At 39.5% G+C, this 72089-nt stretch overlaps 2 protein-coding genes across 4 annotated transcripts in view; one reads left to right on the top strand and one right to left on the bottom strand.

Annotated features, from left to right (window-relative positions):
• Positions 1-10874: 10874 nt before the first annotated feature.
• On the top strand, positions 10875-37995 carry ELFN2 (extracellular leucine rich repeat and fibronectin type III domain containing 2). Of its 2 annotated transcripts, none has more exons than XM_053469594.1 (2): positions 10875-11254; positions 34673-37995. In XM_053469594.1, exon 2 carries the CDS (start codon positions 35029-35031, stop codon positions 37471-37473), a length of 2445 nt encoding a protein of 814 aa, XP_053325569.1. In that variant the 5' UTR covers positions 10875-11254; positions 34673-35028; the 3' UTR covers positions 37474-37995. The 2 variants fall into 2 exon arrangements, with proteins under 2 accessions (XP_053325569.1, XP_053325570.1); XM_053469595.1 differs by having other exon boundaries at positions 10875-11245.
• A 28778-nt stretch (positions 37996-66773) lies between these two features.
• CYTH4 (cytohesin 4) overlaps positions 66774-72089 on the bottom strand; it is a 19541-nt gene continuing 14225 nt past the window's right edge. For both annotated transcript variants that reach the window (XM_053468672.1, XM_053468671.1), the window contains 7 exons: positions 72053-72089; positions 70802-70950; positions 68515-68629; positions 68065-68141; positions 67906-67977; positions 67439-67584; positions 66774-67098 (listed from right to left, as the gene is read on the bottom strand). The exon at positions 72053-72089 is cut by the window's right edge and continues 76 nt beyond it. In XM_053468672.1, the coding sequence (XP_053324647.1) occupies positions 67020-67098; positions 67439-67584; positions 67906-67977; positions 68065-68141; positions 68515-68629; positions 70802-70950; positions 72053-72089 (675 nt within the window). In that variant the 3' untranslated portion in view covers positions 66774-67019. The remainder of the gene's footprint in view (positions 67099-67438; positions 67585-67905; positions 67978-68064; positions 68142-68514; positions 68630-70801; positions 70951-72052) is intronic.

Here is a 72089-nt window from a genome sequence, read left to right on the forward strand (position 1 = left end):
CACTTTGAATTTTGGCGGGAAATCTCCAATTAGTGCCTAATTTCCTGTGCCTATTTAAGAGACTTCCTAACTCAGAGACTTTGCCATCTGATGGTCGTGCCTATTTCGGTAGTGCCTTCCCAGTTCGCGTTCTTGTTGGTTCCTGTTGTTCCTGTTATTGACCTCGGCTTGTTCCACGACTACTCTGATCTCTGGTATCCTGACCTCGGCTTACTCCTCGACTATCCTGATATCTGGTATCCTGACCTCGGCTTGCTCCTCGACTATCCTGCTCTCCGGTATCCTGACCTCGGCTCTCTGGACCATCCTTTGCCAGTCCTACCTGACTACGGTGTCTCCTCCTGCACGCTGTGTCGTGACAGGTAGTCTTATATTCAGGCTTTCTTTCCCCCTCTAAATTAATATTCAGATTTTGGGGGGTCGTCTTATAATCAGGGTCGTCCTATAGTTGAGCAAATACGGTGTGTATATGTATATATATATATATATATATATATATGTATATAAATCTATACATACATAAAATGCTCAAGTGCTCTGAATAAAATAGGAGAATGCCGCATCTTTTAATTTCTTTTCTCCCACATTCCTATCCCTTCTTCCTGTATTTCACATAATGGAATGAATATCCTCAATACATTAAATATTAACTCTCTCTGTATCTTTTTGTCTTACATCAACTTCCATCCCCCGTTGTCTCTGTTTCTTGCTTTCCTTATACTTTCATTGTATTTCCTTTCTCCTCTCCATTAGCTATAATCACATATGGTCTTTGAATGCATAATCATTAGAATTCAAACTGCTCCTTTTTACTTAACAGGTCACGGCCCCTTTACAGCATGACAGATATATTAACTTATTTGATGGATAGCCCACCAATCCATTGCTCACTACACTCCTTCCTGATATGTGGCTTAACTTACTCACCAATAAAGTCACTGTTAATTCTCAGTATTTCTCCGCAGTTTTTTTGTCTGGACATTAAATTGATCTAGCAATCCTCCAGACCTCCACCTTCATTCTCCACCAACAGGAGAGTTAAATCTTGTCTACAACTAGTTACTGCACCAATGGAACTGAAAGCATTTTTAAGACTCTTGAGTCTGTCTCTTTCAATTCAGTTAATTTCAAGGGGATACGCTCTAACGCGTAGCAGCTATTGTTTTGCATGAGAGTCAAACTACCATAAGACATTTTAGATTGCATATTGTATGTGTTTTTCCTCCCCTGGCTAAATATAACATGCTTAGAAGAGGCACTTTTTATTTATTCTGCTTTGGATTTGAATATAGAAATATATGCTTACACAGCTATGTACATGCAACTTTATTTATGAAATATTTTATTTATACTACATCACATCATCTATATTGTTTTACAGATGAACCTTAATAATAAATGGAGAGCAGCAACAACAAAGGCAACACAATCTGTAAAAAAGACTGAGAAATGATTCTGACATCATTCTCATCAAACATCAAAGCATTTTTAACCCTGCTTTATCCATAAATCAGGCGAGATAGTGGGGAGTATTAGAGGCAAATGATTGGTAGACTTTTTGATATCAAAGAGGTTAATACGGTTGTCAGGCTTTAGGGATAGCATGACCCATTTCCACAAGTGAAACAGACGTGTTTGGCAAGCTATCCAGAGACCAGATGTGCTGAGGGCAGAGTTAGAGATGCCTGTGGATCCTGTGGTTTAAACTGTTATTGTCATATAGAGTACAAATGTGATAAAGGCTTAAGAAAACTAGCTATTGAACATATACTGTACTGAAAGGAAAAACACTGTTCGTGGTGATTTTCTGAAAACATTCTAGCTGGTTGGTGCTGGGAATGGTGTATAAAAGAACTGGATAATATTTGGGGATATGCCAAACAATGTACGACAATGTTTACTATCCTATATTATGTATACATCCAACAATTGGATGTATATTTGCAAAAACATAATATTCAGGGATATGATTTTTAGGTTATGGGGAAACAGCTTCTTGATCCAAGGAGAGATCTGACAGCCACAACTGTTTTTTTTTGTCTTCTTTTGGATCAACAGCAAGAAATGAACAGATATGGGAAAGGCTGAACTTGATGGACGGATGTCTTTTTCAATCTAACTATGTAACTATATGGTTTAATAAAAACAAACTACAAAGGTATAGCTTATCGGGATCCAGGTAAGGATTTATCCTTCTACCTTTGTGATATCAGTCACCCAACAACACTACTAGGAACGGTTCGATATACATTATATGTACTCAGTGTTGTTCCTTGGATGTTATTATTTATATTTCTCTCAATGTTTCAGAAATCTGCACTTTCCTCACCCACGAAAAAATTACATTTTCATATGCTCCACTCCTCTCTGCAGTTAATATCTTCAAATATGACACTCCCATGTACACAGGATTAGACTGGCACACGTGGAAAACCATAGACTTACATCACTTAGTCTGGAGGGTATAAGTAACCCACTTTTATTTTTTGTTTCAGCTTTCTATAAAGGGTTAAATGGGTAAGAAAAGGCTATCCTCTTTCTTACTAAAGCACATACTTGTTCTAGAAACCTAAAAATGTTCTGCTAGCTAGTTACCCCTGTGTTTAATGGGAAATAAATAGAAACCACGTTAACCATAAAAATTGTTAAATATCTGGATGGAAATGCTGACAGACCTTGGGTTTACTACAGGAGGATCATGCCAACCTGACCTAGTTTATTTTTTTGACTTAATGACGTAACTAAAATAATAGATCATGGATGAGCAGTAAATACAGTCCCATCTAGATTATGATAAGGCATTTAACACTTGACATTTTGACACACATATCAATGAATGATAAATACTTTTCAGTGTTTGGATGTTAATGGTGTATATTCAAAGGAAGGTCTTGTTACTAGTGGGGTAACTCAGGAATTTGTACTGGGACACACAGTTTTTAACATTTTATTATCAATAAATATATATTACAGAAGCTTTAAAAGATGAGGTATGTTGCTGCAGTAATGGCTAATAATTTAAGAAAAATAGGTTAATGGTTGAGAGTGTGGTAGCTGCAGTTTTATTGATTGTTGCTAAATGTAAAAAAATTGGTATTGGGGAAAATGTCCTGTCAGTAACATTAGAAGAGAGAGACTTTCTGAGGACTTAAAGACAATGCAACAAAGCATTACAATATGCAAACAGGGTGCTGGGTTGTATAGCTAACTATAACTATGCTACTTTAACCCCTTAATGTCCAATGACAGGCCAGCCACGTCAGACAAAAACGGTCAGGAAACGACCAATGATATGCCTGGCATGTCATTTCATTAAATGGTGTTGCTGTAATGCCTTGATGTAGAGAGGCATTCAGCAACACTGAGATCAGCATCCGGGGCCATGCCTGGCACCTCCTCGGGGCGTCAACACCGGATGCCCGTTTTAAGAGTTTAGGAGGCGATCAATGATCGCTTCTTAAACTTCAATGGTGTCGCTGAAATGCCTCCATAGCGAGGCATTCAGGGACACCAAACTCCCACGTCAGGATACGCATACCTTCCAACATTTCAAAATGTGAAAGAGGGACACTTTTTTTTTAATCACTCTCACGGAACACACCAATACACGCAATTGCACTTTACAAGAGTAAGTCAACAACAGCAGAGATTGTTTTTTATTAATGTTATCCTCCCTCCCAAGACCCTTACACGGAGCATTTACATACACCTGTCCATAAACACACATATACATACACTGCCCTTACACACACATATACTGCCCTTACACACTGCCTTTGCGCACACCTGCCCTTACACACACATACGCTGCTTTACACACACATATATACATACACTGCCCTTACACACACCTGCTCATAAACACATATATACACATTATACTGCCTTTACACACACCTCTCCATACACACTGCCTTTACACACACCTGCCCATAAACATACAAATACACGTACACTGCCCTTACACACACACATTTACACATTTACACTCTTTACACACACCCGCTCATAAACATACATATAGACATACACTGCCCTTACACATACATTTAGACATACACTGCCCTTACACACACATATACACGTATACCGCACTTACACACACACATATACACTGCCCTTACACACACATATAGACTGCCCTTACACACACATATATACACATACACTGCGCTTACACACCAGCTAATAAATACCTATACTGCTCTTACACACACCTGCCCATACACATACACAAGCTTACAAAAACATTCATACATATACACTGCCATTACAGCCCTTTCTCCCTATCTCTTACCTCTTGCTCCATCCTTCATCCTCCATCCTGTATCCTGTGGTGGGAGTGCAAGGTCTGTCACTTTAGACCTCGCTTTACTGCTCCCTCATCACTACGCTCTGGCTATTGCTGCAGAGTGCAATGTTGAGCTCCCTAATGCTGAGCTGACTAGAGGGAGATTGTGATCTCCCAACTAGTCCTGCAGGCTGCAGCTGCTGATCGGGCAGCTGTGTGCCCCCTGCAGCTGCATCTGGGGTGAGTACCGCTCTTGCCTAACCCTTCTTCTGCCCCTGCAAAGCAGGACAAAAGTAGTGATACGACCAAATCGGGACAGTTGAGGGGCACGCAACCGCCACCTCAAGACGCTTTGCCACTCGCAAGATGGTGGCGCGTCCTTTAAAAAAATAAGCAAGTTGGGAAAGTTCATCAGAGGGTCTCTCCAGACCCTCTTAAGAACTCTGGCTCCCCTTCCAGGTTGAATATAGGTACTGCAATCAACCATGCAAGTCAATGGAGCCCAGCTTTCTAATCACAATGTGATTAGTAAAATATTAAACATTTTTATAATATCAAAAATGGAAAATATAAAAATAGCTAAAAAAATTGTGGTAACATTTAAAAATAATTATGCAGTGATGTCACCATCAGAGGAACCAGTTCCAGCAAAATATAAAAAAAGTCAAAAAAGAATAAAATAAATAAAATTAAAAAATAAAGTTTATTATTATGAGCAAGTGCTAAAATTAGCGCTGTATCTTCTCTTGACATGGAAAGAATTGAAAAAAAAGCATTCCAAATACCCAAGGGGTGTCTAATTTAAAAAAAAATGAATGGTTTGTGACATATACCAGGAGCTGTAAATTCACACCTGAAGTACAATTACTACCAGAAATTTTGACAAAGGCTGGTGGTAAAATTAGTGCATGAAAAGGGTTAAAATACCACCATTTGAAATACCCCGGGGTGCCTTGGTTTAAAAAATTGATGGAGGAAATTGAATTAAACGGCTTCAAAGATGGCCCACTTAGTGCATGGGGACAGTAGGACCAGACATCAAATTTCCAAGTTGAGAAATACGCACTTCCCAAATGTAGCATTTTCCCTTCTAAACAACCCGACCAACCCATGCATATGTGGTATCACTGTACTCGGGAGATGTTGCTGAACACATACTGGCATCTTTTTTGAAAGTGACATACACAGGAGCTGTAAATCCATACCTGAAGTGCATTTTTTGTGATAAAAACACAAAATAAATTAATTTTGACAAAGGGTGGTATAATAGGGGCATGCAAAAGGGTTAAAATACCAGCATTTGAAATACCTTGAGGTGTCTAGTTTTTAAAAATATATGGTTTGTTTGGGTAAATTGCATTGGCGCCCAAAATAGCACATGGGGCAGAACAACCAGATTTGGAAAAAAATTTGTTTTGAAATAGCAAAACGCTACTTGTACTTATTACCCTATAACTTACAGAAAAAAGCAAAAAAAAAACCCATAAAAACATTGGGCATTTCAGGACAAATAGTAGAATCTATTTAGCAGAATTTTTCATTAGCTTTTTTGGATGAGTAAAATATTTTTCACATTAAAGTGAGAAAAAGTGTTTTTTCATTTTTTTATTGGAAATTAGATGATATGATCAAATGGAACTCTTACAGTTTTAAATGCCCAATCGCGCAATGTGGGAACTTGCATAGAGATCACAGTGTGATCGGAGCAGGGGATCGCAGGGAGGAGAGTGAGAAACCATGTTTCTCACTCTTCTCACGTACTGAAAAACCGAAACAAAAAAGGGTTAGTAAAAAATCACTAAACTAATACAATAAATAATAATAAAAGAAAAACAAAGTTAGCTAAGTGATGTCATTGTGACATCACTGGCATTAATAACATGTTCAAGAGGTCCCGAAGAGGACCTCTAACCATACTGCACTGATGAAAAAAATACAAAAAATGTAAAAAAATACAAAAATTATCAAAAAGATAAGAATAAAAAAGAAAAAATCTCTTCCACTCCTCCATGACGACAACACAGAGCTGGTGGATGTTAGAGACCTTGCGCTCCCCCATCTTCTGTTTGAGGATGCCCCACAGATGCTCAATAGGGTTTAGGTCTGGAGACATGCTTTGCTAGTCCGTCACCTTTACCCTCAGCTTCTTTAGCAAGGTAGTGGTCGTCTTGGAGGTGTGTTTGGGGTCATTATCATGTTGGAATACTGCCCTGCAGCCCGGTCTCCAAAGGGGGTGGATCATGCTCTGCTTCAGTACATGTTGGCACTTGTGGTTTCCTTTGATGAACTGTAGCTCCCCAGTGCCGGCAGCACTCATGCAGGCCCAGACCATGACACTCCCACCACGCTTGACTGTAGGCACTCCTCACCTGGTTACCGCCACACACGCTTGACACCATCTGAACCAAAAAAGTTTATCTTGGTCTCATGGGACCACAGGACATGGTTCGAGTAATCCATGTCCTTAGCCTGCTTGTCTTCAGCAAACTGTGGGCTTTCTTGTGCATCATCTTTAGAAGAGGCTTCCTTCTGGAACGACAGCCATGTAGACCAATTTGATGGCGTATGGTCTGAGCACTGTCAGGCTGCCACCCCACCCCTTCAACCTCTGCAGCAATGCTGGCAGCACTCATATGTTTATTTCCCAATCCTCTGGATATGACGCTGAGCACATGCACTCATCTTCTTTGGTCGACCATGGTGAGGCCTGTCCTGAGTGGAACCTGACCTGTCAAACCACTGTATGGTCTTACCCAGCGTGGCAATCTTCTTATAGCCTAGGCCATCTTTATGTAGAGCAACAATTCTTTTCTTCAGATCCTCAGAGAGTTCTTTGCCATGAGGTGCCATGTTGAACTTCCAGTGACCAGTATAAGGCAGTGTGAGAGCGATAACACCAAATTTAACACACCTGCTCCCCATTCACACCTGAGACCTTGTAACAGTAAAAAAATGGCTAATTGGGCAAAATTTGGACATTTCCACTTAGGGGTGTACTCACTTTTGTTGCCAAGGTTTAGACATTTATGGCTGTGTGTTGTTATTTTGAGGGGATAGCAAATTTACACTGTTATACAGGCTGTGCACTCACCACTTTACATTGTAGCAGAGTGTCATTTCTTCAGTGTTGCTACATTAAAAGATATAATAAAATATTTACAGAAATGGGAAGGGTGTACTCACTTTTGTGCATATATATATATATATATATATATATATATATTATATATACAGTAGACATGTACACGACAAGCAAAATGGTTCCGGGTGGAATTTTCCATTTGTCTTTGCCGAATTTTGTTTCCCGGCCATTCGTATTTTTTGACTTGGAACAACATTCGGGGGCGTTCCCAAAAGGGGGAGGTCCATGACACCTTCTGGACTCACCTTTCATTATAGGATTTTAAAAAAAAATGTTCCCCCAAACTAGGACAGTCAAAGAGGGGCGGCAGCAGCAGCAGCAATAGGAAAACACTGGGCCTGGGCAGGCAGACACTGGAACATTATAGGCACATGCAGCCCCATGGAGCAGGACTGGATTTCCCCAATATTATATATTATAATGCCTGGTTTAGTCACCAATATTTACTTATCAATGAAGAATAATATATGACATGATAGAAAGATAATAAAAATGACTTGTCCACTAATTAGAGGTTTGGCTAGTAGCATAAATGGGCAACTGTCCTAATCAACTTAACTTCACTCAGGAATAGGGAAGAGATGTCTGCTGCAGTGCTTGTTATACACTACAGTAGTCACTACAACTTCTCCAATCCACCCCACAACAGTACATTTTCTGCACCAAAATAAACTATTAATGAACTTGCTGTATAGTAGGTGACCAATGAGCATCAACCTCATTAAGTAGGGTTACCATGTCCATTACCTTCAGCTAGAATGGATGCAGCAGAGGGGTACTGAGGGTGTCATACAAGTGGACATATTTTCTATATATATTTTTGTAATAAATATAAGTCAACTATTAATCTCCAAGGACAACAGTTGGCTCCCAACACAATGGGATTCCTCTCCACAATGGGATTACACTAGTGGCGAAACCCAAATGTCCAGGAACTCACAATACATCAAAGGGCTATCTCTCTACCAGGTGGGAACAATAAACAGGAGATACAATCTACAATCTCTTACAACAAAAGGATTACAGGAGACAATATCAACATTCAGAGACCCACCCTGAATTTGCCCTGAGGACCATCAACTTCACTGTGGGGGGCAATCTAACTTCATGGACAAGAGCGGTCCCTACAGGCAGCTGGTGCAGGTACAACATTGTGCCTTCCTAAGGATGAGTGGACACAAACTAAGAAGATGATTGGCTGGGACTGTTTGGGCATGGTGGCTATAAAGGTGTGAGCTACAAAGACAGAGAGAGAACCAGAAAGAAAGAAGGAAGGATAACATCAAGGTGACAGGGACATCCCATCCTTACATGCACACATAGAGTCATTAGCATAGTGTAGTTAGAGTCATAGAGCCTTGTATTTTAGACGCTTCTCTATATACTCATATATATGTATTTGTTATGTTAATAAACCCATTGTTTTAAGCCACTGGTGTAAGTGGAGTTTCATACGACGAGGAATCTGTAGTAGTTAAAGGAAAGCCAGACGGGTGAAGGTTATATATCCCGGGATTCAAAGGGGCTTTTCTACAATTTTTTCTAGAATTATTATCAAATTTAATCCTTTATGAATGCCTCCCTTTCAATATGTTGCATACTGTGAAGTACATGGGCTACGTGTGGAATCTGCATAAATGTACTATTTTTAAAAAATATATTATCTTTCCATCTCTTTTGCTATTGTTTTGAATTTTTTGTCCAGAATGGGACAATCAGGTATATTCCATTGGCCCCTATGATGTATGCTGCATATTTTGAGCTGTCTAAAATTGTTATGTATAATTTTGGGCCAATACAGCATATATCCTATGAATCACTTTTTTTAAATTGGAGATTAGTAAGTGTAACAAAGTATCTTGAAAATCATCTCATTAAATTGAATTATTCATATATAGAGCCAACTCATTCATTCCGGTAGGAAAAGCTCAAGTTGTTTTTTTGTTAAATGCTCATTTTAACACAAAGCTCTAATTCAGTAAGTACTCTCACTGTGTTTTGAATATCCCTGAATAAGCCAGCCACATAATTTATCTTTTTTCATGGTTATCAACATATGGCTCGGGATAACATGGTGTGTTGGTTTCTTACTGCTTCTTAAGATCTGTCTCAGGATTACGTGGTCATTTTTTCTTGATGCTGTTCTAGATCTGGCTCTCTGTAATATGGTCTATTGTTTTCTTAATGCCTCAATCTGGCTCAGAAAAACATGTTACATTCTTGTCTCATTGCTATGGTTCTGGCTTGACATCACTGGATAATTCCCGTATTACACATTTCGCTCTCCCTGACCCTGTTCTCATTTAATTTTGATTGATTGATCTGCAGGTCACAGAGACATGTTGAGGAGACCATAATCTCCCTGACACTTCTCATTACGTAGAAGGTGAGTCAGTCTATGGAAAGGAGGCTCCTCACTCTGCAGAATCTATATAGTCCTTCAATCCATTAACTGGCAGACCAATATAGAGAAATATACAACCTGGATAATAACCGGAGGATTCCCACTGAACAGTTTCTTGGCTGGCCTCCCATCTCCAATCTCTGTTGCACCCTCAATCCTTCATCAAGCATTTTGTGCTAGTGTGGAGATTGCAGTTGTATTATGTAGTAACGTTTAATCTGTAATCTTCCTAAAATAATGTGTGCAAAGGACAGATTTAATATGCCTAAAGTGTCCAATGTGTCTTGCGTTGTTTTGATTACTATGTTGTTAGTCTGTGTTTTTGGCTGAATTGTGAACTGGTAAAACTGTGATACCAGCACACTACCCACTCCTCTAGACAGAAGACACATTCCTTATAAAAGCAGATTCTATCACAAGCCTCTGCCTCCTTAATAACTGTCAAAACACATCTTTTTATTCTCTACTGTATTTGTTTCTTTTCTATCGTTTCTCCTTCCATCTTTTCTCTCTATAATTCTTGTATATCTCCCTCCCTTTCTCCCTCCCTCCTTTCTCTCACATATACACACAATTCTGATTTCGATTTCTTCCCAACCGTTTTCTCTTTCTTCTAGTCTATTCTTTATTTCACTCTCTTCTTCTTTGCTATTTCTGTGTTGTTCCCTATTTATGTTATTTTTTCAGGTTTTATGTGTTTCTCTGTTCTCATGCTTGTCCACAAGCTCTCGTTTCCTCTCTCACCATTCACTTCTCTCCACCATCCTCCTTTCTTTCACTTCTGGTTTTTCAGCTAGGTCTGATCCACTATAATCTCTCTCCCTCAGTCTGGTAAAGCTCTGTCTGAGTCTGTTCATGCAGGATTCGTTAACTCCAGTTCTTTCATACTGCTTCTGTTGCTCCAATTCTTTTCCTACTCATCTGTCTCTTGTGCAGTTACCTATTTTGACCTACAACCCCTCGCTTTTTTTTCATTAGATCTATTTTTAGCCTCCAACTTATTAAGCTGGAAACCTACTTTTTTGCTTTTTTCGCTCTCTTCTCTTTTTTGCGTCTTGTCTGATCCATCCTTCCTGTTCGCTCCCTCTCCTGCTGAATCCCTTTCTATCTGCATCTGTCCTCCTCTTGCTTGCTCCCTCCCTCCCCGTTATCCCTGTCTCTCTTTCTCACTCGCTGTGTGGGTGCCTATCTGTTGGAGTAAGACAGCTGGGGAGATCTGGAAAGATTTCTGTCTGGGTGCCTGTCTCTGGCGCCGCAAGGGACGCAGCTCTGCTGGTGACACCGTAAAGGGGGAGCACTGGTGACAGGAAGAGCAAGGAAAGTGACAGGGACACCGGTTGCTAAGAGGATGAACAGACCCTTAATGCCACAGAGATGAAAGCCAAAGACTGATGACACAGGCACAGTGGTAAACTGCGTGAGTGACCGTGTGTGTTCATACCATGTGCATGTGTGTGGTTCTTAAAAAAATATGTATGTGTGTATGTATATATATATATATATATATATATATATATATAGGTATGTATTTTCTTCAGCCATGTACATACACATATATATATAAGATCAGATACATTTTATAATATGAAATGGGGAAACAGTCATTGATTAATTTATTTTGGGGGCGTAGGACCATTATGTAATGCATACAAGAATCAAATTTGAAATTTGTGTTTTCCGTGCCAGTAGATATGTATCATTTTGTACATTTTGATTTCATTTGCATGTGATACTGTCCAATGTAGTGTATCTATGTCTGTGCGCAGATATGCATGCCAGTTTTTGCATCGTTCGTGATATACATCACATTTGCATGTGTGTTCATTCATCATTACATATCTATGTGACGTGTGTGTGTTGTTTTGTATCTGTATTGGCATGTCCATGGTTCATATGTATATAAATATATATTTTAAATATGCTAATGGATGTAAATCTACAACAAATTTATATTATTGTATTAGGTTTCTGTGATTTGACCGTGAAACTGCACAGAGCATGTGAGGGTTAATACCAATGTGAGGTTAGCAGCTGTGCGTGTTTCTGTAAATCTGTGTGCTGATTTATCTGCGGCTGCTTCTCTGTGTAATGTAAGTCTGAATCAGGCGTGTCAGTGTACAGTAATGTCAGTTATTCAGTGTTTTTCATTCTGTTTGTGTATGTATGGATGTCACCATGTATAGTGTATATATGAATATGTCAGTTTATATGTGTCAGTTCGTGAGTACTTGCATATTAGTAAGGGTGCATTTTTGCATGTGCTTATGAGTGCAGTCTAATCCCTGCCTATACATCTGTGTGTTTCAATGCAACCATGGCAGTGTAATCCCTGTGTATACATCTGTGTGTTTCAATGCAACCATGGCAGTGTAATCCCTGTGTATACATCTGTGTGTTTCAATGCGACCATGGCAGTGTCATTTCTGCGTATACATCTCTGTGTTTCAATGCAACCATGGCAGACATATGTGCTAATGAACACCTTTAGTTTTTGGTTGTATGGTTTGTGTGTATATTGGAAGTTTTGCATGATGAAGCACTAATGGTGCGTGTGCAATTGTGTTTGTATTGGTATAAAATGAAAACAATTTGATGTGTTAAGGTATTTTTTTATATATTTGCATATGTATCATTCACTTAAATGTAGTAACATATCTGCATGATGTATTTTATTTGGTTTGTATGTGAGCGAGTGCATATTTATGTCAGTTCATGTGGTATAATGTGGTTTTTAAGGCAACAAACAACACGTGTGCATTTTGTATTTTTTATATGTCTATGTATATTTAGTGCTTTACGATCTGTGTTTACAACTTCTCTGTGGTTTCCCTGTACCTTATGATTTTATTAGGTTGGTATTCATAGTAATCCAGTCAATTTGTTTAGAATTTCTTTCTGATTTCAGTTGTTCATTATTATAGTATTTGGTCCATTAATGGTGTTAGTTTCTTAAGTAGATTGTACATAGATTGTACATATAGTTGTATGGTTATGATTCTGTATCTGCATTTCTCTTTAGGATTGTAAGGGATATTCTCTAGACTCCCTTGCATGCTACTCTTTGAGTGGCTCACTTTCCTACTCCATTTACCTAATAATATGGAGATGAATGGAATTGTGAGGTTGTGACATATCACTTGTTAGGTCATTCTCACTTTAGTGATTTCTCTATTTAGTCTGCATGCCTTTTTGCCATATCACACAGATCGTCAATACCGTCTGTGGTTCCTCATAGTTAGGAATAGTTTTTGATATTGCATCAGTTGTATTTAAATGATTCTGTCTCATAGTTGATTTGCAGATGAAAATGGCTTTTCTCAAATCCGAAATTTCTCTATGGTTCCATTTAGATTGCTTGTGTACTTGTCTTGCTCAAAGAGTCTGTTAAATCTGTTTGGTAAATAGGCTAGGTAGTATGTGATAGCATTTGGAGTGCTTTTTCTTTGTTTTGTCTTTTCCTTTTTACACTGAAGAGCCTTTTCACTGAGCCTGTGGAATTGAGGCCTACATAAGTGTCATGATATGGTACGGAGTGTGTCTCAGACTGAGCTCTTGACTTCCTACTTAATACATTTCTGGTGTTGCTGTTCTGGTATTCATTTTGCGCAGGGTATTTCATTATTAGAAAATAGGTTTAGAGCAGCAGTTGGAAAATACAAATATTCACAATTTAAAACAGATACTAGTATGTTTATACTTTGTATACTTAGTTCTTTGGATTACTTCACTTGCATTTGTTTTGTTTGTGTATTAAATGTCTCATTCCGCCCAGATGCCCCTTAGACTACAGGTGTCTTTGGTACTTCTCTGGAGTTTTTAACTGCCATATGTGTGGGGGTACATCTCGTATTATAATGAGGTTGATCTATCTACTAGATGTAACAACTAGATTCATTACTGAATGTTATAGAATGTCTGTGAATCAGTGTTGGAAAAGGGAATGGTCACCCCCATAGTCAGAGCAGAAAATTATGACACAATTTTAAATTCATATAAAATATCTACCATAGATAAATAATTTATGTTTCTGATGTGTATATCTCTAGTGCAAGTAGATATCTTTAATGTATGTTGTTTTCAGACAGTGGAACTACAATATATACAGTATCATATATAAACATGTAAAAGGGTCTCCATGATATGTTAAACTGTAGCTTGGTTGATAAACAGCCAAATAAAATCTGAATTATGTAGAACTTGTAGTGGGGAAACATAAGGCAAACTCATATATTGCCCATCTCTGTCAATAACACATTGAATATTGAGGTATCTCACATGGAAGTGTGCTTGTACTGACACCTTGGCATTGTCTTAAGGCAAGATGGACATTTATGTCCAAAGTCTATAAAAAAATTGTAGGCAAAAATATTTCCAGTTATACGGCTCAACCAAAGCTCAGAACCTATGTCCTCAGCTCTCGTGCCATTATAGTTATAGACAAGTTTTCAAATAATGAGGATATATAGTAGGAATGGGTACCACTATGAATTGAGAGAGACCAGTTTAAACAATAATCCCATGGTGGCTTTGTAGATAATGAAATGGTAGATCAGATGAACTATAAAAGAATGTATATGTTCCTATATATATATATATATCTTCCAACAAATAACTATTCAAATCAATCCAGAAAGCTGCACCTTATCTATTAAATTCTATAATGTCCACGTATTGTATTGCTTGGAATTCCCTTACACTTTCTACTGTGTAGAATTATGTTACTACATGCTTGTAGTGTAACACTCTTATGTCGTATGTGGAGTGACATTTTCTTACTTCATGCAACAGGTGTAATTCTCTTAAACTTGCATAAGTTATATTTTTGGGTTTTATGCTGGTTTTAGTTTGCCTGATATTCAGTGTCATAATATACAAACCATATCACAATGGTCCCATTGCACAATCTAGTTAAATATGATACATTTTATCGGGTGTAAGCAAAATATAGAGATGCACACCGAAAAAGAAAATATGCTAGGTGCAATATATACAGTTGGAGGAGATGTGTACGGTGGTCACCAACAGATTACTTCAGATAACAGTAGTTACTATCATGAGCTTGGATGGGTTCTTTTCCATACCAGTCCTGCTTCTGGGCACCCTGGTAACTGAGCCACCCAATGGGGTCATGTAACACACGTTACTTGACCCTGCAAAAGAAGCGCAGCAGCTTGCACGGCTGTGCACAAAGTAAGAAGGAGACGGGGAGGAAATATGTGACCGGCAGCACCTTGTTTTGGACCACCTGGGTTGTCGATATATATAGAAGCATGCACTAGTCACTTGAGTATCTACTTATCTTGGTCAGTCAATGGAATCTCTAGAACAAATAAGCAGTCAGTATTCAGATGATGAATACACAATAGATGCATATCTGTAACTTTGTAATAGGCGCATACATTGCATGATCAAACTTATGGTTTATGGATAAGTAAAATAAGGGGATGTCGTCTTAATGTTTGCCAGTTTGTGGTTCAGTGTATTGGCAAATGTGACAATTTTAAGATGAACTGAAAGACTCATGGAGTTAGCCCTGATTTATTCCTGACTGTGATAAGTAGTGTGTTTTCTAACAGCAGGGGATTTGGAGGTCCAATATCCCTGCAGCAATCAACAATCTCTACAGCAAAGAGCACACATGCACATGACATATCCCTGAACTGGCTTCAATTACACTTGAAATGGAAATTAAAATAGGTTTGCTGCCAAAACAATGTAACTCCTACCTGTGCTGCCATTGATACAATGGAAATGGCCAGGACTTCATTAAAAAGATGTATGTAGGCGTAAGGTGAGGAGATATCAAATAGGACATGGCATTGGCTGAGGAAGATAAAAGAAAGATAATACACGGCTGACCATTATGGAACGAGGATGGGAGGCTTTGCAAAGATACTGATTTCAGAAGCTAATAAAGGGTAAACACAGTGCTGATAAGGTGACTGTGATTGATTAGTGAGCAGCAGAACAGTTGTTAGGTGAAGAGGGTATATTAACTTGCACTGCCTTACTATGTTGGGGTATAATAGCGAACATACAGAAATACTGTTTCCACCCATTCTGATTATCAGCAAGAATACTTGAGGCCCCATTTTATTATGTGACTACAGAGGATGGGCTAAAGCCCATAGTAAATCATCTTATCGGCACTGCATTAAGGTCTCACTCCATAATACTATTCCATTGCATTTTCCCAGAGGGATCAGTGATTTGCATGAACACACCGGCGCTGCATTAAGGCTGTTTCGCATTGATTCAGTGACACTGCATTATGTTGGGAATTACCTCAAACGCACATGACATTACTCGCTCATCACTCTGTTCACTGCAAATTAATACACGGGTAAAAGTCCTCTTGAAGCTCAGTGACTCTGCAGTGGCACTGCATTTTGATTAATTTCCACGTACTAAAAGAGCTAAACATTAAATTATTTGTCTCTGAACTGGGCGGAAGGCAGCTGAACTCACTGGTACTGCATAATGATCAATAGTCATAAGCTTCATGGCACATTGTATTCAGACCATAGTCAGTAGCTGGCCACTGTATCACTCCACTTTGGACACTACATGCAAAACAATCTATACAGTAGCTGGCTGAGCATGATTGGAGTTGAAAACCCCAGCAGCTGGGCTGACAGTGGTTACCTATGCCTGGTCACTCACTGCTCATTAATTCCTCTGCACGGTATCTATCCAAACCAATGAAGGTCAACCGATTCTGTATCCAGGCAACAGAGTCAGTTCATACATTTATGGTGGTTTTGGGGGTGTTGCTATCTGTGGTGGTAAATTTCCTTAGTTGCCATGGAAACCTGATTATACATGTATATATTCCTCAGGGGCTTTCCTACATTTGCCTTTGAAAACAAAAAGCCTGGCTGTAAAGTGTTAACAATATCCTGATACATTACCCCGTAGATATTCCTTTTCATGCTGATACGTTTATACATATTGTTTATCATTATATCTGTAGAACTTTGAATATATTCATGGTTTCGTATGTTTTCAAGCCTTCTATGTTTATCACGTTACCATGCACAAACAGATATGGATGTTCAATGTTAACATCACAAAAGAAGTAAAGCACTGTAGATTTAGGGTTAGAGGCAACAGGTTTTATTGTCTGTAGCCAGGAGCTGTCCTGTGTTTGCTGCATTCTATAGATGTTTAAATGATTGTCAAGACTTGTAGTCTGTACTTAATATAATGTTATTTAATAAAAAAAAAAGTGATTGTGTATTAGTATATACTTTTATACACTGATCAACCATAACATTATAACCAACAGGTGAAATGAATAACACTGAATCTTGTTATCATGGTCCCTGTCAGTGGGTGGGATATATTAGGCAGCAGGTGAACATTTCCTCCTCAAAGTTGATGTGTTAGAAGCAGGAAAAATGGGCAAGCGTAAGGATCTTACCGGACTTTTATAAGAGTCAGATTGTGATGGCTACACCACTGGGTCAGAGCATCTACAAAGCTTCAGCTCTTCAGTGGTCAGTAACTATCAAAAGTGGTCAAAGGAAGGAAAAGCAGTGAACCAGGGACAGGGTCAGGGGCGGCCAAGGGTCATTGATGCACGTGGGGGGTGAAGGCTGGCCTGTGTGCTCAAATCCAACAGACGAGCTACCGTAGATTAAATTGCTGAAATAGTTATTTCTGGTTCTGATAGAATGATGACAGAACACACAGTGCATCGCAGTTTGTTGCATATAGGGCTGCGTAGCCCCAGACCAGTCAGGGTGCCCATGCTGACCCCTGTCCACAGCTGAAAGCACCTGCAATTAGAACACGAGCAAAAGAACTGGACCACTGAGCAATGGAAGAAGGATGGCCATGTACATCACTTACCTGACTCGCAACTTACATGACTTAAAGGGCCTGCTGCTAACGTCTTGATACCAGATACCACAGCACACCTTCAAAGGTCTAGTGCAGTCCATGCCTCGACAGGTCAGGGCTGCTTTGGTGTAAAAAGGGGGACCTACACAATATTAGGCAGGTGGTCATAATGTTATGGCTGCTCTGTGTACAAAGGATATGAAATCAAACTTTGAAGAAAAAAAATAAATTCTGCTTTGGTTAGCAAATTTTAAAAAGTACACATTAATAGCACAATAATTGCTATATATTCCATTTGCATTAGTGTTCCATTATATATTTATTTTAAATAAAAGTGGCAGAAGCCTCCGTGCCATGTGCTCCTGGAGGGGACTGCCAGCCTCCTTCCTACAGACTATGGGCCCTGGTGCGGAATGCCACATCTCCCCAAGTACAAGAGACCCTAAAGACTGTGGAGCTCGGACACAGATTTGGGGCGCCTGCATTTTGGGAGGGGTTTTATGTGTGGTGTTTTACTCTCCATCAGGTCAGGACTTGCAGGGCAGAGACCTCCATGGCCAGTATGTGTACCTGGATCTGATATCCAGCAGGTTTCAGCCAGAAGTCAGGGAAACGCCCGTGTTTCCCATCCTTCCCACAGACCACAATAGCGACCCCGTACTGGGCTAAAGTGGGCTTAGTGCAAATACTGAGCTGTGTGGAAAGGAGAACCTGATGGAGAACTTTGTGTGGCTTGTTGTGTCTATTGTATGTAAATTACCCCTTGTACTGTTTAAATACCCCTGTGTTTCCAAATAAACTGAGTCCTGTTTTCACCTGAACATGAGTGCTGTCTGATGCTTGGGATGGGCTGCTATGATCCTTTATTGTCTTTTTCAGGACAATAGCCACACTGTGTAGGTAAGCTTCGGCTATCCACAGTGCCAACGCAGCTTCGGTGCAGCAACATCCCCCGCCTTCTCTCTACAACGCTGGTTCTGTCTGGCGCTGAAGAGGTTAATTGTTGGAGTCCCAACAGAATGAAGCAATGTTTGGCGGGTACAGGGTGTCCCTTCACTGTGGCCTAATACTAACTTCTTAGAAAGTAACATTTACCAAATATAGAAAATATAAAACTGTGTTGCAAGGGTTATTCATGATTTATAAAAATTATATACTTTGCTACCATTGGTTTATCAGTTAATAAGATTTCTGGTTTTCCACAGTTAAATTTTTTAATCGGAGGCCCTAAAAATCAAGGTTTGGAGCAATGCTTTTCTTCTGTTAAGAACTCTTTTGAAAGTTATAAAATAAAAAAAAATTGTCATTCTGAATTTCAGGTATTTTTTGCACATGTGAATGACCAGAACAAGGACCCTTATAGAACTATTGTTTTGAAATCAACCTACATAGATTACTATTAAACACCGGTGTAGTTAAAAGATGTAAGATTTAGACTTTCAAATACCTGTAAGTGTATTTTACTAGATTAAGGTAAACAAACATTTGGACATATGAAAACAGATAAGAGCTATTTGACCAATCTAGTGCGGTGATTTTTAGCATGTGTCAGGGATTTACCAACCTCACTGTAAAGATCACACTTATGGATTTCTGATAGGTTACCATGATGTGAAACCCATTTTTTTGTACTGTATAATGAGGTCCCAGGTTAGGTGTCTCTTTTCCCAGCAACACATAGGAAAGAAAAGCAGGTGCTGTGTAGAGCTGGCCATTGGACATATTATTTGGCTCTATATAGTGTGTCCAGGAAGTGAAACCCTAGGTGTAAGGATACAGTTCATGGTTGCCACCATGACCAGTTTCTTGGGTTTGTCGAACCCTGCTCTACATTATCTTTTCATGTAGGACAGAGGGGCATCTGCCTATCACAGAACTATAGCATGTGTAGTCAGTTTGGATCTGCAAATGTGTCCTAAGAAACCTGCAATGTGTCGCACATAGTCTTCCTGCTCTGTCCTGATCTATTTAAGCATTAATGCTGAGTCTGATTTTAACACACACGTATATATATAGCCCTTTCTTGACTGGGGTCACATCTTCTCCATGGCTACCTTGTGACTTCCTACAGGGTATGGGGAGATTGGAATACATGTGCGAGTGCCTCCACCTATCTGGATATCTTGGGTATAGCTAGATTTGTCTTCCAGTAGGACCTGGATATAAATAAGTACAATACACAGCTGTACCAGTAAATAATAATGTATAAGAATGCAAATACAGGACTATCTGACACCTGTATCTGACTACCCAGTGTCCCAAGTCCCACCCAAAACAAACTACCACCTCCATCAGTCTTCACTCTAGAAGCAAGAGTATGTTGGTGCACTTAGTTGGGGCCTATGGGACTGTATCAAAAGGAGTAAAAGTTTATTTAGTGTGTTGAATGCAAGTGGTGCCCTGTCTGCAGAACAGGGGGAGAGGTTTCCACCTTACCACTTTGGTGATCAGTTGCTCACGAAGGGAAGCCTCCTACTCTGTGGGCACTTATTTCAGCTACTCTGGCTGGCTTTTGAAACTCTAGTCTGGCAGCTCCTGGGAAACCACACTAATGGTATTTCAGTTTTGCTCCGGGTCTGCTCCTTCCAGACTCAAAGCCTCCAGGTAGGTTTCATGAGAAGCCTCAGGCCTTGCATAGCTTTAGTCCTACAGCATTGTCCCTCTTCCTATCTCTCCTCCTTAACATGGAGTCTCTTCCAGTCTCCTGGTGGATTTAGGTCACTTGACCTCAGCTCAAGAGTTGCCTAGGCCACACCCCCTGCTGCCCACCACTGCCCACAGTTCTATTGATGCAACATACAGTATCTGTAAAAAAATAAACCCATGCAATACAGTCAGGTTACATTTTAAAGATTAAAGTGTAGTTATGTAAACTTGAAAATGGTTTCCCTGTAGATGCCAGTTCAGCAATCCTACTGGTCTTCTGCACTAATGTTGAAGGGCAGTTGTGCAGCAATTAGGTTTGCACATGCATATGTATAGTCTCCCAAACCAGAACTGAGCTCAGTGGTATCTCTTCATACCTTTGGCTTGCTGCAACAGACTAGTATGCAAGATGAGTCCAAGGGGAGGAGCGAAGAAGCTCTGCAGAGTCCATAGAAATACTTTGCAGGGTGCAGGAGCAAGATAATGTCAGAAATAAATAAGAATACATGACCATTCCTGTCTTTAACACTTGAAGTATCTTTGAGGTATGCTGTTGATTTTAACTGTGGTAATGTATATCAGATTTTCCAATCTAGTCCCAACATTACAACATAGATTTATATTTCCAGGTTTTACAATTGATTCACTTTTTATCTAACTTAAGCCTTAAGTTAGGCTGTTGTGCAGTCACAGTGGTGTTTGATAAATATTTGATATCTGTTAACATTATGATATGAAGCTGTCTGTGTATCTGGGGTCCACCGCACCCTTTTGGGACTGACTGTGCCTGCTGCTGTTCCTCTTTCAAAGTAGACTTGAGCTCCACTATGATAATAATCTGGAGGTCCAAAATGCTGCCTTTAGAGATTGTGTACGCCACAAGATATAATTAAAGGGACGCAATATAATATTCCAGAGTTTATGGAGTCTAACTGGATCCACTGCATGCGTCCACAAAAAGCAACATTATTGACTTCATTGAGAGCACTTTCCTGCCACTGATCGGCTACTTCAAGGAGCCACCAATGGCCCTTAACCAAATGGGTTCTGACTGTTCCCATCAATTCATTGTCATAATTGCTCTCTGTATTTCATCTTTTCACTGAGATTTTCCACTCCCTCATTCTTCTCGTATCTGTTGTTTTTATTATGCTTCCTTTCTCTCCTGAACTATTTCAATTCCCTTTCTCCAGTATTCCCCCCTCCCCTTTCCTTGTATTCTTATCTATCTCACCCCCCCCACACACACATACACCATCCTTTTTTTTCCTCATTAGACACCCCCTCTTTCTTCTTTTTTCCTTTCTCATAGCGGGCAGGATAGGAGAATAGCAGGGAGCTGTCTTTCAGCACCACATATAAAAATGACACATCTTTTCCCACTCCCTCCCTCACATTCTTGCACACAAACCACCTTATACCCCACAATCCAGAGCAATGCAAGGCTCTGCAGGGCCCATGTAAAGGAATGAATTCATAGCAACATGTTACAGTCAGATTTCCACAACCCCTCCCCCTGCCGCGCTGCACACAGCTTTAATTAACAGCCTCGTTAGAAGATGAAAATGCATTAGCATATGAAAACACGATCCACTGTTTGTTTTAGTCTGTGTGGGTGCAAGGGAGGGAATGTGCTTGTCTGAGGAGGGGGCGGCCATGTGTTTCGGGGAGACCCTTAACTTTTTCACTGCCACAGGGGTCTGAATGTGCACCGGTCTGCTGTGAAAAGGACCTGTGAATTTATTGTTTTCTGCTCCAGCTGAATTAACCGCTTACATTATTAGAGCTTGTGTAATGGGCTTTAAAAATATGGCTGATTCGTGTTCAAGCTTTTAAGGGAATGATGGTACCACTAAATACTGATATATTGTAACAAAATTCCTAATACTAGGCAAGCTTTAAAGTACGGTATATATTGTCATACAGAACCCCCCAATATTTATGCTTGAGACAGGTGTTTTTAAATATAATTTGCAGTATGTATCTGTAGGGTGTGCATTGATTCATTGCTTTGCAGTATGTACTTATTGGTACATATATGATTGTTAGGGTATCTTACCCTTTTTGTATTTAACAAAATCCTTATTGCAGTGTTATTACATATAACGCCTTCCTGCATGTTGCACATAGCATACAGTGTATATCATGCCATCTTAGCTTTTGTATTCTTCATTACGTATACCATTGCTGTCTTGGTTTAGTCTTTTACCATAGTCTATCTTCGACACTCACAGTTGAAATCCTTGCTTATTTCCCTCTGTTCTACATCAGTGCCTCTCTGAAGTTCCCCCACGCTTCCGAGTTTCTTCTTCTTGCACGCTTTTCTTCCTCCTCCCACACCTTACTTAATTCTTTTATTTTCTTACCAACTGCGTCTCACTCTGGGTAGCCCGAACAAAGCCAATTCTGTACGTTAAGACAAAGCTCCTTTAATAATAGGTTACCCATCATGTGAAACTGTATGTACAAAACAAGCTCAAACAGCCTAGTGTACTGCCTCCCTGTCCCTACACTTTTCTGGGGAGTGTGTAGAATTTGCATATAACAATATTCTACAAAATAAAGCTTAAAACCAGTGGGTTTATGGGCAAGTGCATATAAATTTGCATCTGAAAATAAAAAGGCCAACATAAAAATGTGTATAAAATATACAAAATAACTCCTTTAGTGTATTTTTTTTAAAAAAAGCCTGGGTCTTGGGACTCAGGGAATCATTTTTTCTTATTGTTCTCTGTCTCTCTCTAGCTCACAATCACAGTGAGAAGGATGGAGGCAAAGAACAGAGACAAACAGACATTTTCTTTTGTCATCTGACTGCATCAGTGCATGTGATACGCTGTGGAAGTGATTACATGCGCAGAAATGCAGGAATCTGCTGTAAACTTAGCACTCTGGTCATGCAACAACAGTGACCCCACAATCACTGGAATTATGGCAACGTAGGACCGTTGTTTTTTTTTTACCAATAATGTTCTAGGTATGCTATTGGTTCTCCAGGGACGTCTTTTCATGGCACACCTGGTAGTTCATTGCTTGCAAAAGGGTTTGATTAACCAAAAAATATATTATGCATGTAAAGACAGTTTACATCTACGGATATAGAAAAGTGGTAATGGTTCCAATTCTAGAATGCCTTTGCCCTTCCTATGAAACTAGCGGTGCAGGTTCTAGTGGACAAGAGCGCATTGTTTTTTTGTACGTACAACATGGGCACGCAACTAAATGTTGATAACACAACAAAAGCGAAAGATATGTGCTACCATCTAGCTCTCTGTTATGGAGGACCACCTGGTTAGCAAACACCCCCTGAATCTTCTGATTTCCTTCTGCAGGTGTCTTGTGTTGCCAGCAGAGACCCCTGTCCTGAGATAATGAATATTTTTTTCACAATATTACATTCTTCCTTATATTCCAATATAAAATTTCTCTCTAACGTTCAGTTTTGTGTTGCTTTCTTTCTAAAAGGAAGAGAAACAGTACATTGCATGATATCCATATCTCCATAGATGGAAGGGCCTCATTTTAAAAGAGGACTTAAGAGGCAACTTTGGATCAACAGCAACAAATTAACAGATATAGGAAAGGCTGAACTTGATGGACGCATGTCTTTTTTGATACATATGTCCAGTATTTTAATACTGTAAGCATTGTGTTTTCGAGAATAGTCGTTGCCATCGTTTGTAAGCTACTGCTATGTTTTTTGTGTTGTCTGAACGCATCAGATGAGATCATAGCAAGATGTTTGTCAAGGATATTTAATCAAACCTTTTCCAAGCGGCTGTGCAATATCTCCGAGGTGGGAAATTGACCAGGATTTTAGCCACTCGTGAAACAAAGAGAATCTAGTTTGCCAACTGCATTAATCCTTTTGTAAAACCTTAAACCTTACCTTGGCCTTATATTCTGAAAACCCTTATTTCTATAACATGGATGCTTAAATCCCCTTAATGTAGCATTAAAGAATTATTTACTTAACTCTATTGGTACTGCTGATGTACTAGGTACATGACAAAAAGCTGGTGCTATAAGAACATCCTGGGTTAACATTGGCGCTGAAGTGCTGAAGGATTGCAGGCAGAGGACTGTTTGAACACAGCCTCTGTGTAAGCAAAAGCCATTTGGGTTTATATTTTATACCTACTATATACATATAACATTTTTTGCTATGTGTATATATTTAAAAAAAAAACGACATGTCCTGAAAAAAAAAAGTATATTTCCGTGGGTCCACTAAACGAAAGGGAAGTTTTGGTTGAGGAAATATATAGCAAAACAGCCCTGGCTCTTAAGGGGTTCTTGCTGTCAACATTTTAAAGCTATGTCTGCTAAACATACCTTCTATTTTTTTGTCTAAAACAATGGGCTCATTTAAAAACCTTGGCATCAGGAGGACCTAGGTACGACATGTACGCAAAAGACCCTGGAGGAAGTACACTACCTTGTGTCAGTTGGATCATAAATAAAACCTACTCATGTTGATGACATGGAAGGTTGTATTCAGGAAAGAAAATGCAACATGAATGAAATCATAATCTTTCTCAATGTATTCACTAACTTTTTAAGGTTTTACTGTTTCTTGGTAGAATATTTACTTTTTTTTGTTTTATAAATGATATAAAACCATACACTCTAACATGAAAAACCACACGGAGGTATGTAACTAATCCATAATTAACCCACATTTATAATGTGCTATGTGAATTTCATAAGGTGTGTTGCTCAATTAACCCACATTTAGAATGTGCTACATGAATTTTTTAAGGTGTGTTGCTCACGTGTGTACTTATGATTTGGAAAAAGCTTTAGAGACAGCTGTGCGTCTTGCAAATTAGCTGCGTATATCATACTATTATTACAGGTGAAACATTAATTTGTGTCATACTTTAGATAAATGAGACCTAGTATCACTAATCTCGAAACATAAATATCCACTATAAAAGTTGGCTGGAACAAATGTGAAAAGATTGAAGTTGCAGCTGCATTTGTTTCCATCTGCTGATCATTTTGAAAATGTTTTTTTCCAAGATGATCCAAAATCCACCCATCATATAATAGGAAAATCTACAAATCCTCCTTTCTACCTGTTCTCCTAATGCACGCATAGTTGCTCTCCGTCTTTGTCTCTCTCCCTCTGTCTATTATCTGCCGGGCACCTTTTGCCTTATATCTGGGGAGCATACAATATTAAAGGCAGCAGCTGGTACTCTGAGATAACAGGCTAATTAAATCGGCATTGTGTTAGTGAGCTAGAGGGGAGAAAGGGAGCATAAAAGATGCCATTTACTGCCACGCGGTGCCACAGCAACGGGAAAACATACAACACAGTGCCAACATTATGCCAAGTACTGATGACTGGTTTTTGCTAACAAAGTCTTATACTTATTTGCAAAAATGTCTACCTCATGGTTTTTATAGATTGGCTTGTGTTCTAAAGAGCTTGCAGTCTTTTATTTTGCTAAAAGGGGCACTAAAGTTCCTTCTGAAGAGTTAATTACGTCGGTTTATTTTTGCCTGCTATGCACATCAACTTTCAGGGTCTTAAAATTGCGAAACAAATATTTTGGAGAAAAAATTACTGGGAAGCTTGTAAGACTTCATTATAAAGTCCACCCAGGTGATGTTTTTTGTTGTTACACAGCTCCCTAATGTACCTTGTAGTTGAATGTGCGGGTCATTAAAGGTGCAGCTATAGGACTGGATAATAAGGAACAGTTTAGAGATTAAAGATAAGACTGTAGTAGTGACTAACCTTTGTATCATGATGGACATTTGTTCTAAAGACTCAATGTGATGTAAGAGCTAGTTATAATAGTTGGACATATTGCCAAATTTATCAGCCTTTTACTTTCTATACCCCAAAATATGTACAGAATACACACTGATCAGCCATAACATTATGACCACCTGCCTAATATTATGTAGGTCTCCCTTTTGCTGCCAAAACAGCCCTGACCCATCAATGCATGGACTCCACTAGACCTCTAGTGCTTGGATATCTGGCACCAAGATGTTCACAGCAGGTTCTTTAAGTTGCGAGATGGGGCCTCCATAGATGCATCCTGGTGCCATGTGTTCTCCTGGTAAGCAACGCACACGCACCCAGCCATCCACGTGATATAACAGAAAATGTGATTCATCAGACCAAACCACCTTTTTCCATTGCTCTGCTGTCCGGTTCTTATGCTCACGTGCCCATTGTAGGTGCTTTCGGCAATGGACAAGAGTCAGTATGGACACCCTGACTGGTCTGCAGCTACTCTGCCCCTGCCATCACAATCTGGCCCTTGTCAAAGACATTTTTTCTGCTTCTAACACATCAACTTTGCACTTGCTGCCAAATATATCCCACCCACTGACAGGTGCCATGATAATAAGATTATCAGTGCTATTCACTTTACCTGCCAGTGGTCATAATGTTATGGCTGATCTAGGTAAATGACTTCTAAATTGATTGAGTTTGACATTTTGCTGCACTGAAGTCTTCTGCCAGCAGGTTGGTACATACAATGGCTGTTCTTATGGTACATTTGCCTCACAAAATAACAATGCTCATGTTTGTCCCTGTTTGTGTTCTGCCATCTTTGGTTCAAAGAAAGTGATTTTATTGTTTCTACGCATGCCATTAAAACTAAGAACAATTACAATTGTTTGTTAGTAATGCCTAACGGTACATTTTACAGTTCTGTAGACTAAATAAACCCATGCTATTGGTTTCCCAGATAAAATACCTTTTTTCAGTATTGTTGCTGTTTGGTACTGGTAGCCTTTGTAAGACTGGGTGAGAAGAAGGGTGACGAAAATAGGAAGTTGACCAGCTAATACTGGCCCTGCCATAGGCTGCCAGCTATCCCAGCATTTGTAGGGTGACATTTTACTATTTATCTACAAAGTAGTTACACAGATTGCCAAACAAAAAGCACAATCTATAGGAATTTAGTTATGCTTAAAATGGTAGCAATGACAGCTTCCCTTTCATAAGATAGAAAGTTCCAATGTTGGTACACAACATCTTTCAGACTTTCTGCCTTTTTTTTACTATTGGTTATTTTACCTTGTAATAGATCTCTAATATATATTGTCAGAAATATAACATGTATATACCGTATTTGCTCGATTATAAGACGACCCTGATTATAAGACGACCCCCCCAAATCTGAATATTAATTTAGGAAAAAAAGAAAAAGTCTGATTATAAGACGACCCTATAGGAAAAAAGTTTTACTAGTAAATAATAATTCATGTCTATTTTTTTTTTTAATTTCCTTTTATTTACCAACCTGCCCCCAGTTATGCACATCTGCCCCCAGACATGCCTTATACCCTCCTATGTGCCACTCTGCCCCATGTTATGCCTTTTAACCCCCTATATGCCACTCTGGCATATAGGGGGTTAAAAGGCATATCATGGGACAGAGTGCCATATAGGGGTACACTTACATACTCAGACACTAATATACCCACCCAGACACTTCCCTACCCACTGAGACACTTCCCACCGAGACACTTACCTACCTACCCAGACACTAATATACTCAGGCACTTCACTCACCGCGATGCCTCAGCAGGCGCTTGCTGCAGCTCCCACGGGATTTCAGCATGACGCTGTGTGACCCCGCTAGGCCCCGCCTCCTCCCGAAAATTGAAGAAGTCTACCGGATCTGCTTTGGGACGGCACAGTGCCGCCAGGTCCCGGTCCTGCAGCAATCTCCACAACCGGCTCTGCTTCCCCGCAGTGGGCGGGCTATCCCGGGAGCAGGAAGGTACGCACGTATGCAACCTCGGCTGCTGCCGGCACTTTCGCCGGCGCTCGGTGATAGACGCCGGCAGCAGCTGAGGTTACCGCACAGGAGGATCCAGGTCCCCTGCAGCGATGCGGGGGATCTGGATCTTAGTCTAATAGTCAGACCTCATTTGAGGTCTGATTAGAAGACGACCCCGATTACAAGACGAGGGGTATTTTTCAGAGCATTTGCTCTGAAAAAAACCTCGTCTTATAATCGAGCAAATACGGTACCTATTGGTTGCTTGGAGCATATGACGGACTTGCCGATTATGCAGCCAGGTTGTCAAATGCAAAAGAATGTAATGATGTGAAAAGTTAAGCGTCTTTGCAAGTAACCAAGATTTTTTTTTTCACATGAAAACAGCATTTCCAATAAAATGATCTCTCTTGTTTATTGCATTATGTAACTATGTTAATGAATTGCAAATCTCAGCGTCTTCAGGCATATGGCTTACTTTTACCAAACACCACAATAAAACATTAGTAGCAAAACACGATTGGAATAAAAGTCACAATATATATGGCATAACCCTTGTTAGGGGAAGTTATTGGTGAAGATGCTAATAGCAGTCTGGTAAGTAGTCTTTGGAGGCATTTCATGTTGCTGAAATGTATAATTTTCAAACTCCTTTAAGACCTGAACAGTTTTAGATGTGTGATAGTTTATTATTATGTTCTGTACAAATGGTTTACATCTTTGACCGTTCTAAGAAAATATATTCTTATCTTTTTTCCTATAACCACTACAAAGTTTTTGTGAAGTTACAGAAATGATTGAAGCATGCCTATAAACCTACACACTGCTAAACCCCTACAAAGTAGGCAACTTTACTGAGAGGGTAGTAGATACAGCCTCCCACTAACTGACTAATTACAACAAGTCTTACATCAGGAAAAACGGGCAGGCTAGAATCGTTCTTATCTGCCGTCAAATTCTGTTTCTACGTTTCTATAAACTGAGACCCTATTAGGGTGCTCTATACAGCTTATCCCTGGTTTCTGTGGTGGGTGTTACTCATTTAGTATTTAAAGTATTTTGAACTCTCAGTATTTTTTAATAACTAGTTTCAGATAAAAATATATTCACAAACATATTATGATTTTTTAAAAAAAAACAGTTCTAACTTTCGCATTGTATACTATTTTTCAGACCCTACATCTTAGTCATTTGTATGTGTTTTAGGTCTGTCAGCTGAGCTTAAAGGTCTTCTAGACAAACACTGTGACTCCTGACTCGATGTGATGTTTGAGCAGAAGTCATCCAAAATTCCACATGACTGGCAGCCTCCAGGCCTGCAGATAAACAAAGTTTATTGGAACAAAATTAAATAAACAAGGCTTTTGTCAATGCTAACGTACTTTACTTAATTAAAAAAAAAAATTATGCTAATGGCACAAAATATTTTTTCCTGTGGTACTTGTTTTAATAACTATGGCCAGTATGTGCCTTTGGACACATCCGGTAAATCTGGCTCTCACTGGTAGGTGTATGTTGTAAAGCTACATGTTGAATGACTACCAACTATCAACAAAATAAATTAGTTTGGTTGCAAACATTAGTAGATGACTAACATACCACATTTTTCTATATTTTTCTATATAACAGTATTAACAGCAGATGAACTGACAGGTAAAATTCAAAGGGGAAGTCCCCTAGAAAAAATACTTACTTCTCCTTGAGCTGTATATAGCAGTTTACGTTAGTGTAGTTACTGACAAACACCTGGTTTTATCTAATTTTGTTCAAATAAAATTCCATGATCTACAGACCTGTAGGCTGCCATAGTTGTCAGTCATGTGATGTTTTGGATGACTTCTCATGCTCAAACACCACACTAACCTGATACTTTATGGCAGTGCTAAAGTAGCCCATTCCTCAGTCAATATGGTAAAGGGTGCCAAGATGTCTGGTAGATTAAGTTATGATAACAGAGCTAGAGCACATGCAAATGGCAAATATGTAACTTGAAATCATTAAGCTTTACAAAAACAAGAACCATTTTAAAAGAAGAAAAAAACAATACTTTTTAAAACGTATCTTTAATCTGATATTACTAATAACAAAATGTTGGGAACTCCACCCTAAGTATCCTGCATACAAAATCCACAATAAATTCCATCACTCTTTACTACATAAAATCTAAAGCCACAACGAAAACAGTATTTCTAACCAAACCAATCTTGTTTGAAATATGTTTGTTTAAATTTGTCTTCTTTGCATTTTTTTCTTTTTTTTAATTTTTCTTTTAAACAACGATTCTGACCACCTCTATAGCATATACCTTTCAGCGCTAAAGGATTGTTACAATGAGTAAAGGAGCTAACTGTTGACATATAACAGCGGCCCATTCTTCTAAAGACACATCTCTCATGAAGGAGTTAAAGCATGAATCCCTAATGGAACCCACTTAGCACAGTAATATCATGCTCTGCTGCTTTTCAGCTGGGACCTACGCACAGACGATTCTTGCTTTCTATCCCCTGTCAGATGTGATCTTCAAGAAATGGTGCCATACACTGCAGACCAGCGACGGTGTAACACACTGTAGCAAAATAAAACGAAATACTGAAAATGTATAGCTATTTAGGCGTTTTTAGTTATCGTTCGAGCGGTTCTAAGCCATGCCCTAAAATACACATAAAATACAATTCCGAGGAAATCAATTTCCCACTGCAAAATTCTTTAGATTTAGTATCTGGAGAGGACATTGGCCTTGGAAGGAAATGCACTAATGTATAGTTACCCTGAATACATTTGGCACTTTATCCGTGTACAACATGTTTTCACCGAACAAGATTACATAGAAATGCCATTAAAAAATATTTCAAGATTGGTGTAAAACCCTTTTAACTTGCATGACATCTCTGTGACCCAAAATCTTCAAATCAGAGGAGCTCGGTGTGTAATCGCCCCCTTATCAGCCCTCCCTGTTCCATAGGACCCGTGAAAAGGAACACAAAAATGGATTACCACGCTATAGCCTGTAAACCTTTAGATTAGAAACCTGCCGAAATGCTCTTCATAAAGCTATATGTGTTTTAGCATTATTTTATGTGGCTTGACAAACATTTTCTGTAATGAGTCATTTAATAGCAACCTAACTGCAGACAGAAACCTAATTGTTTAACCTTGTCCTGATAACCTATAATAAAGTGTCTACCCCGTCCTGATAAACGTAATCTCTAGTTAGGAATCATCCTAAATTAGACGTTACTTACCATTCACAATCTGTGAAGTGTTGGGCATCTAAAAATATAAAACTGGATCATTATTGCAGATATCAGGACAGGTCCAGATATTTATAGCCTTCTATGTAATGCAAAATGATCAGACTGCATAACAGAGTAATAAAACTGTGAAAACAGAAATAATTACATCGTATAAATGGTTCTCCAATCACATTTTTGGAATGGTGGAATTGTGTCTAAAAATAAATATGAGCAAAAAAGACACAAAAATATCACATCAGAAACAGAGCAACGGATGTATAAATATTTGTCAGGTTTTTATACCAACAAACAATTACAAAAATAAAGCCCTTATCTAAAGGGTGGTATTCCATCAAAACAGAAAAAGAAATATAAAGGCTGCTAATTCAATTTATGCACATACATTGAGCTGCAAGCAGAATTTTAGCACCTGTAATGATCTTGCGCTACACCTTATAAATCACCCCCACTGTAAGGACAAGCTCTGACACCTCTGGAATCTTATCTAACATAGGGTGAGCGCTTACCTACAGATTAATAAGATTGGATCAGACAGTGCTAAGATCTGTTGTGTGCACACTTGTTCTATATTAAAAAAAACTTTCAGTCCCTGAGTCTGTCCCGAACTTCATGTTTGTAATCACTTTTCGTATCTTACGTGAGAAACACCTCAATGTTAATCTTCAGACAAGAGCTCACCTCATACTAGATAAAAATTCAGCCCTTGCTCCATCTATGAAGTCAGATTCATATGGTACAGCTTGTCCTTATAGTGCTATTTTCTAAGCTTTAATTTGCACTTTTTATCGTGTCAGAACCAAGACTCATGAGAGAACAGAAAATAGAGTGCTGATTTATTATGCCAGTTTATCAACTAGACATGTGCAAATGGGCCAAAAATGATTCAGGGGCATTTTTAATTCCGGAATAAACTTTGTTGCCCAGTGCTTACATCCACTCTCACACTCTCACTCACTTTGTCATGCTCTCATTCTTCTCATTCACACTCTTTCTCACAGTCTCTTAATCTTTCCCTACCGTCTCTGCCATCCACTTCTGCTTTTGCCGACCACTTCCAGTTCTTCTTTTTCTTAATCCTCTATCTTTTATCTTCTTCCTTCTCTCTTCAATCTTTTATCTTCGTCAGACATGTATGTATGTATATGTATATATATGTATACGTGTATATAGTAGGTCTAGCAGGGACAAAAGACAACTGTACCTTCATTTTCTGCATGCATAGCACCATCAGGGGTGTATTAGAGGCATCTTATATTCTATAGGATGTAATTGGGAGTTATGTGTAAATAGCAGGGCCAGATTAAGAGCAGCATGGGTCTGGTGCTGAGGATATTGGTGGGTCTTTTTATTGAAATAAATAAAATAGGCAGAACAGACGGAATCTTAACTCCTCGGCATCCATGTGTGCTGGATAAAGATGACATCAGAGCTCGGCAGATGTATGAGGTAGAATCTTATGTGATGGGATTGGGAGTATATCCATACACTAAAAAAAATCATGATACACCTGAAGCCACAATTTAGGGCCACAAATCCAGATTGAACTAGAGTAAATAACACTAAACCTTTACTTCCTCTCACTGATTTCTGGGCCTAGAATATTTTATCCTCTGAAATGACTACACATTCAGGAGGGCATTTTATTTCTGGATAAGTAAAAACTACATAGTTCTATTTATTCCTACAGAAAGTAAAGTGCCAGGAAACAGATGACCAAATACACACCAGGGCAGGCTCTGCCACACCGATACACAAACACACAGACACACCAGGACAGGCTCTGACACCCTGACACCCAAACACACACATATCACGACAGGCTCTGCCACACCGACACCCAAACACACAGACACCAGGGCAGGCTCTGCCACACAGACATCAAAACACACACCCACACTGACACCCAAACACACACACACCCCAGGACAGGCTCTGCCACCCCGACACCCAAATACATACACGCCACGACAGGCTGTGCCACACCGACACACACACCAGGACAGGGTCTTCCACACCGACACCCAGACACACAGACACCAGGACAGGCTCTGCCACACAGACATCAAAACACACACCTACACTGACACCCAAACACACACACACCAGGACAGGCTCTGCCACCCCGACACCCAAATACACACACGCCACAACAGGCTGTGCCACACCGACACACACACCAGGACAAGCTCTGCCACACTGACACCCAAACACACACAGGCTCTGCCACACCGACACCCAGACACACACACCAGGACGGGGTCTGCCACACTGAAGCCAAAAAATGTATTTTCTACACTGCTTTGTCATTACTTGCCCCTTTTGTATTTTCGCCCCTTGTCTATTGATGCCGCAGACAGGCCCTTACATGTGTGCCGGTGGGTCCCTGGGACCCAGGCAGCACTTTGACTGGTGCACAAGGCATGTTCTTTCAAGAGCAAGGATGGATCCAGGGGGAGGCAACAGGACAATTGCCCCAACCAAGATGGCAGCATGCTCCGTTGTATGCATAAGAGGTAGCAGAATGTCATTTCAACCAAGATAGAACAATGTCTTGGGCTGGCCCTCGCTGAGTTCTGCAGACCAATTTTACTCTGTGTTACTGCTATGCAAGAGAACAACTGTGCAGTTTTTTTCATGAGGTAGCTGGTCAAGCAGCATTTATACAGCTATAAAAGTCCTTAGAAATTATATTAGCAAAGTAAATGCCACCTCATTTGTCAGTAAGAAGGTAAATTAGGGTTTATAATCCCCTACATTTATTTGGTGTGCTTCTTTAGATTGGATGTAAAAAGTGTCTCTTAATTGTGTGGCTGCCATGTCTTAAAATGGTCAGGAGATCATCTTAATTAAACGTCTGCGTTTTTTTTTATAGTCACAAATGAAAGTACCCTTACATGCTGCTCGGAATGAGAATACGTGAAATGGCTTTATTTGTGCCTAATTTTCCTTTGTTTCTTATTTACTATCATCTCTTTCTATGTATCTTACAACTCAGTTCCTCTGATTACTGTTATTTCTCTAATCTCTCCTTAATGTCCGTCCTTCCTATACTGTTGGTGTGAGGATCATTTGCATATTTATCACCACCTTTTTCCACTTGCCTAGCTCTCTTTCTTGTTATAATTCCTTCTGATTTTGGATTCCATACAAATTCTGCCTCTCTGCTCTCTTTTATCTCTTTCACAGTCTGCCTTTATTCTCTCAGTTTGTCCATCTCTTCTGCCTCCAAGCATCTGCCATTCTTCCCCTCTTCAGCTCACAGTATATGCTTCTCCACACACACCCCCCACCATCATCTGCTGACGTATCCTTGTCTCTCTCTTCTTTCAGATTGTGGTGGCAGCTGGAGACGGACAGACACAGAGACGGATTCATCTCTTAAAATCTTCATCTCAGGGGCACAAAGGCAGCTGGCACATACTCTCCCTGCTCAGTCTCTCCTCAACCCTAAAACTCATATTCAGTGTCCGGATTTAATAGATGAACAGATGAAAATACAAATGAACAACTATTGACTATTAACACAGTGCAAGCTAAGTGACCCACATCCCATTAAGACCTTTGTCCTCACATCCCGTTGCCTCAAAAATGATGTACAGAATTCATTGTAGGACTGTGACAAACGAACTTCTCTAAGTTGACTTATTTAACCTTGCAGAGTTAAGAACATCTCTTCCTCTGCCCCCATGCTTGTTGACAGCATCATGTCATGCCGGTGGTTATTGTTCTCAATAACTGTTTTCTTCTGGTACCTCCCACCAGGGGCACAAAGTGATTGCTGGCTAATCGAGGGCGATAAAGGTTATGTCTGGCTGGCTATCTGCAGCCAGAACCAGCCCCCATATGAGACCATCCCTCAGCATATTAATAGCACAGTTCACGACCTCCGGCTTAATGAAAACAAATTAAAAATTATTGGGTACTCCTCTCTCTCACGCTTTGGAAACTTAACAGACTTGAACTTGACCAAAAATGAGATATCTTACATTGAAGAAGGAGCCTTCTTGGGACAATCCAACCTACTGATCCTTCAGCTGGGTTATAATAAGTTGACAAACCTATCTGAGGGAATGCTTAGGGGAATGCCTAGGCTACAGTTCCTTTTTGTTCAGCACAATCTAATTGAGGTGGTGACACCAAATGCTTTTTCTGAATGCTTAAGCCTGATTAGCATTGACTTGTCCTCAAACCGAATTACAAAGCTAGACAGTAATACTTTTGTTGGTCTCCAGGCATTGATGGTGTGTGAGCTGGCAGGGAACCCTTTCCACTGTGGATGTGAACTTTATGGATTTCTTGATTGGCTGGTCATGTTCAATAATGTCACACGAAATTATGATCGTCTGCAGTGTGAAAGTCCACGGGAATTTGCTGGCTATCTGCTGCTTAGCCCAAAGCCCCACCACAGCCGAAATGCCATTACTGTTCTTCAGGCTAGCTGTAGAAATGGGGGTTACTTGTCATTGCCACGGGAAAGGCCTACCCCTCTTATTCCTGATTCCCAGCATGAACTAGAAGAGAACTCTGGTTTTAGCCCTGGAGATTTTTTTCCATCAGAGCCCACAACTCCATCTACCACCAACACATCTGCAAGTCCGTCTATTGATATTCATCATGTAACAGGGAACTCAGCCACACTTATTGTCACCATTCCAAATCCATACAATAGGATGTATATACTGGTACAGTATAATAACAGCTTTATATATGATGTAACAACCTTGAAACACAAGAAGGAATATATTACGTTAGACAAGTTAAAGCCTCATGCTAACTACACCTTCTGTGTAGCTTCGATTCGCAACACAAAACGCTACAACCATACATGTCTTTTCCTCGCCACCCGAACAAGAGACAAAGAGGAATTGACACCCAATACTTCTACAACCACTCACTACATCATGACTATATTGGGCTGTCTCTTTGGCATGGTCATAATTCTGGGAGTCGTATACTATTGCCTTAGGAAAAAGCGAATGCAAGAGGAGAAGAAGAAGTCACTTAATGTCAAGAAAACTATTCTAGAGATGCGGTATGGTTCAGATGTTGATCCTTGCATTGGATCTCATTCCTCACAGAAGTTGTCAGAACACCCCATTCCCATCTCTCGCATATCTTCACTACCAACATCTGTTGCAGGTCTAGGAAGTGGAGGGGAAAAGGGGTTAGGCTCTAAGCCAATGAATGCTCAAATGGGTACACCAAAAGGTCCAAAAGGAACAAATTACATGGAGGTACGTAGTGGGGAAGGCCTAGAGAGAGGTCAGCGGAGGATGTCAGGAGGAGATGACGATGAGGAAGATTTTCGTGAACTGGATAATGGTGAAGGATCAGCATCTGAGATATCAACAATTGCTAAAGAGGTGGACAAGGTTAACCAGATCATCAATAACTGCATTGATGCCCTTAAATTAGACACTGCTTCTTTTTTAGGGGGAGGGGACCCGGAGTTGGGCTACGACTGCCAGTCCATTCCAGCCAGTTCTTCGGGTCACTTGGAAAGATTGAGCTTCCTCTCTCCTCCATACAAAGAGGGCGTGCACCCTCTTCAGCGCCAGCTGAGTGCCGATGCTGCAACAGTTGCCAAGAAACGTTGCAGCATTTCATCTAGTGGCTCTATCAAGAGTGCTCGAGTCTTCAGTCTTGATGTACCTGACCAGTCTCTAAAATGTGACTCCAAATATATTGAAAAGAGCAGCCCTCTCAACAGTCCCCTTGACCGCCTTCCTCTTGTGTCCTCTGCTGGGGTCCACCACTTGGATGTCAAGCCTTCCTACCACTGTAGTGAGCATCGCCACTCCTTCCCTGCCCTCTATTATGAGGAAAGTGCAGATACACTCAGCCAAAGGGTGAGCTTCCTGAAGCCTCTTTCTCGTTCCAAAAGAGACTCTAGCTACTCTCAACTCTCCCCAAGACATCATTTCTCTGGCTATTCCTCCAGTCCAGAGTACTCAACTGAAAATACTCACAAGATCTGGGAGCGCTTCCGTCCCTATAAAAAACACACACGGGAAGAAGTCTACATAGCTGCTGGACATGCTCTACGCAAAAAGGTCCAGTTTGCCAAGGGAGAGGACTTGCATGATATATTGGATTACTGGAAGGGGGTGTCTGCACAACAAAAACTGTGATTGACACCCTATATAGTTTAAGAAGGCCAACCAGGGCTGTGGATGGGTTTCTGTTGAGAATTGTGGCGTTGAAGCACTTCAGTTTGCAACTAAAGTTTACAAAGGAGTTGGGGGGGTGTAGTCTCAAAGTGGAGGGGAGAAGGTTAAACTTTTAGGTACTGTACAAGGTGTTTTTTTCTAGCACAGTTCTCCCCTCTTTTTACACCTCCCCTCTCCTCTCCACATACTGTACTGGTGGCTCTTTCTCTGTTTATATATTTCAGTCTTCTTTTTTTTTCATTTTACTAAAAACATAGTATTTACCCCACGTCGCAAGCTGAATTCATGCAGCAATAAGGTACTTCAGGGATATATATATATATATACTTCACAGAAACTGTTGAGTACAACAAATTCCTATTTTATTCATTATAAGAAATATTTAAAATGATGTAAATATTAAATAGGAAATGCCAACTGTGCATGAATGTAGATATCAGTGTATATGATCTATTATCTATCATGGTATACTTAATCAAGGTGTCTTCCCTGCTTTGCGCGTAAGGTAAATTGGCCTTAAATGCATTCACCTCAATATATAAAAAAAGAGCAGATTAAGAATTTTTAAAAGTGGTAATTCCTGGTTCACTTACAAAAACAAGCACAAATATATAATTTACAAATGCAATTTATCTCGGTGGCTTTCAAATAATCCCAGGAATCTTGCCTCTTTACCAAGTCTGGTGTTCTAAAATAAATTCTGGGCATATACATTCACTTTATATGTGCTTGCTAATGTCCCATGCATATTAAGATATGATGCATGCATCTACATCTTTATATGAAATACAGGGAAAGAAATTGATGTACTTTAAAAGCATCCTTTGCGAGGTTGTTATTATGAGGAACCAGTTGTCAACCTGGCATGACCCTACAGAACATTAGCTCTGTTTTTCCTATTTCTAAATGGCTACTTATCAATGCTCCTGTGTGTAATATTGTAGAAATTCTAAAGCTGTGTGATCTGCAGCATTATGTCTCCGACTCTGAGAATTTACTAACATTATACTGGAGAGTGTGCAATCCAGACTGAGAAACTTGTGATAGAGATTATATAATATGTCAGAAGATATAAGAGTATAACTAAAGAAGAGAATCTACTCAATGAAGTGAAAGCTCCCCATTTTATGACAGCTTACAATTTACTTACTGTTAGAGAATTGAAAGGAGACAAATAACTGTAAATCAGTAATAGAGGATTGGCAGAGGCTAGCATAGGGAGGTAAAGTCTTATGAAAATGAGTAGGAGGACAGAACATTTAAAGAGGAAGAATTGTGTTTATAATGAGCAACTCTGGCAGTGTTACATGTGTAATCAGTATAGTGGAAGTGCAGTTTTTCATGAGAGCATGATAGGAATATGTTTACACATGTGCAGAAAAACCATACGTATAACATGAACAAATATATAATACAAATGTGTAATTTAGGCACAAAGTTATATGAAAAATGATTTACAAACTAGAACGTGCTTTGTTCCAAAAAGCTTTTGTCTATATATTTTAGACATACATTAGACATTTGCATTTTAGTATCAAATACTGCTTTGGAACTTGCATATGTAAGAGGAACATGAAATATTTAGTGAATACATTTTATAAATTACACAACCCACTGGAAGTAAAACGCCAGTTAGGTTTAACCTAAACCGGCTGTTATAAGTTGTCTAATTTTATACGATTTAAGGGTGAACCTTGAATAATAAGAGATAAGTTGTGTAGTGTCTTACCCTACAGGGAGCGCAGTAATTATTGTATGATACAAACAGAGGACATATTTTTGCAGCAGATATGTATTTTGCACAGGGTTAGATTCTATTGTTTATGTAATCAGTTTTCAGTCAAAGTCTAAGCAGTATTTTGATATCAAATCATGAACATGATTCAAAGTGTAGATAGTTTATTTGGGCAGCTGCTTGAAGAGTATCAAGTGCAACCGATATCGTTCAACAGTGAACCCGGGACCCTACAACATTTTTGGTTCCCCAAGTATTTAGCAATGGAGATTTCTTTCCACTTATATATTTTATATTTGCTAGCTAAGGAGTTTGCAGGGAAGTTCATTTTTAACCTTTCACCTTCCTGACTTTGTTTTGAGAGGCCAACTCTGCTGAACTTTTCCTGCGAGAAGTGTTAAGATGGCCTAACCTGGGTCATTGTTCAAGATGACATGCAAGAAATCTCCTCGTATGAAAGAGCCCACTTTAAGGAAGGGCATACATGCAAATTCCTTGATCACAGTACTGTGTGTAGGATCATGTAGCATCACTGCTGACATCAGCTAATCTAATTGCCCATGCTACAGCCGAATAGATAAATGTAATGAGATGCCTAGAGCAATGGAGGTTGTAAATGAAGATGTTTCTATCAGTGAAAAACATAAAACGACTGAATGATTAAGTCACACAACTAGGATGACAACAACTATGTTTAAGGCTGCATTTTGTGATCAACCTCCAACAGCAATGAAGATGATGACAAACAAAATAAAACATTTTATCATTAGTATCAAGTCTTCCTTATAGGAGTTCCCATGTATTAGCTATAGCATCAGAGAGCTTCTTTTTTCAGGCAAAAAGGGTAAGAAAAATATATTTAGTAATTTTATTCCATAATATAGCAAGTAATCGCATTGTATATAAAGAAGAATAGTTATATAAGAGTATATAAGGAGGATATAAAATATGTATTTTTACTTAAATTACTGTTGTATTAGAAAACTTTCACAGAATTCTAAACTTTTTCATTTATAAAGCGCTGCTTTTCTGTAGAACAACAAAAAAAAATTAGAAGTAGAAATACAGATACAATGGCTGATTTGAAATTGCTCTTTGAGGCCTAATATCACACATTTTGGCTGGCTGAAATTGAAAGAAAATGTTCATCTCATTTTGGTCTCTACAGATATCTTCTGCTTTTTTCAGTAATACAAGCATAATTTTAAAAGGCAATCTTAATACTGTTCGTTATTGGCCATTATTTAACTTCGTAGAACAGCTGGTTATTTTGGTATTGCTAAAGCTGAAAATTGGTAAAAAAAATATTTAACTGATTTTGATCTCTGTGGGTATTTCCTGCCTTTTCTGCCATACAAGTATTATTTAAATTGATGATCTTAATTTTGCTATTGGCAATCATTTAACTTTGCAGGACAGGTGATTATTTTGGAATTGCCAACACTATCATGTATAAAGGAGGTCATCAAGGAGAATACATCATTCCGAAGTATATTTACTAACGTATGAGGATGCTAAAGTTGGACATGTGTACTCCATGACAATAAGTATGCATTATGAAGTGCAAACGGCAATGAACTTCACCTGCGGAAAGGGCTAAGCTGACCCTGCATAAAGCATAAGTAATGCAGGGAGTCTTCTCATTTATTTAACTATTAATTATTCAGGGCCAGCTCAGCCTTTGCAGGAGAAGCTCACCAGGGTTGGCCCTTCATAATTCATAAATAAATACAACTCTCCTGCTGTGATTTAGGCTGCAGCTTCAGAGAAACAGTAGAAGTCAACTGAAAACATGATGCTGCAAATTAACCCCTTAATGACAAAATGCATTGTTTTCAATTGTCCTTAAGGGGTTAAAAGGTGTAAAAAGTGATTTTTTTTCAATGTAGAATCCATTAGTTTGAGCTAAAGATTTACCTTTTCCTTAATGTTCTAGTAGATGGAAGAGCAAGTGAATATATATATTTTATGCTCATCTTTTTCTGGGACGAGTAAACTCACAAGTGCACAAGGTTTCAGTCTAAAATTAGGGCAGTCAGAAAACCGCAAGAAATTCATATTGTAATTGACTGAATGCACAGGCCCTTCTTAATATACTATACCTAGCTCTGCATGTACTTCTAAGGCAGAGTGCCCGAATAAAGTGTATCACTGTGTGAAGTGTGAAGTGTCAAAATAATGTGTATATAAAACACAGAAGAATATTTGTTTAGGACAATACAATTAAGGCATATTTTAAATTTTTTTATAGTTACATAAACTGCTACTGATAGGTCAGAAAGTCCTATACAAACGTATTGTTAAAGCCCCACCCTTAGCCATACTTCCAACCGCACTGCTGAAAGAAAGTGAAATTGCGTCTCTAAGCAAATGTACCATGAGTATTGGTAGTATGGCCACATTGCGGGTATATCATAGTCACAATCTGTTGACTTTCGCTAATTCACTGCTCTTGATAAGTGCAGTAAGAGTAATGCCGGTAAATAAAATACACCAGGCAATATTTTCCATTCTCTAGGGGTAGAATCTTGGGAGATGCAATGGAGAGTTTAAGGGTTTCTTTAATAAACAGGGAGATTGCAGATGAGTTCAACATTGTGTTCCTTTCAGAATAAAATTTTGTAATGCTCATTGTTAATTTTATGGAAGAGTAAAATAAAAGGATTAGTATTTTTATGAGATCACCCACGTTCTTGGTTCTTTGGTATTGTAACTGATGGGGGGGCATGAAGTCAGCTTGCGACACTCTGTTCCATAATTTATATGTGCATGGGTTTAACCCTTCCAGTTTTGTATTCCCTTGTGTTTTAGACCCTTTTGCTTCTTCAGAGCAATAGGGCAATTATTTGTTTGACATTTTATTTTTGATTTGTATTTTTTATATTTTGTTTCTGTGACATTTTGTTCTTTGGGCTGTTTTTGAATGGGGTGTGGGGAGGGTTGGGAGAAAGATGTTTGAGGTGTTAAGCAACAAGAAGTGGCCAAAAGTTTTCAAGAAAGGAAGTGGGAACTGTATTTTTTTTTTTGCATGCGTTGGTGTAAAAAAAAACAAAAAAACACACACAAAAAGAAAAAAACATTCAGCTGTGTTCTCTATTTAAATGCGGTAGAAGCAGCTGTGAGCCCTGGTGATATCATGCCTGCTGAGCATTTCCTGGTATCTGAAGGGTCAGAGTGGCATGTATTTGATTATGATGTTCAGGCCATATACAGTATATATCATATGTTGCTAACTAGCACATGTACAGTACTTCAGTGCAGTATATGGAATATACTACTTGATGCTCTTCTGTGAGTGTATTATTGTGGATTCTGCGGGATAATACTTTGCACGTGCTGGAAAATATAGTCAATCTGGTCACCCACTCTCTGAATCATTGTTTTACAATATAACTCATTCTAGCTCTTTTTGTGTGACATCACTCAGTACCCCAATCTAAAATATCACCAATTGTTCTACGTAGTTAAGACCTAGCCTCCTAATCCAATTTGCAAGCAATGGATCACAGTGAATAGCCGATAAGGCTGCTTTGGAGATCCACATTACAGTTGCTCCTTGCTCTCTATTGCATGCCCCCATAAATAACACATATGTGATTGCATATACAATGCTGACGATTCAATGAGAAATATTGTTATTAACATTTTACTATTTTAACAATGTTTTCACTTTTTATTGTGTGCCTGGCCACTCTAGTTAACCTACATGCTGTCCAAAGGGAGGGCCATGGACTTTCAGCCAAAGATAGACAAACAATCCAGTAATGTAGCACCCCAAAACATATCTAGCAGATTAGCTACTCATTGAGTAGTATCCAGTCATGTCCAACACATATTAATTAATGCATATGACATACAGTTAGGATGCAACTGCTACCTAAAGTCCTTGATAATGTAGTAAGTTGCAAGTAACAAAACACACATAGTTATCCCCCCCCCCATTGTCAGCTCTCCACTCTCTCTGCCAGCAATCTTCCCACCCCTATTGGTGTTGTTGGTGAATTCTCTTTTCAGACGGAAAAATAACAGACCACAGATCTGGTTTACCTTAACCCAAACTAGCGTAAAACTGGTGATTGTTATTTAACAGGCAAATCTAAAATCATAATAGTCAACCCATAATGTTAACGTGTTGGTTTCCCTTAGGATACTTGTGTTAATGGGGCACTCCAGCCATCATATGCACTTTAAAGCATATGGTAGGTGCATAGTCCCTTTATAACATTTTGTGACCCCAGTGTGCATGTGTAAAGTCTTCCATTTTTCTACTACTGCTTAAGCTGTTATTTAGTGAAAGGACCATACTCCCATTAATTTCATTGCAAGTAGTTTACTGCCACTAATTAACAGCTTAAGCAGAAACATTGGACATTCTCATAGAGAAAGAAGATTTTTGCAGCATGGTGTGTCAGGTAAGTGTTGTTTTCCATTTTGGAAGAATGCATATTAAGTACTCACAGGGTATAGACATACATATATGTTTAGATATATTTATGTCAGCTGGTTACACCAACATTAGACAATACCTTAATCCATGTATCTGGTGTTTCTTTGTCACACCTTTCTGGGTCTACTAACCCTTTCTGGGTAACACCCTTTGGACAACTGTCCTTTATTGCTATCACCCATGTTTACATATCATAATCATTTATACATATCATGTTTACATATCATATCACCTATGGCTGGAGAGTCCCATGGACGTATAACTGATGTCTGTTGACACTTTATAGTCAACAAAGATCACTCACACAAGAAATAAATATCATTGTTATAGACCTAGGGGTATGAAAATTATTATGATTTCCTATCAAAAAGACTTTCTGAAATAGAACCATAATTGTATTAAGTATCTCTCTGAATGAAGAAGAGTACATGGTAACCTATCATACAGCCTGCCTCAAAAAATCATTGATACTGGTGGGGGAATCTGTGACAAAACAGTCCTAATAGGGATCTAGACATCTAATTAGGTGCCCTATGTTGTCTAAAACCAACAAGTACAATAATTACCCATTGGAAAGAAAACAAACACTTTGTTGTGGAATGTTTGTATATGTTACACATCCACTGTTTGTGTGTATCTAGGAAATGAAATGCATTAAAGATCTCCATATATTTATCTCCTTTAAAACCCATATGGTTTATTCATTTAATTCTTATATTAGTTCAAACATTACTGTGTATCGCTGCATCACGGCCTTTCACTAGTTAAACCATTAAAACCCAAGAAAAAATAAAAATATTGCATATGAGCATCGTGGGTACACGTTCAAATGGACTGGCGCAAAAATTATCCATATAGAGTATTTAGGACGTTTACTCCAATTGTGACTAAAAATATAAATATTAAAACAAAAGCTTTTCAGTGCATGTAACACTTCTGATTAATTTCTGCTCAGCTATATACTTGTTTACGTTTAACCTTCCCCCTCTACTTCCTGAAAGGAAGCGGAGTACAAATTGCTTAGGCGCAGATGTTCGGATAAAGATCATGCCCAGGAGTTCTCCTGTCTTCGGTTCTGACCCTGCAGACACCAGGCTAAGCAGGTGTGTCTTCCTTGTGAGGACAATGAGGAATTGGAAAGTCCTCTGGTTTGCTGTCTTTCCACATTTTGTTTAAATGGCACGCAATTGTTCTTGGAATATAATGAAGAATAAGTGGATGGAAAAAATCTATTTCTATATTTGCAATAAATTTCTTATGAAATCAAAGATCAGATTTGTCATTTTTAAATATGTTTGAATGGAAATATAACAAAAGCTTTGGCATGCTTTTTTTTTAATAATATCCCATACTGCCAGAGACAGATGTGATGCAAGTACTTTTTAATCAGGTTTCCCGATTAACTTGTTGACTACTAGAGAAGTTGTGCATTAAATTGCTCTGAAGCATAACATTTGTTGTAATTTTGGTAAATTTGGTAGCTCGGATGTTTCCCAATATGCAATGTCTTCAATTGCCACTAAGTTATAAAGTAACCACAGTGTCTATTAGACTTTGGGATATTGAGGTTTCCTTCTTTATCTATGACTCTTAGTAGAAAAATGTAGATTGTGGCATCTGGGAAGATCAGCACAAGCAGTGACCTTAATTTACAATGAAATAAATTAATTATGTTGGCCCTCTACACATTTAACTCTTATTGGATTGTGAATGCGTGGCTAGCTGGACATAAAAATCACACCAAAAGTCACAATTTGACCCCTTTACTAAGATCATTGCACACTTACTCAATGGTAGATGAGTAGAGAGAAAGCCAGGGTAGAGTGAACAAAGATGGAGAGAGGACACGTAAGAGACAGGAGGGGAGAGAGAGAATGGAAAAGAGAAATGAGAGAAAGGAGAAGAGAGAGAGAAAGGAGAGATAACGGGTTCAACAAGAGAGCGGTAGATACTCTCGAATATCACCCTGGCTATGGCTCCGGTTTGTGAGACAGCAAGAGCTGCTGTAGCTACCCTGGAACACCGCACTCTATACCCAATCAGCAGACACAACAACTATCTATTAGGAACAGCAAGTTAGAACACTTTATTGGGGTCAACACACATATTTTTATACATTTCGGGATCAAGATAAGAAAGGGGATAAAACAAGGGAAGAATAGAGTACATGACAAGATTAGACTCTTTAATCCATTCAAGTCTGGCACCAGGGTACACCAGCCAACCAGAGTCTGTCTATGGAAGGGAGCGACCAATCCCAGACGACCAACTCACAGGCAGGGTGGGTGCTAATCCCTTTAACCGGAGAGCCAATCGGGAAAGCGCTGACAAGCCGCTCCATGTATCTGGGAGGCAGACTTAGCCACTAATCCGCAGTATTATATGGTGTTCAGTGGGCTCGCCTGGAGCGACCAATAGAATTGGTGCCTACCTGTGAGCAACCAATAGGCAAAGTTGCTATATACTACAGCTGGGCTTAACCTTTATTGAGAAGGGCTAGCTGAGTTGCTCTCTCACTGGGGACCCTGTACCAATTACACAATTATAAGGTATTAGTGATTAGCCTTTTTTCCAGAGGATTTCTCGTTGCTCCTGTGCAGCTTGTCACAAGAGATATCAGAAAGGACATGAGAAAAGGGGAAAAAAATGAGAAAATAAAGAGAAAATAGTTAAAACAAATTTATCCGGGATCTTTATCCGGTGACCAGGTCAGATTTGTACAAATACTGTGACAGAACCAGCGGCATTGTATAACCCTAGTGCAATCTGTTCTCTTTTCATGACTAACCCCCCAACCTTAAGCCATTTAAAGCTGAATGATTCTACATGGAAGGGGTGGAGGTCGACAGCAGGAAAGCTGTCTGTAAAGTGTGTTTGATTTTGAGTGTGTTACAAAAGAGAAATACAGGAAGGCATAGGGAAAACACATAGGGCAACCACTATGCCGTTTAATCCTGAACACTCATAGGAAGTGTATAGTGCATGGATGCATTACCATCATTGTGCACTGTATGATACCCTTTAAATAAGCCTGGTTAAGGGGATAATCTGGTGGTCACCATACCCTGATAGCTATTTATCTGTGTTAGTATCAAGATAGCATGATATCGTGTTGAGGCACAGTAAAGAAGAATTGAATATTTTCTATTTTAATGCCTGCTTTCTCACATTCCCTGTCTCTCACACATTTTCTCTTTCTCTCTGTGCCTAATGTGTCATTTTTCTCTCCCTGTCACGCATACATTTTCTCTTTCTGCCTCACAGCATTGCACAGTTTTGCAGCTGTGCGCTTGCTCTTGGCTGGGAGGTTGATGCGATGGGTACTCTTGCTGCTGTTGCCTGTGTGGGAATCACATCATGTCATTAATAGCTCCCCAAGGGGCAGAAGCTCAGCAGCTACAACAGTCAAGGCCTGAGAGCAAGAGCGTGTGTGATGGATTCTAATGAGGGATAGCCCTCCCTTTACACGTCTATCTGTCTTGCTATAGCTCTCCTTATCCATATATTATATTGTGCCGGGTGGGCACACAAGAGAATTGGGGGGAAATTGGTGTCACCATAGCAACAATGGACCTGTAATGTTTATGTCCAGCTGTCTGCAAGCTTTTGGTAACATCTTTCCTATTTTTAATGATTCACTTTCCTATTCTTCACATTATCTTTTCCTTTCTGATCTAGTATATATTAATGTACATATAACAGCTATTACAGCTTTTTTTTAAATGGCAGCTCCACAAATTGCTTCTCACTCCCCACCTCTGTTTTGGTTTCTTGTGTTTCTGTAAATCCCCTGACAGATTTGGCCCCTGCTCTCCCCTGATGTGCTGAGCGCTTTTAATGATACTCTCTAGAATCACAGGGGGTAATAGGATTAGGTAGAAATCCAGTTTTCCTGTGGATGAAGAAGAATACTGTAAGAGATAAGACAGAGAGGAGAGTATTTATGGAAAATGCAGAAGAGACCGAGGTAGAGAAAGTGTGGGGAAAGGGTGGCACTACCACAAGAAAGTTACAAAGGCCCCTTTTTTTGGTATGAAAATGGAAAATCTTTACAAGTGTGACAGATATTGCACATACAGTTATTTCACTGTAATGTATTGTGTTGATGTATTGTGTTAATGTATTGTGTATGGTTATATTTCTGACTCTAAATATTGTTTATATCAGTTAATACATATCTGGGTACTAAAAGTGTTTGCTTAGGGTCCTTAAAATCTTGAGCTGCCTCTGTGGAGAAGCGACAGGCTTACTTGAGAGCTTGTATAGTAAATGAGCGAAGTGACAGAGAGTGTTAATACGCCTACTAACATACCCTCATTCATAGCCATACCTGAAATGCTCCCTATTCTGTGGGAGTGGCTTTGGGAGACAGCAGGGCTAGCTACACAGGTAGGTGGGTTAGCCATACAATGCACCAGATAGCATTGACTTGTATGGAAGCAGAAGGGGATCTGACTTGTATGGAATTGGGAGGGGCTAAACAATGCTCCCCTACCCCAGAGAAAGAGCTGAGTGATACGGAGACCCAAAGAAGCAGGGTTTCACCCAGAGACTTCTGATGAAACCCCAGTGTCCCCAGGTACCATATAAGCAGCTTACACTGATGATGAATGCCCCATTGATACCCAGGTCCCAGTTAGAGAATATAAGTAGAAGATACCTATGAAGCTGGTACTGCAAATTGTGTGACATATGGCGCAGCTAGAGGCTGAGAAGTTGCAGTGAAAATTAAGTAAAACTGATAAAAATATTCCATCTCTCCTGCCTTAAGTGGTGTGTTCCATGGACTAGAGTGTGAGCAAGGATTGCTTCATCTGAGAGGGTGTGTTTCCCTTAAAGGTTCTAGAGATGCTGTCTGCTTCATCTTTTATATGTACAAATGCAGGTGGATGAGTGCAGTTAACAAACCTCTTTATTAATCACTCTTGTTGGTGATGATAATACTTTTTGGGATGTTGATGACAGTAATGCTATATTGCTATATTTTAATAATTTGTAAATAATTAAAATCTATCTAATTAACAGAGAAGAACAGACCACTATTTCCCTGTGGCTGGGACAACAGTATTTGAAGTGCAGTAAGATGTGTGCAAATTATAATTTTTAATCTTATATGTGTACCCAGTTAGAATTAAAGGTGGCCCTGACAAGTTGTCTATAATCTCACTCAATAATCTCATTGTTGTACCTTCTCCCCTATACAGGCCTCTGACTTTGCTGTTATCCCTTTGCTCTCTCCTGCCTGTCAGTTTCCACTAATGCTTTTCCCTCTGCTGCACTCTATTAATTTGATTCCTCTCTCCCCTGCACTCTGCTTTCCTTTCTGCAGTCTCTTGTTGCTTGTACTGCCTCACTTACTTCTTTAGCTTAGTATCCATCCTACTCATAGCTGCATCTTCTCTCCCTGTGCGCATGTTTTTTATGTATCTGCCTGAAAGGCATTTAATTAAATGCCCACAGATCAATGTTCCTCTACACTTTATGACTTCTGATCTCTTACATAGTAATGATGCAAGATACAGCACAGTCGTTTTGGTACCTTCTTCTATAAATGTAAACTGTGCATTTTTTAAAAGAATAACCCTCAGCCAATATTACTCATTGCATATTATGAGATATTTAGTTCTATTGTAGTGCTTTGCAACACGCAATGCTTAAATTATTGTCAAACATCAATTTACAGCTCATAAGTGCAAGTTAAGCATGATGAGGTATTTAATATATTTGCAGGGCCATCTTTATTGTGGGACAAAAAAGGCAGCTCCAGCAGGCCCAGGTATACATTGGGAGCCCACAGCAGCTGCTCCTTTGGCCTCAACAACAACCACCATAGCCCATCGGAGGTTAATGCACTTGCTGACACAGACTGGTCCTAAAGTGCACTCACATCATTGTCTATGGGCACCCAAAACGCCAGCACTGCCAAGCCCCAGTCCCAGCACACTGACTGAGTCTGGTATCTGATGTAATTTCCCAGTATTCAAATGCAGGCAGCGTGTGAGGACTGTGAGGAAGCAAAAGATCTGCCAACCAATGGATTTCTATGTCTACAGATAAACACTTGGTTGTAGAGAAGAAGGGGGATGCTGCTGCACCATAGCTGTGTTGATGCTCTAGCTAACTGTAGCTTAGCATATTCAGTGCTTGCCTCATCTTGAAAAGGACAAGGAGTTACTACAGCAGCTTACCTCCAAACATCAGACAGGAGAAATGTTGAAGTGAGAGCAGAACAGACTTACACATACAAAAACACAATTAACATACAATGGAACAGAAAAACACAGTAAGTCCTCCTTCAGGTCCAGCAATGGGAACACACAAACAATATGATAGGATGATCCCTCTGGAACCTGACTCTGGGACACCCTGTGGAGTGTGGGGAACATAAAATATGCCTCTTCAAGTCCCCCAAGGGAGCTCGCCTATAACCACAGTGTCGTTTGATAGCTCAGGGACCCCACTGTCTCCAAAATGGCCCTAATTGACCATTGGGGCCCTGAGCGACACTTCTTTAGAGGGTGCAGGTAGAAAAGCACCCAGTGAGAAGTTCCAGGGCCATTAAATCCATTTCCCCCTGGGCGGAAAAAGGTACAATCCCGGGGATCACTATATCACCCAAAATCTTTGGACCACCTCAGTTAAGTGTCCAAAAGTGTCACAAGGGGTTCGATCTACACCCGGTTATGCAGGTTGTGGCAAAGTTCAGATCTGCTCGGGAGTTCCACGAAGTGTTTCTGGTCATGTAGAGCCCCCATAGTCAGCTAGACCATGGAATTCTGGTTAGGGCAGACTAAACTGGGGCTTCCGGTCTACCTGTACACCCAATGAACACAGGGTGACTAGGCAGAAAGACAAGGAGTCCCCCCCATGAATCCGTCTTGGTCCCCTTCCAAACTCAACCTACCTTATGTGTCTTCAGGTTGTTACCGTGACAGTAACTGCAGTACCCATGATATACAGTCAGCCATTACTGGCTAAACACAATTATGCACAAAAGCTGCGAAGTTAACAATTCCTATTTACATGCTTAAGCAAGCGGTGACCAGTGTCAATTGAATGCAAGGTGACACAAATTAAAGAAATGTGATTCACTGATGTGCTAGACAGCCTTCTGCATATTAAAATACTTTGTAAGTACATTAATATGCATTCATTAAACCTGTAGAAAACAAATACTGGATAAGCTTTTGGAGACACTGCAGCTCCAGAGCAGCAACCCAATGCCTCCTTCTCTTGGTCTGACATTTTGCCCCACTGATATGGTCTGATATTTTGCTCCATATGTATTTAAGTACATATGATGGCTGGAGTGCCCCTTTAACAACTGTAATAGGATAAGCATTCCTGGGGTCTTCAGTTAACCAGTTCTCCCTCTTTTCAGGATGTGGCTTTGTGAGGTGGCGAAGCTAACCACACAGCCTTGCCATGGGAGGAGTGGTGATAGTTTCAGAAGGGAGTGAGGTTATCCTGATAACATTAAATGGTTTAGAAGGGAGGGGAATTGGACGGGCAGTGAGCATGGTTAAACGCTACTCCCCCGCGGTCCCGATGACATCGGTGGGCGGTCACGCTGACGTTGGGGGAGTTCCCGCTGACGGCAGCAGGAAACACCCCCATTAATAGGAAAAATGGGCGGGGAGCGGGGCGTGTCAAGACCCTGCTCCCGCGACCCGGAAGATTCGGGTCTTGACCCAGAGAACCGGAGGAGCATTGCTCACCCGGCAATCTCTGCGTCAAACCCGGAGAGTTCCCAGGTATGGTAATGTTTCTCTTAGAAATACACATCTTGGATGCAACACGAACTGCACATCCCTGTGCAAAACCCTGAATATAGGGGGAAAGATCTAAAGCGGGAGAAGAAAGTGCGACCTATATTCGGGCTAATGCGGTATTATGTAAATTTCCCAAATATATTTTGCACCTAATACACCATAGCAAAACTCAAGTTATTTTAAAGTGATTATGTTTTTTTGTTTGTTTGTTTCCCTGTGCAGTCTTCACTTCCTGAGTAGCAGGCTTTACTGCTTAAGACACCACAGAAAGTTAAGACTATAATATAATTTTCTTGCATCAAATATTATAAATTTCTTCATGGTATGAAAATATTTACATCTAAAAACTGTTTTACATTGTTCTTTCATAAAAGCAAGCCGTACCATTAATTGCACACAAGACCAATACACCTTTGGTTTTCTCCAGATCATGCTCCCTTTCAGATTTCTCCATCTCTTCCTTCCCTCTGTCTGACCACCACCTTCTAACCTTTTCTTCAGTGCTAACCCCTAACAAGACAAACTTCCAGCGCTCACCTCATATTTGTAGGCCATTACCAGATAGTACCATTACCCAACTGTCAGCCTCACTAGAACCTCTCTTACTTTCCATTTTAACCCTTTCCTGCCCAGACACAGCAGCCTCTTTTTATAACAATACACTTGCCTCATCCCAGTTACTAAATGTTACCCCCGACAATTGAAACACCAGCAGTGGCATACCAAAAACACACGTTTTCTTCAGACGTGCTGCCGCACGGCTGAACACTTTAGAAAATCCAAATCCAGCAAAGACTTTATTCACTATAAATTCATGCTTCACACCTACAACTCTGCCCTCTCTTTCGCCAAACAGGTCTACTTCTCCACTGTCATAGCCTCCCTTTCTTCCAACCCACGACTCCTTTTTTCTACCTTCAACTCCCTTCTCCGTCCATACCCACACCACAAACCTCTCTCACTGCCCAAGATCTTGCTACCCACTTCAAAGACAAGATCGAGACTATTAGACCAGACCTCTCTTCTTTACAACCCCCTCCTACACCACCCACCACCACTCTCTTCACTCATCCCATACTTCATTCTAGCCCCAAAGTATGCGCTACATACATATGGAACATACCACCTATGCGCTAAGCAATTCTATTACTGCTCACCAGAAAGGAACTGAGGACACTCCAGACTGCTCCAAAGGCTGCTGCTAAAGAAATTCCAAGGCAAGGATTATACTGCCTAAATGCACACTTTGGGGCTAACCGAACAAACCCTTAAGGCGAGGATTGTATCGCCCAAGCGCATACTTTGCAGCTAACTGAAGAAGCCCCCACCAAATGTGAGTAGCCCCTTGTTGCCTTTATTTTAAGAGACATATTGCACTGTTTCTCTCATCATGTTTCTCTTTCCTTCATATATCCACATCCGTGAGAGCGCAGCCACTAACCCTAACCCCCTTGTGAACTCCTCAAGATTGTAAGCTTGCCAGCAGGGCTCTCTCCACCTAATGTATCGGTTTGTCTTAGTCTGTCAACTCTTGTCTTGTCATACCCCTTGAATATATGTATTGTATTAAGTGCTGTGTAGATGGTCGGAGCTATATAAATAAAAGATTATTAAAATAATTATAATAATAATAATAGTTTATCGAATAGTAGCTGTAGATGTTAGTGAAAGATTGAGTTGTAAGTAGAAGGTAATACCATTTTTGGGTTAAGAGAGAAAAATATGTAAGTTTTTGGTAATATCTGAAGAAGACCAACATATTCATAGATTCTGTATCACATATGCTTCTGAAGTTCAGATGTGCTTTTTGTTGCTGGTCCAATCCTTCAGGACTATTGGTCCGTAAAGGAAAAAACAAAAAATCTTGTGTTTATGATCACTTGATGTCCTGGTTTATCATGCTTTGGCCTGTGAATTAGATTTTTCTAAAAGGAAATCTAAAATTATCTAGTGACCTTTGACCCACATAGCTTTACCGTCATATAGGGACTTCTCAGTAGTTAAGCTCAAGGCAGCAGTTTTTTCACATCTGTCTCAGTCTTACAAAGACTAAGGTAGAGCTCATCAACGCTTACATTAATTTATATGTCTGTAACGTATATATATATATATATATATATATATATATATATATATATATATCCACATTTTGCAATGGCTCAGGTGCCCAGACCTTGGCCCTCTTCAGGTCATTCCACAGTATCTCTAATGGGTTGTTAACACTAGACATCCTAAGAACATGGCTGAGTTTAAGCAGTTCTGTAGGGAAGAATGGTCTAAATTTCCTCCTAAACTTTGTGCAGGTCTGATCTACAGCTACTGGTAGCATTTGTTTGAGGTTATTGCTACCAAAGGAGGCTTGAACAAAAAATCCAAGGCTTCACTTACTTTTTCCACCAGCACTGTGAATGTTTAATGGGTGTGTTTGATAAAGACATGAGATTATTATTGTTTGTGTGTTAGCACATTATCCTGCTGAAAGAGGCCAATGCCATCAGGGAATACCGTGCCCATGAAAGGGTGCACATGGTCTGCAACAATGCTTAGGTAGGTGATACATGACAAAGTAACATCCACATGAATGGCAGGACCCACGGTTTCCCGGCAGAACATTGTCCAAAGCATCACACTGCCTCTGCCGGCTTGGCTTCTTCCCATAGTGCATCCTGGTGCCATGTGCTCTCTAGGTAAGTGACACACATTCACCCAGCCATTCATGTGATGTAAAAGAAAACGTGATTCATCACACCAAGCCACCTTCTTCCATTGCTCCGTGGTCCCATCTTATGCTCACTTGCACATTGTAGAGGTTTTTGGCAATTGACAGGGGTCAGCATAAGCACCCTAAGTGGCCTGCGTCGATGTGTGGGGTCTGACACCTTTCTATCAGAAACAGCATTCATTTTTTTAGCAGTTCGAGCTACAGTCGCTTGTCTGTTGGATTTGATCACACAGGCCAGCCTTTCCACATGCATTGATGAACCTTGGCTTCCCATGACCCTGTAGCTGTTTCACCTCTTTCCTTGGATATAGGAAAGGCTGAACTTGATGGACGCATGTAGTAACTATGTAACTTTTGGTTCTGACAACTGCATACCAGGAACACCCCACAAGAGCTGCAGTTTTGGAGATGTATGACAATTCGGCCCTTGTCAAAGTCGCTTAGATCCTTCTGCTTGCCAAATTTTCCTGCATGTAACACATCAATTTTGAGGACAAAATGTTTACTTCTTGCCTAATATATCCCACCCACTGACAGGTTCAATAATAACATGATTATCAGTGTTATTCACTTCACCTGTCAGTGGTCATAATGTTATGGCTGATCGGTATATATATATATATATATATATATATATATATATATATATACACATAAATAAATAAATACATATTCAGAGCAAGAAACTGAATGAAGGAGCAGGTCTGTGAGTTATATAAAAATTGTGATATGGGCGGTACTAAGCAAAAATGAGAAATGAGAGCTTGTGCATAGAAAAAGTGAGAGAATCTAGCTCAGGAAGACATCATAGAATAATAACCCTTAGAGCACCAAACCAATGCATTCCTCACCGTCCTAGCACTCAAAGTGATTTGACTGAAATATGTTGTTAGGGATGGCTCAGCTTAGATACAGTAAACTTCTGATATGTGACAGCTAATAAAGCCTTGTGTGTGTGTGTATGTGTGTGGGGTATCATCTCTTCAAATCCTTCATCCCAACCATCTTCTATTCTATTAAAATAGCTTTTTCTGTAAATACATTGCATGTATTTACCCCCTGCATAGATTAAAAGACTTCCATCTGATTAACGATGCCATTTTCTGTGTGAAACCATAGGTTCTTTCTTTCCTCACATCCTTCTCTTTGGGGGTGTGTCCTACCCCACAGTAGCACACTGCAGATATGGGATGTGTAGTTACCATGGCAACCTTCTCTTCCCAGCACCAATTAAACCTGATGCTTCGGTGCTGCAAGTCCAGTGATCCACAGACCACACACATTACACAATGTTCCAAAACATGTATCAAATACCTTGTCAGAATATTCAACGTGCTTAAAAATAACCCTAGTCATATATATATATGTCTAAAACACTGCACTGCAACACACAAAGTGCACATAGTACACTGCACATAGTACTCCCTTAAAACACTTAAACACTGTGCATTAGTATACAAAAAAACATTAAAATGGCTATAGTTTTCATGAGCTGTTCTAGAATATGCAAGGAATATGTCATTGGTTTCTATGGTGATTGCTCCATATCCAGCATTTAGCTCCAGAATTCCTTACTGAAGAACCTCACATAACTATACTATATCTTCTTATCTGCTTAATTTCAGAGAGAAAATGTTCAGGTGTTTGGGATTTAAGGATTTAAGAATGCTGATGTGTTTTAAAAATAAAGTAGATCTAAATGATAATGAGATTCCCTGGGAATTCTGTGTGCGCACTACAACATATAACACACTGAACATCAAACTACCATGTGTGTTACGAATAAAACATAAGGGGTTTATTCACTTAACAGTGACGTGTGGGTACATGGCAGTAAACCTTTTCATGCATTAAGAAGGGACAATCCAAGTGAATTGCTTCTGTCAGGAAGGAAGCATTGGTCCTGTAAATTTAATTGTTAAATCAGTATGTTGCTTTAAAGCACTGCAAGGATACCACGCAAAAGGTATTACAATAATGAATATAGATCCCCCAGAGAAAACATTACATGTATGTGTAATGACGAAAAAGAGAGCATTTTCTTGTTAACTAAAAAGAAATAATTTATTTTGGAAATGAATGTGTTAAATATACCAACCATACCACAGTTAAAAAGACATTTGCTTAGAAAAATCCCAGAGGGAAGCCATACTTAAAGATCCCGTCTGCAAATTATTCCAGTGATATTTCTCTGGAGATCAATCTGACTTGAGGGTGATGTGACGAGAAGTGTTTTGGGAATAAGATGAAAGATCTCCCTTATACCCATATCTCTCCAGATTCACCAAAGGCTCTGGGAGATAAATAGGAAAACAGAAACAGGAAGCAGAGATGGAGAGCTTGATGCCATTGGCTGGAAAGAGAGGGTTAAACTGCTTCTCTTTTATCTTGCTCGTTAGCAGGAACTTCAAAGAGCCAATATTTGAAGTCTAATTTACATACATCACTTTTAATGAGGGCATATCTCTGCCTGTGCTAAAGCTACAAGCACTCAGTGTAACAGCTGCATATCATACATTAACAGTAAGCAACAATGGGTTAAAGTGACCTTTTAGCGTTTCATTGTTGTTGGTGGGAGCATCAATATTTTCATTGTCAAAATGAACATTTTTGTTATGTGCCCCTTAAAACACAAAAACAAGTCATTGTTAACCAGGATCTCATTATTTTTTGATGCATTGATTTAATATAACTTTGTGCTTATTGACCACTGTGATGTGGTACCATGATCTTTTCAGACTCACTAAATGGTAGCTTTGCTATACTGCCCTCTTATAATGACATATATGCCCATAGGACTATGTTCTATGACATGTACTGTCATTTTTGCTTAGTACCGTCACAATTCATTTCAAGATAATGAGCACCCTGTGTAAAGCAGACTTCAGAGGCCTCTGCTGGATAAAAGTGTCATTGCTGCTATATTTTTTAAACTTTCCTAATTGTTTTATCATAAAAACTATATTGACATACCGGTATAAAAAAAAATCAGAGTTCAGGTGTAAAGTATTTAAAACATTCAACTGTTCTAGTAACTGTTGAGCTGAGTTGCTGTACTACTTTGAGTGACCTAAATCAAAACCAAACAGGAACAGCTAGTGAATAATTCACTAAAACATGATATGTTGTCCAATTTGAAATGTCTAAATTCTGAATTGCGGCAGTAACTGTTTGAGATAAACTGTCCGTCAAGTTTACTGTTGAGTTTTGGAAAGTTTGAGCAGTTCTTCGCCAATCTGTGTCTTCCTTTAGAGGGAATTTGATTTTGTCGAGATAAAATTTTGAAATGCGTCTTTGATTAAAAACAAACAAACAAAAAAAACCAACCGAGAGGTTCCAAAGTGACTGGCCAGTCTCCTCCCTGCATCCAAACTTTAACAACTAAAAATAATAAAAAATGAAACAGGTAACCCCTTTTATCATGTGGGGACTTCCTCCTTCCCACGCATGATGAGGAGGATGTAATTAAATCAGCTTAGGGAGTATTTTGCCCAAGTGTTCACAGCAACTAAGGGCATGCAACTAATTCCACCCCTCTGAGCAAGGCATGCAGGGTTTAACATTTCTAAGATTACTATACGGAATGCTCTGCCTAGGGTGTTGGGTCAGCGACTTTAATGGTAGTGGTACTGAGCATATGCAGGATGTTTACATCAACATCAACTGCTGGCGGCATCGTGAAGGATCAGTCTGTATTAACAGACCTTGCATTTCCTTTATTTTGGGCTGGTTAGAGGGAGATCAGTCAGTAACCTGGCTGCATGCCACAACGGGCATCGCCATTGCTGTTCTAGGGTATTAAATCCACAAAATAGCAACATTTGCAGGTTTATTTTTAAAACTGTGTTGTTCACAATGAAACATGAAGCTTTGTGTGAAATTAGGAAAATCCAAACAAAACTTGTCCTCACTAATCCACACTATATAACTAACAAATAACATTTGAATTTCTAGCTATTTCTTTCATCATGTGATACAGCCCCACAAGTCCATTTTGAAAAAAAACACTCCTTCAACAGCGTCAAGTTTACAAAAGGCAAAACTAGAGCAATTCCGTGGCAACATACTGTAAAGTTGGGGGAGATGGAGGAGTGCGGTATGCAGGATAACTCAGAGACCAGGAAGCAAAACAGGGTCAGGTAAACTAAAAGCAGTGTATTCCAGTACACAAAGCTGGGGTCAGGTTCACGAAGATCAAATTCAATAGCCTGGGTCAGTGCAAAAAGAATAAAGGAGAGCCGTTTAGTAGCCAAGGTCAGGACAATGGAAGGCAGCAGAGTCAAAGGAATAGCCGGGTTCCGTAACAGGGATCAGTAACTTCAAAATAAGAACGCTGTACTCGGCACAATTACTGAGCACTGAGCTAAGCTCAGTGCTGGGTTCTAAACTTGCCGCTTGGGGGTGGGCATCCAAGCACGTTCCTCGACGTCTCCGTTCAGGGACACATAAAGTTGGTTGAGGGTGTGCGTGGATCCAGAGGAGAAAGCAGGAGTCGAGTCACTGGAGCGGGTACTCAGGAGAGTGACTTTGTTGGTGTCTGGTACGCGGGCCCTGACACATACTGAGTTTGAAGATGGCTAAAGATTAGTGTAGGAGAGTACGCATTGATGCATTTTTCATTCTTCAGTTTCTGGAATTGATTCACTAAATGGTAAGCTAAAGATGAGTAGAAGTTTTGACATCAATAACTTTGCTATACAAACAGCATACACAATTGGATTTATACACTAAGAAGTCAAGCAGTGAGTGATGTTGTGGGCTAACTCAATCGACCAGACTCAATTGTGGTTCCATACCTTCACATGCTAACACTTGCAAAACAACTTACTTGATAGAGGTAAGGTAATACAATCTGAACTAGATGTTATTTCCGTACAAAGAGATTTTATCAAATTAGTGCAAATTATACAGTAAATGGGGTTGTGTTGTGGAAATTGTTAAATGATACGGACTTGGAAAACATTGTAGACAATAAACTTAGCAACAGTGTTCAATGTCAGTCGGCTGATGCAAGGGCCAGTATGATATTGTCATGTATAAAAAGTAAAATGACACATGTTAGGAATATATAATTTTGACTTTGTATAAGTCAAAGGTAAGACCACACCTTGAATAGTGCAAGTATCTATATAAGAAGGGGACAATGGGCATCTCTGGCGTATACCATTAAAAAATCTAAAGAAAAAATCCTAATTAACCACAACTGTGGTTAACCCCATTAGGGAGGAAATAATACTGTCTATAAAACCAAATGATGCCAAAACAGTCCTTAGGAAAGACCTGTGTAACCCACTGAATGCCATTTTAGGATAAAAAGACAGAAGGACACAGGAGCATGGATCTGATTGGAATGTGCAATGACATTTATACATATTCTAGTATTGTCCAAAACCTGTCTCTCCATTACAAAACCTACCTTGTCTGGATGTAAAAGTTGTGAGAGAATTGGGGTTAGTCTATAAGCTCAACTTTTGACATACATGTTTATATTAGAGTTTTGTAATGAAACAGGCCTAAAGTTGGGACACTTGTTGAATAGTCTGCTTGGCTTGGGTAAGAAGACAATATCAGCTTTTAAGTTTTCAATCCTTGCCTTGTTCTCTTATTTTAGTAATTTGGAACCTAGACTATATTATGTATTTTGTATTTGTAAGGCAGCTAGGGCATTGTTGGTTTCTTGCAATTGCCATAATTGATTCTGAGGGTTGGTATTAGCTAGTTTCTGTAATTTAGAAAATTATGCTCTGCCCCTCTCATTTGTAAGTGAAGATGTTAGTTTCAAATTGTGGCCTCTAATTGTGTCTTTATAAACATTCCAAATTGGATTGGTGGTCAGAATTAAAAGATAAGTAATCCTTTACATGGCTTTCAATGTACTCCTTGTGAGATTCTTTGGAGAGGAGACTGTCGCTTAGCCTCCAAGAGCCATTGCCTGAGAGGGCATGGAATAAAACTGTTTTTGTTATGTCAACAAGATTGATGCCTGACCTTAGTGTAATACCATTCTCCAGTGTGGTTTATCTCCAAATATCAAAAAAGATTATATTTGTGGCGTAAATTACCTCATGGTTGGGTCTAGGATGGAGTTTAGGTAACCCACACATTATCCATTGTCTTTCCTGAGAAAAAATCAACATTAGAAACATTTGAAGTTATTATATATAAGATTATTTTAGCAAAATATATCCCCCTTGGGGTCAATTTTTCTTTTCTGGGGGTGGGGGGGGCACGCTAAAGTACTAGATACCAAAATAGAAAGACAGCCATAGCATGAAAAGCAGTTTCGTAAATAATAACTGCTTTCAGTTTGGCATTTGTTTCCTGAATGCATTATATTTGCAATTTGGTTTGATGGACCTCCTCCAGATTTAGGCGCCATTTGTGAGGTGAATTTAAAGCTCATATATTTATTAAAATAAATGCTATGTCAACCATTGCCTTGGAATGTTAGAGATCCTTTTGAGCTAGGTAACGAGTGAAGTTTAACCCTCAGTTAACCTCCATAAGAATGATAGCCTAACATTGTTAGATAAATGCTCATGTGTATCACAATTAAGAAAAATGTCAACAGTGTAAGCACAATAAACATGAAAAAAACATGTTATGTGGTATAATATTCTACTTGAACTTGCCGAGGGTGGCAAAGACAATAATACAGTATCTGCCTAATAAAGAAACAGATCTAGGTTGATCAATAGTGGGGGGAGAGAAGGTATGGGATGAGGCCCACACCTCCATAAGCGTATTTTATAGACATGTGCAAATGGGCAAAAATTGATTCGGACAAAGTTTCTGGTTTGTTTTTGGTCCATCCATTTTGGGCAACAAGTTTCATTCCCTGTTCTCTCAGTTTGGCCAAAAATTCGGGGGCATTTTTAATTTGGCAACTAAATTTGTTGCCCTGTGCCCACATTCACTCTCACTCACTCTTTCACACTGCCACTCACTCTCTTATACTCTCATTCACGCTCACTCTCTCTCACACTCTCTAAATGTTCCCTACCTTGTTTGCTGACCACTTCTGCTGACCACTTCTGCGTCCACATCTTCTTCCTCTTCATCTTCTTTCTTATATCTTTTCCCTTCTCTTCTATATTCAATCCTTAATCTTGTATCTTCTTTCTTCATCTGCTTCTCTGCGGACCCACATTATGGTTTTTTTTTTATTAGTTTATTTATTATATGATGTTTGTCCAGGGTAGTGGCGGATAGACTAGCAAGTCACCTTGCAATCCCTTAAGGATACAAAGTGAAATTTATGAGTTCATACACACATTGGCAACTGGCAAGCAACTCACACATTAGTGAATTTAAGAGTTGCTATTTTCAACTCACATCAGCCCTACTATCCTAAAGTATATGTGAGTTATGAGCCATGTATGAGTCAGTTGGCTTTAGCTAGTTGTCAAACTCATACAAGTTAGCACCTACAATACTTGCATGTACTCACAGTTTAGTGAATAGACATCTGTGTCAAGAAGTACTGAGTTGCTCTTATAGAAAGCATAGTTAGCTCTCTAGGGTTGTTGATGTTTAATGAACGTGGTGTTATGGAACATTTTATCTTATCTCAAGTCTCCAGAAAATTAGTGTTTTAGGGTTTAGGCAGATGCAGTTGAAAGTTAACCTATTTCCACCTCAACCCATCATCATTGTGCCAAGGAAACCTTTTGAAAAGCCAACTGTCTTATAATAAATCAATATAAATGCATATTCACAAACTGTGTATTTTCTCCTTGCATCAAGTTTCAACAATAAATATAGAATACAAGCAAATGCACTTGGAACATAAGGACAAAACATATTGTGTTTTAGCTGTAACATGGGAAGTAATTTCCCATGAAAAAGGTCAGCACTCGGTGCAGTTAAGAAAGAGCACAAAGTGTCTTGTTTCTGGAGGCAATGTAGTTTTATTTCAAAAGATCATGTACCTGGAGGCAACTCAGATTTATACCTGTAAGTCAGATGAGCGCTAGTAGCCTATGAGGCCCAGTGGTGATATTAATAACCTGTGTGATTTACCCTATATATTTTTATTTACAAGTTTCCTCTTTGCCACAAATTAAAACTACTTTCCCCAGTGTTTTCCAGTCATGTGTGAATATGAATAAAGGTATCAGGAAGCAAGGATGAAATAATATCATAAAAAGGAACAGTTGAATAGAAGAATTTGATAGATCGTAATAGTTTGTGTCATTTCCTTTTCTGTTACACTATATGTGCTTTACACTGATGGATGCTATTATTGTCAATGAACAAAAGCTTCTTATTATCATCGTAAAGAGACTTGTTCAGTCTCAGATGCAAGTGTGAAAATGTTTTACTTCTACAATAAATGTGTCAGCATTCTCTATTTTCACAGTGATACTATTACGTATTTTGTGTATTGTAGGTAAAACTACACTGATCAGCCATAACATTATGACCAATGACAGGTGAAGTGAATAACACTGATAATCTTGTTATCATGGCACCTGTCAGTGGGTGGGATATATTAGGCAGCAAGTAAACATTTTGTCCTCAAAGTTGATGTGTTAGAAGCAGGAGAAATGGGCAAGTGTAAGGATCTGAGCGACTTTGACAAGGGCCAAATTGTGATGGCTAGACAGCTGGGTCAGAGCATCTCCAAAAATGAAGCTTTTGTGGGGTGTTCCTGCAGTGGTCAGTACCTATCAAAAATGGTCCAAGGAAGCAAAAGCGGTGAACCGGCGACAGGGTCATGGGCGACCATGTGAATAAGTATCTGTTAATGAGTATGTGTGTGAAAGCATGGATGTGTAAGTATAAGGGCACTGGGTGCCGGATCAGGTAGGAGTCTTGATGCAGGGGCAGGTTCGGGTTCAGAGCATGGCTGTAGGCAGGCTGATGTATCCAGTTCAGGGCTGCGCTCCACTTTAGCTTTAGGCTTTCTCTTGGGCGCCATCTATAGGTGTTCTGAGCACGAGCAGGATATAAACTTGTGGTGACAAGCTCACTACAGGCAGGAAACTGGAAGCGCACCAGCAAGGTAGGAGCACAGCTTGAAGCCCTCTGGCAGGGCACACGGCAGCAGCATGGCTGGAAACCCTCTGGCAGGGTACACAGCAGGAAGCCCTCCGGCAGGGCACATGGCATTGAAGCTCTCAGGCAGGGCACACGGCTGGACAGATAGCTAAGTCTGGGACATGCAGGGGTCTGGTACACAAATCTGGATCGTTAACGTAGCCAAGAGTCATACACGGGAGACAGATCAGATGCAGCAAAGCAGTAGCTCAGTATACAAGGCCAGGAACACAATGCTCTAGCACTGAAGCTAGGATGATGCATGGTTTATATTGAGCCTTAATTGACCGAACAAGGGGCAGGTGTGTCAAGAGCATGCAGGAACAACATGGTCCAAGGAGAGGCAGAAGGAAACAGTAACCCAAGATCCACCTGGTGGAGTAGTGGATAAGTGATTCACTTAGAATCCACAGTGTTGCAGGTTCTAATCCCTCTAGTTCCTGACAGTAAGTGGGGGCAAAGATGGCTCAGGGAGGCTGTTTGGGGCATGCATGGCACCTGGAGGCAGATTGAGGCAAAAATGGCACAGGCAGGCTGATTAGAGCAAAGATGGCACAGGGAGGCTGATTGGGGGCAATCGTGGCGCAGGCTGTTTGGGTCAAAAGGTGGCACATGCAGGCTGTTTGAGGAAGAGATGGCACAGGCATACTGTTTGGGGAAACAATGGCAAGCCTAAGGGTGCTGGACATGTCCTGTGGTTGCAATCTGGTGCAAGTCTAGGACAAGTCCTAAGGGTGCAATCTGGGTGCCAGGGCTGGCCTTTGATCGATGTCTGCTATTTAAAGTTTCCATGTGTAACAGGTTCACCAAGAGAGCTGTAGTAACTCCCAGAGATCACCCACATGTATCCTCCTGTTGTCCCCAGAATCACTTCCAGCACCAGTCAGCATGCGCACCTTGGAACCCTGCTATGTGTACCCAATAAGTAGACACAATTACCATGAACTGAGTACAGCAGGAATGAACAGTTTATTATTGTAAAACATAGACTCATATAGCCACAGAACTTCATTAACATAAATTAACAGATACATGTATTCAACCCAACCTTTAATCCCCAGGCAGCAATCCTATTGATGGGATTAATTAAACAATGGAGTTCCTGCCTGTGCTATCTTTGTTTGACAGCCAGGCTGGAGCCATCTCTGGGTACCTTGGGACCTTGTATGACAGGTCATTCTGTCACACCATGTATTATCTCTTGGAAACAAGAAATAAATACGTAGAAGAAGATCCCGGCCTGCTCTGGTATTATATAGCCTCCCTTCATTACTAGCGCCGAATGGCGAGATTCTCCTTCTCTAATTGCCGCCGCGACAACGACCGAATGAACAAAGATTTTCCGATTGCCCGCGTTTGCTTTTTGTTTCTTTCGTCCAATGCTGTATTTGCTCATTCTTTAGTCAGATGAATGGATAAAATGGAAAAAAATTGCCACGAGAAACGAATGCGGAAGTCCACTTCTCAGCACTGAGGAGACCATTAATGATAATCAACTCCATTTGGAGAAGTGCATCCTCAAACTTGCAAGACCCCCACCATACTTCACTTTTGCTTGAAAACACAGATTTTTGTACTGCTTTCCAGTGCTTCGGTGAACAAATTGCCTTCTGTTACAGCCAAATATTTAAAATTTTATTTATTTTTATTACTTATCAGTCCAGAGCACCTGCTGACAATTTTCTGCACCCCAGTTCCAGTGTTTTTGTGAATTGCTTGGCGTTGTTTCCACATCCGATGTATGGCTTTTTTGCTATGAGTCTTCCATAAAGACCACTACTGACCAGACTTCTCTAGACAGTAGATGGGTCCTACTGTTTTCTGCCAATTCTGAGCTGATGGCAGTGCTGGACAACTTCTGGTTCTGAAGAGACAAATGCATGATGCGATAGCATGAATATGTATGTGTACATGTGTGTGTTAGCATATATGTGTAAGTGTGTGTGTATGTGTGTATTACCATGTGTGTGTGTTAGATTGGCTATGTGTAAGCATGTGTATGTAGTGTGTAAGCGTGTGTAACATAGTGCCTATGTGAGTTACCACGGATGGGGTCAAGGGGCTGATGAGGCCACTTGGCTTTACCTGTCCATCGGGCCAAAATATCCCAGCCCTTCCCTGATTGTGGCCCACAAATTCAAATAGGATGCCCAATGAAACCACACAAAAGACCAGCTGCTTTGCATTTGAAGCAAACATATTGTGTAACGTTCTATGATGGTTGTGGCAAATTTAGCACTGTGATTATTCTTGCAAAGGATTTCCATATCAAGCAACCACAATGTTCTGCCCTGATTTAGAATTGTTGAAGAAAAGCTGGAAAACACACCATAGGAATCAATAAAATTTCTCATATGCAAAATATGTTGATACTTTCTCTGCTATCCTTTACTTGTCCAGTTTGGTAATGCAAAAAAAGTTCCTTAAGCTGTTTTTAAGAAATACAGGCAATGTATGGAGGCTGGTATGCATAAAACTACATATGCAAAAATGTGAAATTACATACGAGAGAGAGAGATTTGTTAGAATTTTTTCTTTACTATGTTCAGCTTCACTTAAATGCCACAGTATAAAACTGTAATGGAGGATGAATCATACATAACTATGTAAACAGTTAAAAGCCTTTATACAGATATGCACTGAATTTACATATTATATGTTCCTTTAGTAAAGGACTCTGTGAATTAGTACATGTAGAAACTTACAGGAAATTACCTACACACTATTTCAGTGTATTTGTTGGCACAGCTTCCTGCTTGCAGTAATGTATGGCAACCAAAGAGTGTATTTTCCATTCTGATGCCTTAATATCACTTCTACTCATGGAAGCATGTTAGAGTATTAATGACAGCCACATGGATCCTTACATGTATCCTTAGCGTGTGTCCCTTATTGACTGGGGTTTAATGGACACCTAAGCAACAAGTCATGGGAGACTAGAACTAGATTCTGTACATTATAGAACTGCATATTTATTGCTGTAGATCAATGCACATTGTAGTACTTCATTGACAGAAGGATTATACTGTTATATTCTGAAGTTATTCTGGAAGCCAGTCATCTGCTAGAGTGCCTACTGGAATAAATACTATAGCAACACCGCTTCAGTGAAAACGTATAGAGTTTAGTATTGGCTTTTGCCAAATAGTAATGTCATGGCACCAACCAGATATGACAACTTTATACCTCACATAACTTTTTATCTCACATGTACAGTGTCAATGCTATACATATGTATAATTACATTTTGTTATCTGGTGTAGGCTTCCCCAAGCCAGTCTTAAACTTTTATGCATTTCATTCTAAGTTTAAGAGTCAAAGGCTAGTCCAGACATGTACTTCTTTCCATAGAAAAAAACAATTGCACCTCATCGATGAAGCCTATGAAGCCTTGTGTAGAGGAAATCTTCCTCACATTTCCAATTTAGATTTGTTTGACTTTCTTAAGCAAAGACAGACAATAGGGCATGTTGCATTGTCTGATCTCAAGTGAGCTAGTCTCACACTATTTCACTTCCCAGAATAGATATGAACAATACTAAGTTAATCCATACAAATGTTTAACTCTACACAAAGTAATTTTGGGAGGTTGCGGAAGGATGAACATCTCTCTGCTAGATGGAAAGTCTTCCGTTTGAGCATTCTGCTCCATACTGGGCACATATCTCTGTAATGTTCTGGGAGAGTCATTGTAGTCTGGATAGAAAGTGTTCCGTGTCAATATCACTTGCTCAACGTTGTGCCAGTATCACATCATAGATAAAGCAAAATACATATTTTCCCTGGTTACTAGTAACTTTTCTTGATTGCTGTTATTTTCTTCTGAATTGACACAATATCATAGAATGGATCCCAAGATATGCTGGATCTGAGGAAGAAAGAAGAGAAAATGATGTGACAACAAGTTTAAAGAGTCAATAAGTGTATAGGTCAGCTAGTTACAAAGCACTTCTAGATAATCATGACACTAAAATTATACATCCTAGCCCTGTTATTTGCAGCTCAATCAGGTGACATTTCAGGTGTTATGAAGGATTCATGTTACCAAGTTCTCCATATTTTGCACCTGGGTCAATCACAATGTAAAGCTTGATGTTTTATTCATTAAACACTGAGGTATAGACAGACTAACCACTGTCATAATATAAATTATTTGCACACTGCATATATATGTGTATCTGCAAGATTGGTCTGAAATTAAATCTCACCTTAGACTCTGCATCCAGCACTCTCTCTCTTCATGGCTTTGTGCAGACAAACGATACGACTGATGATTGCCCTGGACCATTCGCCCATCACCATGTGTCTTACAAGCTTTGATAGTTTGCCCCCTTGCATGTAGGTCAAAGCAATGCTGAGGAAAGGAGTGATTCAAAATAAACACAAGGGCACAAGGTGTCACATAGCCTAAGTACAGCCCTATCTTGCTTGTCTGGCTTTTCCCTCTACATTGCCAGGGACCCTATGCAGCAGCCTTGGTTGCCTTGATGATAGTTCCGCTAAAGAATAGTGAAATTGGTGATAGGAATTAAAATATATTATGGAGATTGAGAGAGCATGACTGAAAAGAAAAAGGGCTGTGATTCCATATTAGCAAATCTGGAAAACCGCTGTTCTGGCTCACAATGATAGTGATTACATCATTTGTAAAAGGATAACCAGTATTTTTTCTTACCGGCTTTTTGGGATCTTCTGCAATTTCAACAGACAGGTTCTCTAAAGGGATTATTCCAAGTGGTTCTTTATCCTTTTTGGAAACAAAGGTAAACTGAAGTTAGTGTTTCTGTCTAACTCAGAGGAATCAGGGCACTTCTTAAACAGGTAGACTTCTTACCGCGATGCACTCAAAGTAGTAAAGACAGTTGTCCTTGAGAATGAACCACCTTTTCTTCCATGTTTTTACACGACCACCTTCAGAGAGAAAAACTGGACAGTAATTTTCCGTCCCAAAGTCCCATAGAATTCTGGAATCTGAATTCTGAGATGATTATAAGAAGTAAAGTGTCCCCCACTATACATAAAATGATAGCGGGTAGATGTTTTTAACAGAGGGCAAAATAATTAGGTGATTACACAGGTGATCATATGTATTGCATGTCCTGGTTTGGTTTATTCCTTAGTTATATGCCTTAATTAAGCGATAGGACCACCTAAATCATAGAAAAACACCTTGAACAACTCCTGTATACGCATACAATTTCATGGTATATTAGCTTCAATTGCACACATTTTTTTGCATCTTCTCTCACGTTTGTTTTAGACGTCTCTAAGCTATGAAGCTCACCCAATTTGAGCAGCCAACCTTCGCGTTGTGGCTTGTGGAAGGCATGTGTTCGCTCCCATGCATCCTCTTCTTCAGGAATTTTAAATGGTTCCTTTTTTAGGCTGTCATACATTTCCTGTAGTTGAGAACATGGGCATACAAAAACACAGATAAACATTGTAGAACATGGGAGAACTGTGATTAGTTAATGTCTAATACAATGCACTAAGCATTAATAAATAGCAAAGCAAAAATCAACCCCCTATGCAACACTACACACACTTGCTTAGAGAGACCTAAGTAGGGACACTGGATCAACACAGTAGGGACACAATATGTATATAGGTTGAACTTGATGGACTTTGGTCTTTTTTCAACCTTATGAACTATGTTACCTATGGGGCACAAACACCATGGGCATTGTTGCTAAATGACCAAGAATAACCTACATAGCAACTTAGGAATGTTCAACATGGATTTCTCATGGCAGAGGACATGAGAATTCACTGGAACAGGTTTGTCTGACTTAAAATCAGACCAATTCACAGCTGGCTTTCCAATTATAAGGGCAACACAACAAGTTTATGTTAGCTCTACAAAATGATACAGCTAGATTAATTGGACGATCCTTAACTCCGTAAGGACAGAGGTTTTTATGTACCCTTTATGACAATGGCTGTTTTAACATTTCTGTTGTGTTTGTCGTTAATGTACCCACACAAGTTATATATTGTTTATTTCTTCAATATATTTTTAATATCATATAATTTATTATAAAAAAAGTATAAATATGAGAAAATGAGAAAAAAAGGACTTTTGTCAAACTTTGTGGTAGTATTTTTTTTTCACACATATTGTGAAATTTACAGCTCCTAAGTACAGTGTATAGTACCACCCATGCATGAGTTTCTATGGTTGTTTGGAGGGTAATAGACCATATTTGGGACATGCGCAGTTTATTTTTTTTAACTTGGAATTTTGACATGTTGAAAATTCTGCCCCATGTCCTATTTGGGACATCTTTGAAGTCTGCCTATTTAATTACCCCCATCAAACATAGAAATATAGAAACATAGAAAGTGACAGCAAATAAGAACAATTTGACCCATCCAGTCTACCCAACCATATATGTTTGAAAACTAGACACCCCCAGGGTATTTCAAATTATGGTATTTTAACTCCATGCACACATTTTACCACCAACCTTTATCAAAGTTAGCAGTCGTATGTTTTTGTTTGTTCTTTCTCACACACATTCTACAGTAGGTATGAATTTACAGCTCCTGGTATAGGCCACAGCCAAACAACACCCCAATTTGTGGTCAGCAACATCTCCTGAGTACAGTGATACAACCCATGCATAAGTGTGTCCGGTTGTTTGGGGGGTAATAAGCTACAACTGGGGCATACACAATTCAGTTTTACTACATGGAATTTTGACTGGTTAAATTCTGTCCCTGTGTCCTATTTGGGCCATCTTTGAACCTGGCCGATTTAATTTATTCATATCAAGCCATATATGTTTGAAATCTAGGCACTCCTGGGTATTGCAAATAATGGTATTTTTGTCATACAGAGAGGATCTGACACACCAGGTGGATCCACAAAGCAGGTAGCTGGACGCCTGGGCACAAAGGTAGCAGGATGAGACGAACCTAGTGGAGTAATTGCAGTCAGAACTAGCTGGGGTCAGCAACAGGATATATAGGGACAGATCATAGTCAGGATAAGCCGAAGTCAGCAACAGGATATACGGACACATCGTAGTTAGGACAAGCCAAAGTCAGCAACATCATATATGGACAAATTGTAGTCAGGAAAAGTTGTTTTTTTTCATTTATTTTACTAATCACATTGTGATTATTAAGATGGGCTCCATTGGCTTGCACGGTTAAATGCAGTCCTTGTAATCAACCTGCAGGGGGAGTGACCCTCTTGAGAACATGTTTTAATGGGTGCTGCTATCTTGCGAGAGACAAAGTCAGCAACACCGTTTGGGAGAAGATTGCTTTCTACACAGGTTTAAAGTCATGACGTGCCAGGCAAATCGATTGTTACCATTGGGATGTTTTTCTGTGATGTGCCTAGCATGTCAATTGTCGTAAAGGGGTTTAATAAGCTTGGTGGGCTCTCATTATCAAGTAAACAGGATATCAGAGTGACTGGCTTGCATAAATTGGTTCTGGATTAAAACACCTTGGAGGTAAGACTATAGCCACACCAAATACATAGTGGAACCAGTGTCCCATTCCTTATGTAAAATCAGAGACATTTTCTATGAAGCTTGATATGGCCCAGGCCTACTTACAGTAAGTAGTTCGGCTGGTAGGTCTCCTCCTGCATGTATCCCTCTGTGTATAGACAGGAACTGCTGCAAATCTGGCTTCTCCTTAACATTTGGATTGTGCAGTGAAGTGTTCAAGATAATCAGTGAGAAGGACACAATGTAGCAGCTGTCTGTAAAACAGGGTAAAAAAAACAATTATAATTGAAATGTGTGTATCGATCTATTATTGTACTATACACTAACGTACAAAAGTTTGGGGTCACTTAGCTGTTTTTCATAAAAAAAAGCCAATTTCTAGCTGTGTAACATAATTGCAAAAGGTTTTTCTACTGATTAATTAGCCTTTTAAAGTGACCCCAAACTTTTAAACGGTAGTGTAATTATGTAGTGATGACCTGTTTCCTGTGCTGGGAAAATACTTCTTAATACTAGCTGCACAAGCAGAATAGGGAACTAAGTCTTTCCTATTTCTAATAAAATACATGAAATCATTTTGGCAAAAAATTAACATAACTTCCTTGTATTTATTTGCTCATGATGATGGACCCGACCAAAGGGCTCTGAGGTAGAGGTCTCTCTGTGCTATAGGCACATAAAATTAGACATCTATATAGGCAAATATGTGCACACCATAAGATGTATTAGGGGTGCTGAGCTACAATTCCCATGATCGAAACAAAGTTTTAAAATTACTAAAAATAATGACAGGTATAGTTCAACTGCAGCCAGAAGTCAACTTTTTGGGCAGCTATGGCATGCACAATTCACTCTGAGAACATGCAGCCACACAGTGATGTGTAATGTAAGTGGGCCTATGCAAAGGTTGATACTGGTGAGTTTAAGGAAATATAAGAAAAAACAAGGAGGGACAAATGTTACAGTAGAGAAACTCATCAACACATACAAATTCTTGACTAGTACTTGATGGGATTAATTAATAAAAAATGAATACTTTATTCATGATTTTAATCCAAACCGTCTAAGCAAACATATTGCTTGCATGGGGGTTTTATTGGTAATTACCAGAAATGTTTAAGTAAGAGAAGGAACGACAAACAAAGTCACAGACAGTGGTCAGTACCCCACGGGCAGCTATAGAGCTGTGTACAAATACAAAGTACTTAACTTTTCTGAAAACCTACCTGTTGAAAGAACCATAAGTCTGTCTAAAGAATTATTAACAATCTAAACCAAAATAACGAGTAACAAATTATGTGCTGTAATTTTATTGTTGCCTAGTGTCCATGAACACTGACATTAACATGAACAGACCTGTAGACTTGAAGATCTTTGGGTTACACTGGCAGTA

This window comes from Spea bombifrons, chromosome 6 (assembly GCF_027358695.1).
Source record: "Spea bombifrons isolate aSpeBom1 chromosome 6, aSpeBom1.2.pri, whole genome shotgun sequence".
Classification (NCBI taxonomy): Eukaryota; Metazoa; Chordata; class Amphibia; order Anura; family Pelobatidae; genus Spea; species Spea bombifrons.

What these genes read in the sequence shown, in the direction of transcription:
- ELFN2 (XM_053469594.1), top strand. Translation starts at nt 35,029, where the DNA reads ATGCTTGTTGACAGCATCATGTCATGCCGGTGGTTATTGTTCTCAATA.